We start from the raw sequence: 61,742 nt of genomic DNA, 5'->3' as shown, positions 1-61,742 counted from the left end.
TTCCTATAATATTTCTCCACCCTCTCTAATAATTGACACTTGTCTATAAAAAAATATTTATCGGTTTATGCTCATGGTTTTCTTTTAGGCAATATTTATCGCAATGGTTTATACTTTTGAAGTTAACAAAGTATAATTATAGAGAAAATTACTTTTTAATATGAATTTAGATTTTTTTTGACAGTAGACTGTTAAGTTGTTGGTTATTGTAAACTAGATGGACGATGTCCTTTTTGTAAAGATTGTTGGTCCAAATAAATAAGTGATATTGTGAAGATTGTCAGCACATTTATTTGTTTCACGATAGACATGATGAACTCTAACCTCCTAATTCGATCCAAGAAGCTTTCTAATTTTTTGAATTATAGCACTTCTACAAGGGATTCCTTTGCTATCATCTATTAAAGCTTGAAGCTTGGAAATTCATTCTTCTTGCAAGCTCTAAACCTTCCAACACTCCCCGAAGTTCAGCTATATATGCATTCCCTTTTTCAATGAATTTTGCATATCCTCTCAACCATTCACCTTTACTTCCTCTTAAAACACCACCACAACCTATCCTTCCATCTTCATCACATGAGCCTTCAGTATTTAGTCTAATCCAACCACTTGGAGGAGGCTTCCACCCGATTTGAATCGCCTCTTTCGGCCTTGAAGTAACAACCTTGCTCACACCGACAGCTTCCGAATATTCTCCAGCCCTTCACAAAATGTAACTATGTGGACGGTTTGGCTGAACAAAATTTCCTCATGATTTTCTTTGTTTCGCCTAGGCATGGCAATAAAACTCATACCCGCGGGTACCCGCCCAAACCATACCCATTTTGACGGGGAAAACCCGAGTTGACTGGGTTCGGGTTTGGGTTTTCCCCGATTTCAAATGATAGGTTTAGGGCGGGTAATGGGTACATTGATATCCACCCCAAACCCGTCCCTGAACCCGCCCCGTTATACTAAAAAATAGATTCACCTCTTTTAAATTAGAAACGCTTAAACAATCTCTTAAATCACATTCATACATATATATTTTTTTTAATTTGAGTATTAAACAAACCATTTTCTCTATTTTTTTCTTTATTTAAAAAGATATTGTTGAGAGAAAATATTTTTGGACATTTAATTTTTTTTTTTAATAAAAAAAATACTAAAATACAATTTAAATTCACGTGGAAAAAGGTGTAATGGAGATACCCGAAACCCGTTGGGGATACCCAATCCCCGTTGGGTATGAGTTTGGGGTTATCATTTTTATCCCCGCTCAAATTTGGGATGAGTTTGGGGAAAACCCGAACTTTATGGGTTTGAGTTTGGGAGGACAAAATCCGTCTCCGCCCCGCCCATTGCCATGCCTAGTTTCGCCACATCCATAATAAATGACACGCCATATCCCATATATTCTTCCATTCCATGTCTCCTTTCTTATTATCAAATTCCCAAAGATTAACAACCACCTATTGTGTTTTAGTAGCACGTTAAATGAATCTCTGTAATCAAATCAATGTCTTCTAATGGTAATGATACATAAATTATGTATGGATCATAACATTTACATAATCGTCTTGGAACACCGCATTCCCTATGCCTCACCTATAAAAAGTCTTCGGTCTTTTGGTGAAACTAATGGCCATTCTCTATTATGGTTAACCTTTAGTTCTATTCCTTCAAAAAAAAAAAACTTTAGTTCTACTAAAACCTAGTAACCATTCACTTGGTGTGTGTATTGTCCTATGAAAATCTTTCACAACCACTCATCCAAAGCGGATGCTAAGGTGGGTGAGTTAAATAATTCTCCCACCGTGAGCGAGTTATGTGAATCGTCGGATGAACGATGTTATAATGCACGGTTTGTATCCAATACATTTCTTTCCTCACAATAATGAAAAATGATTCTTTCAATTTTTCTCTCTCAATTCTTTGATCCCCTTTTATTGTTTCTCACAAAATTGTCTTCTATTTTTCAATGATCTAGATCTAAGTCTAACACATTATTTTCTCAACTTTTTTTCCACTTGAGAGGATGTAATCCAATAATTGTGTTGCAATACACGTTGAAGAAAAATAAAATGTCACGGTAAGTGTTAGCTTAGCAAAATAATAGCACATTCATTAGGAACAGCAATTTGAGTCACATACAAAATTGCGTTTCAATATTCTCAAGCAATTTCTAAGTATGTGTCGGTTCAAAAATGATATTGGGATCCAGCAAGGCAATGCCATACTCCAACAAAGTCTACTCCATTGGTCCAACATGACACTCCAATGTGTACATCAAATGCAATGTTGATACTACTTTTACCAAGTATATCAATCCTTTCTAAAATCCTTTTTTAGTTTATACATTTTCTTCATATTTCACCTAAGTTAAAGTTACCTGTTAATAAATCATATAAGTGAAATCTTTTCTGAACTTTGCAACTTAAATATTTAAGAATGATACTTGGCTGAAGAAAGAATGAAACCCATCTCATAGCTAAATTTAATTCCCACATATTAACAAAATTATGAGATTATGATGATGTGGAACATAATCCATCTAAGCAACCTTCAGAAAAGAGTAAAAGAGAATAACTAAATGAAGTTGTTGATTTGTGCTATATGAAGCGGTCTTCCATATCATTCGCAAAGTGAAGTAAGTCCGATTTGTTGACTGCTTACTGTGATGGACCAAGCTGTTGTTATGCTTCAAACAGACAGAAAAAACTCACCTTGTTAGTTGTTACCACATGTTGTCAACACAAATACTCTTTCATCTAGTTGAAGGGATGCAATGCAATACAAAGTACATGGGAACCTAGCTAGAAAGAGAGGGTTTAAATTCTCAGCAGTGTACAACCAACAATGGTACCACGGCATCTTGTCATTGGAGCTACTTGGCGCCAAGTTGGTCTCTCACTCCCAAGTGTGAGAACATCAACATCTGATAATGGTTTAATGTCCCAATTCCATCTGTCAGGTCCAATGACGCCTCCGATCATATACAAATTATCGCCAAGTCCAATCATTGCAAACCCAATTCTCTTCTTAAAATCTGTTGCTGAACTTACAATCTTTCTCCCTTCTTTGTCCTGCTTTATGATAGATCCATTGCTCATAACACAAAGTGCATCCTGGACTACTGCCATTGGACCTTGAAGCCAATCACACTCCTCAACGATCCATCTAGCCCCTGCATTGTCTAAAACTTGCACTGTTGACATGTCCTTGTGCAGTACATGCATCTTTCCACCAATCACTATTCCTGAACAGGCTGAATTTTGAGTGCGGTGAAGATCAGGCAATGGAGTCCATAAATCCTTCTCAGGGTCGTAAATTTCTGCTTGAGATATTGTTTTTCTACAGCTAGTGAATCCCCCAGCGACAACAATTTTCCCATTCAAAACACAGCACGCGAACATAGAACGGGGAACAAGCATTGGAGCCCGAGGAGACCACTGCTTGATTATCGGGTCATATGACCAGACTTCATCGGTTGCAAAACATCCATCATGATCACCGGTCGAAGGATCAACAGCATCACTTCCACCGCCAATGACAAACAACTTTCCAGCTGTGGATACAGCACCAAAGTGAGAAAGGTGCCTGATCTTTGAGGGAAGAACAGGAAGCGTAATCCAGAGATCTCTTAGAGGGTCATAAAGCTGCCATACATTCTCTGGATCAAAAGCACAGACACACAAGAGATCCTCAGATGAAGCAACCTCCTGTCGAATTTTGGATAGTTCTGGGCTGTGAATGGCTGCTTGCCAAGAACGAGAGACAACCTCTAACTTTGGGTGGAGGTAGAAGGGAACACGTGCAAGGCACCTTATTGCAACAGCATCAGGAAGTCCTTCAATCAGTTCAGACATGATAAATGTATAACAAATCTAAGCCGGTTATGTCCCCACCACTGACTTCACGTTATTATGGAAGGTCCACCTGCAGCAACAATTTGAAAAACAAGGTCAATAGAGAATTAAAACACTCAACACGTAAGAAGCAGCAATAATCTGAAAAACATGGTCACTGGAGCAGCATCCAGCATGTACAAAGTTTCAACAAAAATTTGTTGTTTGTAAAGCATAGTAGATTTTCTTGATTTTAATATCAGAAATAAACTATACAGTATATTTTTGTTCAACCAATCAAACAGCAACAGGGATAACAACAACAAAAGCTGTGAAATTGCATATAATTTATGATTAGTGAATATTAACGAAAAAGACAACAGAGACACATAAAGACACTCAGGATTTCAAATCAGCGGTCCATCCCTCCAATGATGGAAGCAATGTTGACATTAAATGATAGCTTCTGTTCTACCAGTCAACCAAAGACAAGCTGGTAGTTTAAAATAAAGCTAAAATGCCTTCTAAAAGTGTCTGATACTTTCAACCACCTACACCCAACAACAGTCTCATACTCTCATGTTTTCTTATAGCCTATAAACTTCTATCATTAGTTTGCATTATACCTATCCTCTACAAGACTACAACCCAGCAGATAACTGAGGTCGCATATTACTTAAAGAGATATTGTTTCTTAATCTCCCCCCTTAAGAAAAATTAAACAAACAATTGCTTGACTGTTTAAATAAAACTATAATAACTACTCATGGCAACTGGTCTGGCCCATAAAGTTTAACATGCTCATACTTATCAAAACTGCAGGGAAAATAGTTACAAAATCTCAATTCAAAATGTGAATCACCGAGTTAATGTTTTGAATAGTGGGGGGAGTTGAACCCATGAGCCCACTCCTTCATCACTCCAACCCCATATGTCCCTTCCACCAAAACCTCAAGTGACCTTATCACTATAAGTCCTTATTGTAATAGTTTTAACTTTTAAATCAGAAATCCATAAAACAACTTAACCACAAATCTCACAAACCAAAAGCTAAGTTATATGTCACAGGTCAAAATGGAAAAAGAACAGAGGGTATAGCCATATGAGGTGTGGGACAGTGAGAGTATGCAAATGCATGATTGGCTGTTTGAAACCCCCCGTATTTCTAAATAATGAAAACATGACAATAGAAAAATAAATAAAGTGCATACAGAAGCGCTCTTTTAGTTTTTTATTTTATTTAAAATTTTAAGCTTATCTGACATGTTAATTTCTTTGATGAGAATTGGAGAAAGAAAAAACAAAAGAAAAATGCAATCATTGAATCATGAAATTCAAATAGGTGATATGAATTGCACAAAATCACACACAATTTAAAGTCAATTATGATTCATCACATGATGGAAATCAAATAAAACCGTAGACGTCTGAATGATTCTATAAGGGTTATTTGACCACGAGGATCAAATCCCTAAATCATGCCTCCCATAAACACCTCAGGTCGATTATAACCACACAGCAGTTGCAGTTACATGCCTGAACCTGTTATTAACAGTTACATAGACACTCTCTAGGCTGCATTAACTTTAGCTTGACATATATATGTTCCATGACTCCAAAATACAGAAAAAATGCATACTAAGGAGTCAAGCAAGAGTTAGTTTAACATTAAACTTCCAAAACTAATTGTCCAAACTCCAACCAAACATAACACAGCCTTATAAGCATAAACTAAGATGTTATAAAGAAACACCAATGTAAGAGACACCTAATTAGCTATTTCATCGAAATTGTAAAATGGTCATATCAAACTCCTTTTGTTTTCAAGTACAAAATATAGCAATTAGCAACACATTTATTCGTCATTTCGAAAACCATGAAAAACGTATGCCATAGCAAACATATGCAAGAAAACTATAAAAACTGTTCATTGACCATGGCAGAGAGAATCGAATCCAAAGGCACACCAACACAAGAAAATGAGACATAAAATTTTGAGGAAAATTCAATACATTCATAACAGGCTGTACATAGATTCATAAAGAAATTTGACAAAAAAAAAACAATTCCCAGTATCACTGCATGATCCAAAAAGCAAAAAACAAAAATTTCCTTCAAAAAATTGTCTTAACTATGAAGCAACAAAACAAAAAGACCAAACTCAGGTCAACTAGGTATTAAAAAAAAAAAAAAAACTGTTTTTAGATTCAGCCCTAACATTTTTCATCAAAAGCTATAACACCCAACACGTAACTCTTTAAATTGAAATTGGGGTTACAACCCTAACATTTTTCATCAGTTAAAAGAAGGATAACAAGAAAATCAAATAGAAGAAGATTAAGCACAAGAATTGCAACATTGGGGTTAAAACAAATAATGAAAATAAACGCAAATTGTTATTCCCGATTCAAATTACACATTATTATTTTTGAAAATTGATAAATAAAATAGAAAATGGAAGGTAGGTTGAATACCTGGAAATGAAATGAAGAAGAACAGGAATCGGAAAGATTGTTGAAGGAAAAAGATGAAATTGGATGGGTCGATTGAGATGAAAGGGCGAAGAAAACGGTACGGTGAAATAATAATAATAATAATAACACTTTGTTGCAACCCACAAACAAATACAGAGTCAATGTGAATTAATATGAATATGTTTGTGAAATTGTGTTTAAGTGTTACTTCCCCTTCCTTTCCTTTCCCATCAGAATGAGATGATGATATTTTGTTTCTTTATCGACAAAAAAATAATAATGTAAATTCAATACCTATTTTATCTCAACACAAGATTATTTTATTTTAGATTAGAATCTATATCGCAAGTCAATGAACCCACTATCGTTAAGTGGTGATTGATGTAAGACTTGATATAAATTGATCATGTAACTACGATTAGAAGGAAGCTGAAACAACTTATCTTAGAATTGATCCCTGAATTAGATTAGTGCACATCAAAAATTATTTTTACTAAAAAGTGAATTCAAATTTTCTCAAACAAATTATCTTAGTGGAGTTCATTAACCGGTTGAAACTTAATATCTTATATTTTTTGAATATTTTAGATATATATTTAAAATATATTATTATTAGTATTATATTTTAATTAATGGAAGAAAACAAAAAGAAAAGATGAAGGAATGGCAATAAATCTTGTTGTGTAAAGAAGTTGGGGTTATTTTGGCATGTAGCTGAGTAACTTGATGTTGTTTTGCGTGTCGACCCGGACTTACTAGTTACTACTCATTCATTCATTGCACAGAGTCAGTCACATATGAAGAATAACATCTTGGCATATTCTTTAATTCTTTTCTCATTTTCCCTTTCTTATAGACTATACATTACATACCTTCTGGAATCTCCAATCTTTTTCTCAAAACGTTTTTCTTTTCCTTTTTTTGTTCTGTTTCCTTAGTCCAAGGGCAAGGAGGGGTTATATTCACATTCTTGTTTGTAGTATAGTATATTGAAATACTAATTGCGCGTGCACAAGGAAATTCATTCAATTAAGAATAATATAAGAAATGTTTTTCAATCCATAGCTGGCTATGTTCAGATGGATATTGACACTTTCATTTGTTAGCTTAGGGTATTTATCAATGGAAAATGCTAATAAACGTCTTATAGACATTTTGTTTTACAACAAGTCCTTATAGATATTTAGACACTTGTTAAAAGGTAAAAGAAATATGAAATTTTACATTAAAAATTGTGTATTTAATACATTGAAAAATATAAAATGGGAAAAAGGTTCAACAATGATATTTTTCTATTATTATTATTATTATTATTATTATTATTATTATTATATTTTATTATAGGTTTAAAATTTCCACCATAATTTAAAAGTAACTGATCTATGTTGAGTATATTTTCCTTCCAACTGAATTTCTCTCCGCACAAGAGACAAGATCGAACTTTTGACTGCTTATTTAAGGGTCCATGACCCTTAGTACTTGGATCAATGTCAACTATAATAATGAGTTTCATGTTGTTTTTATTTAAATCGGTTTTTAGTTTTTATTTAGACAATTTTTTTCAATCGTCAGTATCCAACCAACTGAACCGCTTAATTTGGTTCAGAGGTCAGTTCTGGTATCAAGTGGTTTCAGCTCCATCCGATTACTGTTGCAGGGGATCGAATCCTAGTATTTTCCACCAAGTTCAGCGTCAATCACCACTGGACCAACTAATGATTGATTATTTAGACAAATTTAAATGCAGTCACTTCTACTTCTACATTTGAGAAGTGAATCATTGGTTAGTCACTCACTTTATACAAATTAAACTCTTAAAATAGGTTTATGAAATCACGAATATTTTAAAAATTTCTCTTACTCTATTAAACTAGTCCCTAAATTTTAACAAGGATTGGATTACAATGTTTACGATGTAAAACCTTACAATTGTACTTAAACTTCATGAATAAATTATTACAACCATAGTACTTTACATGTAATGCATACATAGTCGTAATGTACCCTACAGTTTGGTTCATCCCATTAAAGTTTAAACATAGTTAGGTAGGCATGCCTAATTTGTTGGAAGTAAGCTACCTTATCTAATGTGGCTTGATTATCACAATTTCTTAAATTTGTTACATGAGCAATAACTTTTTAACTTGACAAGTCACAAAAGTAGCTTCTTAATTTGACAAGTCATAGAATACTCACCACCAATCATCACAAAAATATGCACATAAATAAATCAATCACTATTCTTTCACTTAAATTCTTAAATTCTTAGGACCTTTGTGATCCACAAGCTGTGTATTTGTACCGAAGACTCCAACATGCTTCTTTAGATCTGATTTTCTTAAATGGACAAATACCTTTTAGGATCCAAAAGCTTCATTCTTTTAGATCATGAATTATGAGATTTGTTAAGGAAAATGATGCATTAAGAAGTGAAGAAGAAGAGTAAGAGAGAGAACAAAAGGGAATATACTCTACTAGAGTTCAATAGAGATGCAATTTACGATAGCTGTGGAAACAAGTAAAAGTGTAAGGATATATAGAATAGAAAAAAGATTCCAACGATAAATTAGTCTAACTGATAAGGGTCTTGAATCCCTAAAGCAGATGATTGGAGATTCGATTATTGACTATTGCTTCTGTGTATCAAAAGAAATTGATGAAAGGAAAAAGCTCACAAAGTGTTCCATAAATTTCTCAACTGTGACTAGTCATTGCTAATGACCGTGGAAACTTCGTACATGGTAAACCAAAAAGGTATAGAATATGAAAAACACAACTAGTCTTAAAAAGAAAAATAAATAAATCAAAAGCATAATACTAATTACTAGTAATTATCGCACTAAATATCATTTTTAATGAGTTAGGTTTATGTTCCTTGTGCCCAGCTCAGCTTTAAAAAGAAATCATTTTTTTATCAAGTATTTTATTGGCTAGAATTTCATTTTTTTTAGGTGAATAAGTAGAGTAAGTTTCAAATCTCATCTCTTGCATATAAAATGTGATGTCCCTATCTAGGGGTGAGCATGAACCCGAGATCCGACTCGAAACTGATATAACCGACAACACATTGAAGCATTCGGTTGGGTGCGGGTCGGGTCTCGGGTCAACAAATTGCGAAAAATCGGGCATGAACGGTTGCATACGGGCGGGTGCGGGTCTCTAAAATTCTATCTCTCCATAACCGAAACCGACCGAACAACCATTAGATGCAAATTATTTTTTTTTCTTCTCTCCCTTTCAATCTAATATACTCTTCTCTTTGTTATTTTTATCCATCTTTGATATAAGATAAAAATGTTATATTTTACAAAGCTTATAATTAATAATATGGTGATAGAGAAGGTGGGAAAGATATTCTAATATATATTCTAGATCTATTTTAATTTCTACGTCTCTTCTACTTGATATTTTATTGTCTTTAGATCTACATATTGAAAGAAAGTAATTGCATCTAACCCTATTTGTTTTTTAATTTACTTCGTCTATCTTTTGTTGTATTGTGTACGAAGTATTAAACTATTCAAAAATTAGGAATTTTTGGATAATGGAGGAGTTTTAGATGTAAACAAAATTTCGATATAACCCGTAATAACCGATCCGTTCAACCCGCCACCCGTAAGACCCGAACCCGAACAAACCGAAGATATAGACGGTCGGAATTGGGTCCAAATTAAATGGTTGCGAGTTTTTATCGATTTAGTGATTTTCGACCCGAACCCGACCGAAACCGACCGATGCTCAGGCCTATCCCTATCAACCATATCACCGTGATACTAAACATACACTTTTATTATTCAAAAATACTTTGATGTTATGTTATGTAAAAAAAAAAAAAGAATTTATGTTATGTAACATTGTATTATCTTCTCCCTGTGACTCTCTTTCCCACCTCCACCTTCAAATTTCCATCTTTGCCCTTGAATAAAAACTTTGGAATGAGTTTTTCTAGTTCAAATATTATTTTTAATGGCAATTTTTTTGGGGGGGGGGTATGAAAAGTAGGGCCTTCGCATGATTTCATCTGGCCCAAGCCCAATAACTGTGCCCGAGTCACCCGGTAAACCGGTTCATCCTTCCCAGTCCGGTTCGATAAATATCAGGAGCAAGCAGTTCAAATAAAAAACACTATATTTGACCGAACCGGCTATACAAGAAGACACTGCACTCAAATTCTCTGATTGTGTTCGAAATTTCCAATTTGAGTGATTATTGTGTATAATCTGAAACAACATGTCTGGTGAAGAGGAAGAAAACGCCGCAGAGCTCAAAATCGGAGATGGTAATCTCGCTGTTTTTTCCCTTTCCACAAATTCAATCATGTCACTTTATTTCTTTATTCTTTGTGCTTTCTATCATGTTATTTTCTTCGTATGTGATCTATATTTTTGTTTTGCGATTGACTCATCATTAGTCACACTAGTTAGTTAATTAGTTAGTTGGAGTAGTTTATATTTTTTTCATTGGCAACATAACCCTTAAAATAAAGCCACTAGGTTTGGTGTACTCGTCAGGGGTTTGGGTAATACGCTAGAGGTCTTGGGTTCGATCCTCAGCTCATATGTATGTTGATATGAGAAAGTGACGATCAACATGCTTTTATACCATTTTTTGTTTTACACTTTTAGCTTCATAGCAATAGACCTTCTGAAAAGAGTTCAAAAGGTCATGCACAACAATGTTATGTCGCCTAGGTCTGCGAATGTAGTTTTTCGAAGACTTGGTTTTGCTATACAGAACGATTAGTGGCGCAGCTTGTTGCCCATTTGCCTTTTGTTTCATGTGTAATTATCTTGAATAATGAATATATATTTAAATCGACACTTGATATTGCTATGGTTAGTTGTTATCTAGCACCATTCACCTTGCAGGTAGCACTTTTATTAGACCATGGAGAATTTCATAGATTCTTTTATAGATGATCCTGTTCATCTATTGTATTATGTCTTGTTGGATTGTTTGAGCATGTTTATAGTTTGGTATAATTGTTATTAGTTTTTGTTTTTACACTAATAAAGTATATTTTTTCAGAGTTTTTGAAAGCAAAGTGTTTAATGAACTGTGAAGTTTCATTAATTCTTGAACACAAGTATGAGCAGCTTCAACAAACTTCTGATGATCCCACAAATTCAGTTTCTCAGTGAGTTCAAATCCTTTATCAAGTTCATGCTTTATTTCGACATAAAGTTAACATTTTTTATGCACCTAGACTAAGGCATGCATGATCTGGTTTATACTTATTGCTTAATGCCCAAGATCTTGGATTTTGATACCATTGTTGGAAAACCGAAAAAGAGTCATGCTTTGGTGTCTGTGACTGTAAACATATTGATATTATAGAGCATGTCTTTGACCTTGCCAATCCCAATTGATATGATATATAAGTATAACAATAATGTTGAGATGGAAGACGAGAAATGTTGCTGGATGTAATTAGCACCTTATACAGTTATACTAATGTTTTTCTCCTCCTCATTTTTCAGGGTATTCGAAAAGTCATTGCAGTATGTGAAGCGTTTCAGCCGCTATAAAAATCCTGATGCTGTTAGACAAGTTAGAGAGTATCCTTTCAAATTGAGTCGAAGAACCCATTTTTATTTCTCCTTGTTCATACATTTACTTTGAATCAATATTGTGCTGGCATCTATGTCATGATCTTTGATAATTATGATCGACCTAATTTCCTAATTGATTTTTCCGTTGTCATTCCTGAATTTTGGGTTTTCTTTTAAGTAACATCTCTTCCTCTATTTTGATAAAATAGAGGATTATTATTGTATCGAAGTTTTTACATGTGAGAGAATTGGTCTATGTTAATTCCTTTTTTTTATGGAAGGAAATATTGAAAAACTTGAAATTCAAAGCCTTGCACCAGATCGTGATCTTAACTTATATAAGAATTCTTGCTCGATATCAGTTAGCCGAGTTTGAGGTAAATATGGCTATTCTCTTGATCTCTTCATGAATTCGGTTTAGGAAGAAAGTTTACATTTATTCAGAATATAAAGAAAATGAGTTCTCATTTAACATGTCAAAATATATGATTATCTAATTAAATGGATTTATTGCAGCTGTGTGTCCTAGGGAATCTTTGCCCAGAAACTGTGGAGGAAGCTATTGCTATGGTTCCATCTATCAAGGTAAAAATAGTTTGCTTCTCCTTCTGCAATTTTTTCCCTTTTGGGCTTACATCAATTTAGAGGATTTTTATTCTCCCTGCCACGCTTGTTAGAAATAAACAAAGGCAGGGAAATAGAAGCTTCAATAAAGGAACGATAGATGCTTTTATAAATTTATCGTTTTTAATACGTACTCTTGAAATTTAGTTTGAGTCAATAGGAGTAGGAGGACAAAGGCATCCTTTGATTCATGTGGTTAATCATATCTAGCGAGAAAAAGCTTAGCATTTTTATTATGTGCCAAATTCATTATTGACAAGCGAAGTTAGAAACACCTATAACTATAAGACATCTGATTGCTCGAGGATGTTTGGGTTACTGCTCATTTTTCTTCTTCTCCTTAATTGCATCTCACAAGCCACAACAAAAACAAATCTTCATTTATCTTCCCCCTAAACAAGAGGTTTCTGTTACATAATTACACTGTTCTCTTGGCATTTACCCTAAACATAGTATTTGCAATAGTGGATACGGTTCAATTTTTTTTTCTCTCTTTCTAATCATCAAATTAAGTATTATCTTTTCAGTGTCGATGTTTGTTGTCCAATTGTAAATTAAACTTTCCTCTATGGTGGCAGTGTGTCGGTTTGGAGAATTGATAGGGTGATTGACATTTAATTTGTTCATGCATGCTAACTCTGGAGTCTTGAGTACCATGGAATTAAATTTATAGCACTTTTAAACATTATTAAGTCCTATGTTTATTGATTTCCTGTGTCACATGTTGGTTGTGATCAAACATGAAGTTTTATTGCTTTTACTGATGAGATAGCATAGGCCACCATTGAGTTTGGTGAAGCTGCTAAGCATGTTACATTATAGTTTTACGCAATACACGCTATATTTGTATAATAACAGCTAGGACATTTTTATGTTATAATTCTTTTCTTTTTTTTACACGCAGACAAGAGGTCGGGCTCAAGATGATGAAGCAATTGAGAAGATGTTGAATGACCTATCACTGATTAAGAAATTTGAATAAGTGTTTCTTCCAATTTTCGTAAATGATAGTTATTCCTTTGATGTAATGGAGTAAGTAGTACTGTATGACAACTGCAAGCAAACATCTTTTGTGATTTCTAATTACATAACTCACATTGGTAATATAGCTAGTTTTCAGTGACTTTTATCCACTGACCTGGTTAAAGGTGTAAGGGGCATTACAGAGTGTTTACTAAAAATCGGTAGAATTTAGACAATAATAAGGTTTACAAAAATATTCATGGCGCAGCCTAAGTCGTGGTCATGAAACTGATGAAAGTGAATGTTAAGTTTGCAAAGATAACCAGAACAAGCAAAGAACATTGTAATTTTGCGGAACTTGATGTTGCATAAGATGAGGATGAGCCACGGATAGTTCCACCACCGGCTGTAGTTGATGAAAAAACCCCTATACCAAAAAGCATAAAATTGATTACAGCGATTAAGCACAAAAGCTTTTTGTGGAAGTTGTGACAGATTCAAAAGTAAATGTACCCTTATACAACCATATTATCAGTAATAAATTGTTAAATGTACAATAATAAAACATTTTTCAATTGAAAAAAAAAAGCTCAGATACATTACATTCTTGTTTATGTTTATTTGTACAGTCAGTGGTAGTCATAAATCATAATACTGATATTCACAAAACATAGACCAATTAATATTAGCTTTACAAAACACCAAATAATTCCTTTTTTAATTTGATACCTGAAGGAGAATTTGGAATGTTTGAAGTAGAAACACCTGCTGGAGGAGTAGAAGAAGAAGCTGAGCCTGAAATCACAACAAAATATTAAGTTTTTCACATCTCACAATTACATATAACATATTTTCAGGCAAAAAGTAGTACCAATGGAATCCGTGTAGAGAAAAATAGACATATAGATTAGATTAACAGATAGAAAAACATGCAAAGGCATTTAACACATACCACTGCAAGTGTTGATAAGAGGTGTTTGGACATTGCAAGCAGTGGGAAGTGCTAAAGCACGAGTCTGATTGATGTTGAGACTAGCAGCAATAGACGAAGCACCACCGTTAACAACCTCACATAGACACTGCGGCTGTGACCCCATCACCGAGGCAAGTTGTGAGCAGCAACCAGATGAAGGGGTGGAGGTCTGTCCTGTGATGTAGTCAAGGCATGGAGAAAGACTTATGAGCACATTGGAACAACTTGAATCAATTTGTGCCACTGTGACACCCCAAAGAGTCACTACAACAAAGAACATGCTTAGCAGCATCTCAATGTTTCTTTGTGCCATTGTTTTGAGATGTTGTGACAAGAGTTTAGGTGATCAAATGGCAATATTTAAATGCTGAATTGGTTTGTTTCTTTGGATGATAGTAGTTTTTTTTTTTGGTGGAAAAGTCACTAAGGGAATTGCTTATAGCGACAAAAAGAAGTGTGAAATAAAGAAGGGGAACACTTTTTTGCTTTACATTAACATTAGATTCTTTGTTAAGAATATAGCTTATACTTTACAAATTTGATTTAATAAAGTTGCCTTATGTGTCCTCTCTTATGGTACTTAAGATCTTTTATTCTTTGCTATTTTGATGTGTTCTTAGCATTTGAGTATAGTATAAAGCAGCCGAATGACTTTATAAATGCATTTTCTTTTCATGATGATGGGCTTTACTTTTGATAATGATTTGTGCTAAATATAATAATTGGACTCGGATTGGGTGCAGTTTTCACCCATGACAGCATGCAGTCAGTAAGATCATAGTTGTCCAATTAAGATCGGCCGATTATTAATTTAAGGTAAAAAGGTAATATTTTAAAATATTAAAACTGAATTAATATCTAAGTTGTTTGATGTTGATCGGATGCCTCTGATGAACAAATGCAGCTTGGCTGCATGTGAATTGACGGGACGGGATCCGTTTTTTCTCCTAAATTGATCACAATTCTCTCATGACAATTCATCATAAGATAGTATTTTATTGTAGTGCAAATCATACTAAAAAATATCTGATAGTGTAAATTTTACCGGAACATATTTTTCAAAAGTATTTTTACTTCTGTGAGCAATGCAGAGAAGAAGAACCGTGTATACATGTGGTGGTGGTGTCCATAACCAATGATTTATGCTTTTAGTGCAACAATTATGGAGGGAGTTAAAATTTCAATGCATTAAAAAATTATAAAAACAAATGCTTAACAACGAAGGCAGGTTTTAACTTTTAAGCATGCCCCATCCAACATGCAATACTTTATTCGAACAACTTTTGGGTTTTTTCTACTTACGTTTATACACACGCCAAAGAATAGCAAGTAAAGAACAAAATGGAGACTTTGGATTCACTAGTGTCAAATAATAACGCAGATTTACGCCGTAATCAATTATGATCGTTGATTTGAGATTGAACGGTTTATATTTAAAATATAGTTTTATAAATCAAAGGATATCAGTCGCTGATTAGAAATTGGACATCTCAGATCAATTACAACACCTTGTTGTAACTGTGAGAAATCCAACTGCCAAAATGGAGAAGTAATAATTACTGAACAAAGCTTTTAAATATTATCTATGGCGGATATGTTAATTGATTGAATTAGTAATATTTGATAAAATTATAGGTTGAATTAAAATATTAGATGATGAATATTGAATGACATAAAAAGATATTTTAATGTAATATAATATTTTTTTTTGCAATGAGATATCAAGATTAAAATCGAGAAAAATAATAAGATTTTAAGCTCGAACGCTATTTGAAAGAGTAAAAATAATGAAAGTGCTATCAGATGTGCCATTATTATGAAGAGAATTAGAAGCTTAATTGATTGGGAGGTCATGTCAATTGATGTGCGGATGTTCTTGTAAATATTAATGGTAAAGGAAGATTGGTATTGTATTTTTTTTAGAATCATCCGCCTTAGATTGCTCAAGTTGTTGTTTATGATTGTATGGTTCTTTCTATACTCCGCTTATTTTTTTTTTTTTTTGTTTATAATGGAGTTGTAGAATCGAACATATGATCTCAAGCATACTACTCAAATCTCTCATCACTAAATCAAACATAGTGACTTTACCCCGCTTGATTTCTATATAATCTATTTTTTAGGGTTAGGTCCCGTTGAATATCCACACAAAAATTTGAAGAAAATACATTTGTCTTATGAAGAAAATATTAGGGGAGGGGTTGGTGCTAAAGTAGGGGAAACTTTATAGCACAAAAAAAATACTCACAAAGAGAGTCATATTTACTTTCTTTTACAATTTAAATCCTAATTTCACATTGCACCAAAAAAAAAAAAAAAAAAATTTACAATTCATTAACAATCTGAAATATCTTGCCCTGTCTTCACATTTGATTTTCCACTCTCATTTGAAATTTCAATTTTCTATTAAGATCATAAAACTTGGCATAAACTATAAAGGACTAATTAACTTTAACTATAGAGGAGTAATATGTGACAAGCTCCATTCTAGTTCTAGCCAACCATACCAAACTATAACACTAACTACTGAAATTATAAGGAAAACTATTCCACTAGAAAAATCAAAGTAGTTGAACTTCTTTATTATATATTCAAATCTACCACTTCTCCAAATTATTATTGAACCATTGCACTATATATTAATCATTCCTTACTTTTTAATCAAACACAAACTATCCTCTCCCCACCCAAAATTACTACTACTCAATTATTTTAAAATGATATTAATACTAGCAACCCTTATAATCTCCTCATTAAGTTTAATTAATGGACAAATTAGTTCATCATGTACATCCTCTATGATTAGTAGCACATTCACTCCTTGTGCTAATATCATTACAGGAAGCACTAATAATGGTTTAGTACCATCAACTACATGCTGTGATTCATTAAGGTCTTTGATGAGCACTAATATGGATTGTGCTTGTCTTATGATGTCTTCCAATAATCCAATTTTACAACTATCTATTAACCAAGCTCTTGCTATATCTCTTTCACAAGCATGCAATATTAATGGTACCGCTGTACAATGCAAAGGTGTAAATTCAATTCATTTGTCACATTCTTTTTCTAATAAACTAATGAATTTCTTTATTAAAAAAAATAAACTAGTGAATTTCTAATTATTATTTTTTTGCTATATGTTGCAGCATCAAGTTCTTCTTTGCCAAGTTCTCCTTTACCAGCTCCAGGTATTGATTAATTAGATGCTTTTATGTTTTCAATCAGCCCAAACCCGGCATGTAAAATGTTATGTTCCAACCGACTCCTGCATGTAAAATGCTATGTTTTCGATCAGCTTATTGTTATTCCATTGTTTATATCATTTATCATGATAAAAAAAGTTAATTAGTTGTGTTGGTTAAAACAATTTTACTTTTTGGTTTACTTATTCATGACATATATATGAAAAAGTCTCATAATGGAAAATGGGATTTTTAGCTACTCACACAAGCTTTTTTAGCATGTTCTTCAGTACATTTTTTTTATGTCTATTTCTGAAAAATGATAAATTTATGAGAAATTGTGTTGATTTGTTGGAAAATCGGTTTAATCATGAAAGTGAAAACGATTTTGTTTTGGCAGGCCCAGCAGTTATTGGACCAAACAGCCCAACTCTCCCTTCAAGTGCTCCAACTCCCTTAAGCCCTCAAGGTACTTTAATACTTTAAATAATGTGCTTATACTTTTTAAAATATTGAGCTAAATCCGCAAGTGTGCAGTGAAATTGATCTCTTCGAATTAGTCGACCCTTAAGACAAATTGTAATGAAAAAAAGACAAAGCCTTAGTTTGGTACTCCTGCTTGTTTTGTAAATTTGCAGTGGAAATCCACCACATTAACGTGAAAGTTACATATTTTAGCTTCTTATTTCCTCGTTGAAAATACTTTAGGGCGCGAGAATTTCATCACAAACGCGTATCCAAACATTGCAAAAGTAAATGATTATACTCTTCTCAGCTAAAAATATGAAGAAAATATATATAGTTGTTACCGAAAGTTGATCGATATTTGAGACTATTTTAGTTTTTACAGTATGCATTTACGTATTTGAGACTCTTAATTAGAAGTTATTCTAACATGTTTTTGTAACAAATTCAAAAACTTTGGCTGTAGAAAACACACACAGATAAGAATCTGGAATTGGCAGAGGCAGGGGCATCGACACCATCATCGTCAGCAGCAGCACCCGCTATAACTTCAAGAATCATACCAGTTTTGACTCCTCTTCCTTCAGCATCTCCTCCATCTTATAATTCCTTGTCATCACCTTCTACAATACTATTATTTATACTCATAGGAATAGTATTGGTTTTTGGCATCCATTAAGTTGCTATGTAATTGTATTGCATGCCTTCTGAGTTCTGATTATATATACTCATACACTGGTTATCTACAAATTTTTAGATGAATTTATTACTCTTTTTCCCAAAGATTCCCCCTTATAGGTGTTAACACTTTGTCTTAGAATATGAAAAGTCAACAATAAGATTGTGAGCTGCAGATATTCATACTCAAAAGGTGTTAACAAATCCATAAACTCTGCAGCTGCAACAATGAAACATGGAGAAGTTTTAGCACTTTAACAAAGAAAAAATAACATAGAAGTTGAGAGAAGGAACGTGGTTAAACGACAAACCTTCTTGGAGGGTAACAAAATGTATTGATCACCATTGCGGCTAGCATTCCCCGTAGCATTGCCTACCTGTCATGAAATGTCTTTAAAACTTATTTCATTAACTTATGCAAGCACAATTTAACATCCAAGATCATATTAAAAATACATGTACTTATTCCATAAAAATGGATCTCGTGGTCTGCAAAGTAGAGTTCTAATTACAAAAATTTAATAGCATGGTAGAGTTTGAAATTTTTATACGCCAATTTCAAAGCAAAGTATAATATTGATGAAATAACTTTTTTTTTTTTTGCAATTACCTTTCGTGGCACAGTTTTATAATGTTTCGGTTGAAGTTCCCTCGGTTAGTAAAGTTAATCTCAGGCATTTACGTGTATTCATCAATAGAAATGGAAATCAGTGTAGCCGTAACCATGTGAATGTGGCAATAACTCTTCTACTTCAATCCTGGAACTGGAGCAGTTAGAGCTTTTCATAATTTGGTTACTGTTAATAGACTCAACTTCTGCCAAGAATATGCTACAAACTGGCCTATGGTCGGAGAATCTCGACTCACCACGAACATAAGATACTTGCTGTAGGCCACTTCCATACCACAAGATACGATCACACCTTCATGAATAGAGATTTTGATTTGATTAGATATACACAAAATAACGACATTTTCCACTTCATCAAGAAAGAAGAGTACCAAGCTGGAGTTCTTCTCTTTTGTTTCGAGCGTCTGTCATCGCCTGCATAACTGTCCGAGTTGTTTGAATACTTATATGTGGGAGGGAAATATATTTTCCCTTCACTCCATCCTGTAAAGACACGACCTTGCCATTTCTCTATACACAGCTGAAAGAAAAAGCTATCAAATGGTCAGGTAAATCTTACAAGTAACTATATGCAAAAGAATCATCATAGTTACTTGGGGAAAAACTAACATGCCTGATCATTCTTTAACAAAGTCTTCCAATCATGCATCTCAACAAGAGCTTTTGCTCCATAGTACGACAGCGCTATCCGGTAATTTAAATCGCCCATCCAAATTATTCGGCTATGCCAAATAAACCAAAAGTTTAGTTCTTGAAAATTAGGACTTAGTTGTGATATTTATTAAGATTCTCAATTTCCTAGTATCAGATATATAATACTACTTCCGGCTTTTAATATAAGAAAAAAAGTATTGTATTTAGAGCAAATTTAGACTAAATACACCTACTCTTTTACTTATATTTACGACCGGAGACAATATAGATTAGGAGTAGAGACGGATGAGGGGCATACTCATGTTCGAGAATTGTCTGAGGAGAATTCGCATCACTCGTGTCATGGACCTGAGGAAACCTTGTCTTTCTAAGAATCTCCATTACGTCGGAATTTCTCCTTAGCTCGTCACCATCCTTTTGTCCGGAAGTCAAATGACTACAGACGAAGCAAAAACTTGTTTGGCGCAATGACATACTAATAGATATAGAACCCTGTAGAAATCAAAGAAAATAAGATCGTCTCTTTAAAACCTAGTACATTATAAACTCTGCTGTTAAAATAAACTAACAAATGTACCTTGTTTCCAAGATATCCCATCAACCCTCTTCCAACACAAGACACTTTCATGTTACGAACATCATCTCTGATATCACTTTTCACCCAAACTGTTAGAAATACACCTACCATTTGCTTACTAGCAACCAAACAATATCTCGAATTTCCTCTCGGCCTTTCACTGTCCTCTGTAGGGAAACTGCCACCATATGAAATTGGCGAATAATCTGTTGTAATTGGGGATTCGTCAGCTCCATTTTCATCGTCTGATGAACCCCACCGGCAATTGGTGTCATAGTCACTCGCCCTGTGACCAGATATCATTCTATCGCAGACACTGAGACGGCGATCAAGGCAAGTTTGTGGGATTGACATGTCATTATCCATTCTCATACTACGACTCATGGCTTGAAAGGACCTCCGATGGAAGAACGAGGTTGCCTTCTGCCTCACCGATCCCTCAAAATCAGCATCTAACTCTACAACAGGAGCAGGAACCGGAGAAGGAGTGTGGTATCCACCGCTTGTTCCTGGAAGGTTGTTCAGTGTCTTCCTTATAAGGGCTAGCCATTTTCTTGCAGGACCATTGTCTTCCGTTCCCAAAACATTTCCGGCATTGAGAGGCACAATTTCTTGAAACCTGAATCCAAGAAAATGCAAAAATATAACAATGCATTATAAACTTTTTTTTTCCTAACTAAAGAATATGATGACACGTTATATAATTCCAAAATTACCCGAGAACATAGATATCAGCAGGTGGAGAGATGTGAAGCCATTCTTCAAGACTTAAATAACTTGGAGGTGACTTCCCAGCCACATTCCAAGTGGCAACGAAGATTCTGTATTCAAAACGAAAAATCAATAACTCAATAGAATAAAATTCTTAAATTTCATCGTAATAATGGCAACAAACATAATTACATAATTAAGCACATGAAGCATACCTATAATTACATACATCTGTAACCTGAGCTTCATCAAGGTAACTCTTACCTCTTTGCATTCTATCTATGTATCTTCTGCTTAATCTATCTATATATCGAAATGGAGATTAAACATTTTATATTAGTAGGAGAGGGTGACCAAAGATATAAAGAAAAGTAAAATAGCAAAAGAAGAATGAACATTACATTAATTGAAGTTAGGGGTTTGGGAATGGTGTGGTGTTAAGAAATATATGAAAGTGATATACTGAACCTGTTTTGCTTTTTTTGATAGAACATGCCTCCATCTCTGAGTAGTTGTTGGTCCTATAGTCTTCATCAACAACTACAAAAGGGGAAAAAACAGAAAGATAATAAAGTTGTTATCTTTGCCTCTTTCCATGGTTAATTTACTAACCTATTCAATCAAACACAACACAATGAACAAACTTAGTATATTTTTTTTGGTATTAACCCCCTGTTCCCACCGGAAGGGGTCGCAGTTATCCAGAGTTCGGCCAGGAGGTAAGTAAACTCGGCAAAAAATTGTTTCAAACAGGAATCAAACAAACTTAGTATTGTCACAAAAGGGTTGAAACCATTTTAGAAGAAAACAAAAAAAAAAGGAAGATCTTGTGTTACAAATACTACACCCCTAATTGAAATTGAAACACAAAAAAATATAAAAATTTATAATTTTTGAGCAGTGATTTCCAATCCAATAAACCCAAATTACATTAAAATAATGAGAAAAGAGAGATGAATAATAATCTGACCTTGAGAAATGACATGATCTGCTTGAAAGTCCTCAGATTTGGTTTTGATATTGAACCACTTTTTGACCAATGTTTTTGTCCATGAAAGCTTCAGCAACAAAAAAACAAGACAAGCTTAGCAATTACTAGTACAATCCCATAATGCAATAATAATAATATATAGAGGAAAGTGAAATAGAGTTGGAATTTGTGAAACCTTGGTGGTTTTTTTCAAGTTGTCATCTTTCATTGTTGAGACAAGTTGTTCATAACAAAAATGGTCCTTTGTTGAGTGAGTGAGTGAGACTATTACTATATATATATATATCTTAGGAGTTCACCCAACAGTGTTGATGGTAACCCAGTTGGTTATTTCCCCTTTTCTTTCAGTTTAAGTTGTCAAGTTTGAGACTTTTTGAGTAATGAAGAAGATAGTGTCTGTAGAACACATGAAAGAAAGAAAGAGAGAGAGAGAGAATTGGTTGGAAAAACCTCGTACAATGTAAAGCAGCGAATTTGAAGGGGAATGAATAAAGTGCAGTGCAGGCAAGGTTGGGTCTGTATCGAGGCCTTTATCTGCAAATACAAAGACATAGAGAGAGAGAGAGAGAGAGAGAGAGAGAGACAGAGTTTGTTTGCAATGGTTAGTTGGTTACTACATTGGTAATGGTAATGGGAACCCACTCACTGTCACACAGGAGGAGAGGAGATTCATTCATACCCAACATAACAAGACCTCGATTACATGCAGTAGAAAAATGCTGTAGCCATGTGGTTAGTGGGTTTCTGACCGTCCGATCTTAATCGAATGATTTAGCTATCATCTCAGAATTTTATATTAAATAAAAAATAATAATTTGACACAAAAACTAAATTTATTTTATCAAATTGACTTATTTGCAATTAACTTTGGAGTACTATCATTTTGGTCGTTCTTTGACCCGGAATCACCCATTTGCATTTGTTTTCCCCTGTTTTAATCTAAATAAGTGGTTTTCACACGGATTAGAGTTTTCTTGTTTTATTTTGTGATTTCATTGCCTCAGTGCGTCCCGTCTTCGTGCGGTGTTTGTTTGATCCCGTCTTCGTGCGATGTTTGTTTGCTTTCTTGTTTTTTACTGTGTTCGTTTGGTTCAGATTAACAGATTTACTTTGATCAACTACAAATTCAATCAATGACAAGGTCATCAACGATGAAGATCCGAAAACATGAATATTTCGGTAACTTTTATTTTGTCACATTATTTGTAGGCCTGAGTATGTCGTTTTATGCTATTAACTTGGATGCTGTGAGTTTGTTCGCAGATTCATCATTTTCGTTTTTAACGCTATTCAATTTGTGCTTGTATCTCATGTATCTATCTATTTGAATGAATGAATGTTATGTTTTAGTAAAAAAAAAACTTTAGAGTAAAAAGTGTACATCTCTTTGTCGCTTAACATAAATACAATTCAAATGATAAAAGATTGCAATAATATTTGATATATAGAGGTGTTTGTAAATTTTGCTACTAAGCTTTTTAGATATACACTAACAATGTAAGACGGTTTTACATAGCAATATTCAATAACAATTCATTATATTATAACATAAGTATATATTATCGAGAGGTTCTGAGTTAGAATCCAACCTTAAAATACATCATGATAAATTTTTTGAAGGAGGGTTTTTCCATTCATTGTGGTTTTATTTGCAAGAACTTTGTCTCTTCAATTACGTGCAGATATGTTACCAGTTCACCAAATAAAAAATAGTGTACATAGATGGTGATGACTATCTAGGATCCGACTTCTAAAATGAGTGATTCACTTTAGAGTGTAATGTGAGTGATATCAATCTTCAAAAAATATTATGAAGTTGTTACAGTCACAATTCTTTTAAAAAAATTACTTTGCACTTTACTTTGTTTAGAAGATCTAAATCTAACCATCTAGTTTTTTGCTGATCTTCTATATAGTTTTAACCCTCAAATCTTCTTTTCTTCACTATTTCGATATAAAACTTTATTTCTCTCTTGTTGTAAAAGTTGGAATTGAACTAGATCCTCCGAGTATTCGGTCTCCTATCTGGTTCCATGAAAAATACTATGAGCTAAGCTACATGTCACTTTCAATAAAAAAAAAATAGAATAAACATAAAGAGTTATAAGAATGATTAGGAAGTTGAGTGATAAATAAGAAGGTCAGATGTTCGATTTCCACTCGCAAATAAATAGATGGAACAAATAGATTAGTCATGTGTTTTCCATTTTGTCAATAAATAAAAAAATAATAATAGCAAATTAGTTGAAGGTATGTTATCTATTATTTTGAATCCCTAAATTTTATAAAATTGCTTAATTAATTAATTAAATGTTTTGTCCGGCCAATGTTAAACAAAAATCCCTTGTGCTTTTCCTCTTGGAAATTGTCCTAGGAATCATTCGTTAGACAATAAGTTCCAAGACTTGGTCAACTCTTTCATTTGAGTTTCTTTAATTCTTAAGTGGTTGATAATGCACAACGTTTGATTGAGAATCATGTACCTAAATCATGACAGGTAAAATGTCACACCATTGTACATTTTCTTCCTTTAGGTTATGTTCCTCTCGTTGTGACAATGATGTTTATAAGAATGGCCAATATCAAAATTAAAGATGAATTAATGGGCCCTATATTCATGCATGGAATGCATAACTAAACGGTATAGTAGGGTGTACCCTACAATTTGAATCTTCTAATTGCCTAGTGAAAGGTAGGCTGCCTTGATACTACATTGTCAAGAAGATTGGGATCTATTTAATTTTTGACTAAAGAAGATTGGGATCTATTATCCACATGCATCAGGATTGGATTCAATAATGAATCATTATTTATGGGGCTTGTTGATCAAGGCTTTTCCTTCTTACCCTTTCTGTTTTTCATTTTCTTATAATTTTATTTGAATTTATGAAAGTACCCATAAGTAAATCACTGCAGTATATCACATATTTAATAACAAAATTTAATTAATATGATATTGAGAGCTATGAAGCACCGACACTTCTATGATCAGGAGTGTTGCGGCGTCGGACACGTGTCGGTATCCGACACTTGTATGACACTCCTCCGACACGTGTCGGATAGCTCAAATAGGTGTCCAAAAAATTTTAGTTTTTCCTTCACTCCGACACTCCTTAGGTTGATGTTCAACACCTGTAAGACACTAATGCAACACGTGTCGGACAAGTGTCCTAAAAACAATTATTTTTCTGTTTCTATTTTTCTTAGAAACATACTCATCAAACATATCTACAAAAGTTATAAATTTCTCGAAACAACAATGTTGATCAATGAGAGATTAAAGAGATTACATTTTGATTGCAATATTTTTTGCTTTTTCGATAGTAGATGGACAAATAAAAGTCAAATACTATTGTATCTTGTTTTAAAACTTTTTCTTAATGAAATAACTTGCTTAACTTTGATGCATATGTATATACTTCGATTCTCAATTTAGATTTTTTATAAATATGTAGCGGTGTCAGTATCTTATATTTTTTACATTAACAATGTCGACGTGTCGACGTGTCTGTGTCATGTCGTGTCGACGTGTCCGTGTCAGAATATGTGCCTCATAGATTGAGAGAGTTGATAACATGATTTTCTTTTAAAAAAATCAAGTTGTCAATTTAGGCGACGGTCAAACAAGCACAAATTTAAAGTATGGTAATTGGGGGCAGCTGCTCTCGCTAACTTTTTATGTTGTGTTTTCTTTTTTTACGGAAACTTTTTATGTTGTGTTTGATAAGTATGAAATATTTAATTTATTTTTCTACCAAAAAAAAGGAATATTTAATTAATTATGTGAATGAGCCCCTGCTTGCTTATGAGTAACTCAACATTCCTTTTATTTCTTACACAACATACCTTACTAAGAAAGTGCAAATCGAACATGCTGCAGCTTTTTTTTTTTCTTCCATATTCACGCATTTAGGATAAATGGATAATCATATTTGTTTGATCAAGATCAAACAATTGTTTCAATTTGTTGTAATTTATGATTTTCATTACAAATTTTAATTTTAAAATCAGAATTTTGATCTAACGACCTCGGTATTCTGAATATGTGAAAATCCAACCGTAGAAAATCATGATCTGGTTAAGTGTTTAGAGAAATCCTAAATGCAGTGGCGGAATTAGAGGGTAGCTAGGATGGACCATGGCTACCCTCCAAAAATAGAAAATTATTGAAATACTCTTGATGTTTTTATAAAATTACAAATATAGACTTTTATTTCTCAAACAATAAAATACCTCGGTGCATGCATACTAAGTATCTAAGTGATAGTACTCCCTCTAGTACTCATTATAAGATAACTTTTATTTTTTAGGTTCATTGAAAAATCAATTTATTTAAACTATATTATAGTTTAGATACATTGACATTCCCATGAACCTAAAAAGTAAAAGTTCTCTTATATATAATTAGGACCGGAGGGAATAATACATATCACAAAGAAGATATCACCAAGACCTTCTTTCTTTAGGGGTGGGGATGATCACTTTGGGTTAAGGTGCATATAATAACTAGTCTATTCCCTCAAATGAGGTGGCAAAATGGTTGATACATTAACGACATAAACATAAAAAAATTGATAAAAATACAACATTATTTTTTCTTCACTCACAGCACGTATATCGAGATATGTAAAAAATATTAAAAAAAGCAAAATATATAATTTTATTGTATTTTTGTTAAAAAAATATATTTGAATAACATTTTTCGTCAAAGAATGCATCTTTGATTAAACTTTGGCTAAAGTAAGTAATGTGATATCATCAGCTGTATATGTAGGATGCATGGAATCATGTAGGGTCTCTTTCTATATCTTTTACTTTTCCAACCTTCATATTGACACATACCATACCCTTTAATAACCGTTTAATGTCAATGTGTCAAAATTTTCTCCCCACACTTTTGTATTTAGAATGTCCTTTTTTTTTTGCTTGTCATTTTCTTAACAATCTGGCAAATGAGAGGGATACACTGGTCCTATTGTTGTACATTTGTACTTGGTACTAATACATCGTGGCTTTTAATTTCTCAAACTACCTTTTTATATCAATATTATTTCCTTATAGCTAGTACTAAAAATATTATCATTATTACAAAACATAAAAATCACCAAAAAAACAAAAATTTATTATTGGTCATGTGGACCGACACAATCAAAGAGTAAGACTTGGATTCTATCTACTCCCTCCGTCCCAAAATATAAGCAAAAATGAATCAATTTTTTTGATGTATTTGGTTAAAGATTTAGACCAAATACATCTACTTTTGTTGACCAACTTTTGTTTATATTTTAGGACAGAGAGAGTATATATTTTAAGGGGGAAAAAACTTCTATTGGTAGCATGTAGAAAAATTTCACTCTTATAGTTCTTTTTTTGGAATATTCACTCCTATATTTTGTCAATGTTTTCTCACAACTAGACAATTAATCTTGCATGGGGTTTGAAGTATTTAGTTATTTTAAAATAATTGTACAAGAAGAGCATCAAGGAAGTTTATGCGGCTATTACCATGTTACTGTTACCTCTCCCCACCTCACAATTTTATTTTGCCTTTTCTAGGTCAACAAAACTTTAGGTTTATTATTGCTCAATTATGGAGGCCATTACTTGAACAACATTTAAAAGAAAATGAAAAACTCAAGCATTTATTCTTTTCAAATTCATGGTTAGACTTTACTTTCCTTGCGGCCGAATTCTGGATTACGGCGGAACCCTTTCCCCAAGAACTAGAGGGTTAATATATAATTTTCTTTTCTTTTTGAACTGCAACTGCATTACATTTACTTTTGACCTGAACATTTCATCAACAGAGCATATAATAACATTATTATTATTAAATTAAAAAAGTGGTAGGTGTTAGAGGCAGAAACAGCATTGTACATAATAAATGGGATACAAGAATGGCCCCAACATTGAAGTGGTAAAGCAGATCAGATTCAGAGCAGAGCACCAAGCCAACCCATGCAGTGATGTAAGATGGAATGAATTTGTTTTTGGACCATTGATTCCTAAGTTGTGGTTAGTGTATGGGGGAAGAAAATCTCAGCATTATAAGGCCATTTGAAGGAGTAAACCGGCATTTCGGTACTTGAAATCGAGAAATTCTAAATTTACGAAATAGCAAACTAGTCTCTTAAATTAATGAATGTCTCAATTTAATTCATTTGGTATCGAAGTACTCTTTAGTAAACATTCATCAAAATCAATAAAAGATATACATATAGACTTAAACAGTCAGCATCAACGCATACAAAACCTTTAAAATCATATTGTTGAATTTGAAAGAAAAAAGTACTAAATTGACTAACATTGTTCAATTTAAGGGATTCAGTTGCTATTTCAAAAATTTTAAGGATTAAATTGACTTACTCTTGCAATTCCAAGGACTAAAATACCTATTTACTCACTAGAAGCATGTACAAGATCACAAGCTTTGCCAAAATCCCATTAAGGACAAAAATGAAAGATTGAATCTGCTACAATTTAAGTAACATAAATGACTTGCGGTTAATGGAAAAACAATATCCCAGAAGGGAAAAAACAAGTCAGTTGAGTCAGTTGAATTTATAAGGCTGGTGTTGATGTGAAATATTTCACCAAGGGGTGGAAAAATGACATGATTTTTCACCCAAGCAACTGTGTTTACAGTTTAGCCCCTTTCTTTATTTTCACTGAACTATGCAAAAGTTAATATGTTCACTGTTTGTCATGCCTTGTCTATATCATTTTTTCTAAGCTTTGGCTAATATATACTCCCTCCGTCCCATTTTATAAGACCTCATTTGACTAAATACACTGTTCATAGGGATGGCAAAAAAATCCAAACCCGAGGGACCCACCCGAACCCAAACCCAAGTCAACAGGCGAAACCCGATTTGACTGGGTTTGAGTTTGGGTTCGGGTGACACCCAATAATATGGGTGTGGGTTTGGTATCAGTCAAACCCACACCCGAAACCCATACACCCACCCGAAATATTTTCTAATTACCTAATTACCCCCATAGTCTCCCTCAATTTCCTTGGAATACCTTAAATTTTAGTTGTAATTTAATTTCTTGAAAGTCTATGTTGTAATTTCTTGAAAGTCTATGTTTGAATTTCCTTGGAAGACCTTAATTTTAGTTGTAATTTAATTCAAAGTCTATGTTGGAATTTAATTTCTTAAATTTTCAAATTATTTTCAAATGTGCTGCGGGTTTGGGTGGAAAAAACCCGAACCCAATGGGTGTGGGCGTGAATGTTGTTTTGCCACCCGAACAACCTTTGGGTTTGGGTGATGATTTCGGGTGAGTTTGGTAAGTGTCAAACCCGCACTCATGGGCGTCCGTTGTCATCCCTAACTGTTCATATGTCTTGTTTTGACCATATTTTTCTAAAAATATATAAATGTAAATATTATCATATAAGATCTTGTTCGATTTGTTTCGACGAGTATTTTCAAAATATCAAATTTCTATAATTTTTACTAATGGACAATTAAAGATATTCGTAATCAAAGTTATGCATCGGTGTACGTGCAATGGTCATCTGGTTCTTATATTATGGGACGGATGGAGTAGTTGTATTTAATTCCATTGTCTTTCTACCTACTACTCCAAACCAAAGCATGCAACCCTTTCTAGGATGATCACTGCTAGTTGAAGGTACAATTAGGTAGCTGTGTAGACCACTTGATTGTTTTCTCTATTAGGAAATGTCATGAACTACATGCTGTACCCTTATAGAAGTTATAATGATACATTGCAGAGGAAACACCTAGGAAATTGATTGGTACATTGATAAGAGCTAATAATGGGATTGATTTGGAAAGTGTTCATTGAGGTAAAAATATTTCAGCCACCTAAAGTTGGTATAAAAGAATTTTTTTTCTTTTCATTTTTAAGTTTTTGATTCATCCTAGCAATCAGCAGACAAAAGAGTGCACATTATATTTGCATGCAATGCAAAGTAATGATCTCTAGCTTGTTATCCATGAAGCTTTTGAGCTTAGCTCATATTTCAGCTGTTAATGTTGTTTTCAAAATTCTTAGTAATAATATTTTAAAGAGTTTGTTCTATGTTTTCAATACCTGTCTTGGCCACTACAATTGTCTTTTTAGCATATAACAATCTGGTAATCTTTTTTTCTTGTCATTAATTTATACCAAGACAGGGATCATCATTTTATCAATCACAAATACGTAATGGTTTGTTAGATCTTGTGTTATTAACAAGGTTTTAAATTACTGTTGCACTACATTGGAATATATCGTGAAAACAATCAAAAGCAATTGAACTAGTTAAGATTGAAAAGAAAATGAAAACATAAAACATCTTTTCTTTGTAATTCAGTGTACTGCTATTCTCAGGACACTAATGGCAAATTATGTTCCAAGTTACAATAACCAATCATGCATATGGGATATGTTACTAATGTTCCAAGTTTTATCAACACTCTTTCAGACACATAATTTGTGAACATTAAGTGGGTCAAACCCAAAAAACTAGACCCATTCTCTTTCATTATTAATGAGCATGTTAAAAGAAAATGTTACTACCATTTTATTAGCTCAGCTGCTCGCATTCTTGTCTTCCCATTTCAGCGCAAAGTGGCAACATGACCCATTGCAGCTGCTCGCATTCTTGGTCTTGACATATAAATTAGATTGGTTTGAACATTTGCCTCCTTTCTGAATACAGGGCAGTCACTTTGTAGCAAGAGTAGCAGATTGACTGTTGTATAGTGTCTTGTATATCCCTCTAATGGTAACAGGAGTCGTTCTACAACAGCCGCCTATAAGGCAAGCCCCTAACTCACACCATTTACTAACATATGAGACAAAATCTTCATTTGTAACACCTGTATTTTGCTGCAATGAGAACAACCTAATATCAGTATCACGTAAGTCAAGAAATCCTTCAAGATATTGCTGTCTCTTGAATTATTAAATCTCTAATAAATTACTCCCTCCGGTCCTATATATAAGAGAAAGTTTACTTTTTAGATTCATTAAGAATGTAATGTATTTGATCCATAATATGGTCTAGATACATTAGATTCTTAATGAATCTAAAAAGTAAATTTTCTCTTATATATAGGACCGGAGGGAGTATCTCCATCTGATATTTGGACTCTCACATAGATCAACATATGCTATATGATGTACTTATCAACTTTAACCGAGCAGAAGGTACATATACTTGTAAATCACAACAAACTAGATAAACAAGTTAAGGTTAGGTAACGCACAGAGGATACAAGGTCACAAACTTTCACTTTTTTGCATTCAAGTCCACATAGGTTCGATTAATTTCTCATGTTTTCAATGTTATATGCACTCTTTAACATTGTTCCAGGAAATCTAGAATTCCGCTGGCTAAACATGATTAAGTAAATTACTCATCGATTTGAATTATGACCAAAATGGTATACAATCACATCTCACTAGTATAGGAAGTTTAGTTCAATAAGATTCATACATGAATCTACTTTCCAAGCTCTCCACAAAACTATCACCTAGTGGAGTAAGGTAAAACGAGAGCCCAAAATTTAAACGTATCGACAAAGCAACAACAGAAAGGCAGGTCCTGCTCTTGGCGTCAGCTTTTTTATCTTCCTTACACGTACTTGTAATTGTATACACAGTAATTAATTAATAAAAGGATGTGAAATCTGTTATTCTAAATTTCTAATACCTACTGGTACTACACTACCATACCACTTACACTTGTGTAATGTTTGGCCTAGTTTCTTTTGGGCTTCTCTTCAGTTGTAAATAGGATATTATTAATATAGAATATTCCGTTCTTTTAATTTTTTCTGCTCTGCACATAATACTGAGATTTTGTGAATCATTAGAACATTATTTTCTTATTCTTCTTGTTACTTATAGGATTCATGTGCAATAATCTATATATTAGGGCCTCTCATTTGTAACTTATCAAGTCAGTAATATGCAGATTTCAAGTATTTTTCAAGTTAGCATGAGAGCCCTTGGGACAGTGGCCCTACTGGATTCTGGTTGAAGAAAGGAATGGAGAAATGAAGGCTGAAAATAATGGCGAGTTTAACATCGTTCGTTTTACCAAAACTTTCATAGAAATAATTTACCAGATAACTTATAAGCTAGTAATATTTCTAAGTTCAACTTTAAAGTAACTTATAATAGTTAATAAAACTAGGCCAAATGCTGCCTTAGACTCAAGCTTCTAAGCACAATTCAGTTTTAAATGACAAATTACACACAACAGTCTCTGAATCAGTTTTAGTATTTAAATAAAAATGAATAGAATGATTTCAGTGCGAAGAATAGGGATAGGCATAGTGTTGGAAACCCAAGAATTGAATTCCAAAGAAAGAACAATTTTATTAGGAAATAGGAGAGAATCTCTCCTCCTGGGTTTCCCCTTCACAATAGAGAATACTCTATTCACAATTAGAATATTCAAATGAAGGCTACTTATTATTTAAAGACTTGCTGATAGGCTTAACAGACACAGCAAATTAATCACCTGAACAGCCATCTAACAAGATAACCAACTAACGAATTACTCTAATAACTACTTTAACTACTCTATTTTCCCTTTATTCTATAATCCTAACCTATCACATAGTGGCACACAGATTAAAAACTTAAGTTTGATTCTTATTTTATTTAAGCATACAATTTTCTATATTTCAGGCAGAATTAACTTTCACAATTAAATTTTCCAACACATATTGGTTCAAAATTTATATACCTTAGATCGCACAACTTTTATCTTCGATAATTGATCTTTGTTGAATTTCAAAGACAGACTTGACCGCCAATCATTTAAAAACAACATAAAATGCAACAGTACAACCAGATGAAATGAACTTACCACCCACTCTTTTCGATCACCATCATAAGTTTCCCCGCTATTTGGATATATAGCAATTGGTTTTGTAGTCACCTGAAAAAATTATATGTGAATCAGAAATGTTTGTTCAACATTGATAAATTGAAAGCTATAGTAATTTATGAACACTGGAATGTTTTCTTACATGAAACTAATGAAAGTAGCAAATAAAATAAGTAAAAAATCCTTGTCAATATTTCCAAAGAAAGAGTTGCACATGAAAATCAAGACCGAGTCAGTTTATATGTTAAGTATTATAATCAAAGAAGCCACCATTTACATAAGCCATCTTAATTAACAAAAAATGATAGACTAACAAAAAAAATTAATAATACTCAATTATTGAACCTATAGGTCTATATGCAGATTAAAATCCGCTAATGTTTTTATCCACCCTAATAGAATATGATTTACCAATGCAAATGCAGCTTGGCAAAACAGATACTGGCTCTTGTAGAAGTGAAAGTACATTAATAAATAAAATTCCAAAAGAATGGGAGGTTGTTTGAAACAATTTTTTTTTGGATTAGTTTGAAACAATATTTTTGAATTTTTGATAAATGAAAAGAAAAATAAGTTCAATAATTAACCCGCACATTCAGTCAGAAAAGAGAAACCTGAGGTTCTACCTTCTTAAGAAGAAGTATAAGATCGTGTATAAATCTAGGTGGGGTACAGTTGATTCCAACAGCGACGACTTTCTTGCATGACTCAGCAATGGAACCACATTCCACCAGAGAATCGCCACTGACAACATTAATTCCATCCTTAGAGTTAAAACAAAACCATGCTGGAATCTTTATGTTCTCTTCTTCCAGAAGTTCTACATAAGCCTGCTTAGTCAAAAACAAAATGAAAATGTAAGTGTTGAGACTTAATTTTTTTTAATGCCCAAACTTATTATTTCCCTTTAGATAGTTGTTTATTATATTCTTGTTTTGCAAGTTGGATAGAAACTAGAAACTGGATCAAGAGTCAAGAAAAATGGTGATTTTTATTAACAAACCCCTACTTCCCAATCTACATCAACCAGCAGGGCCGTAGAGTTGGAAGAGGTAGTAGAATGCACAGTACTACAGTACAGAGATAATGAAACAATCTCCAGGCACTTAAAATACCGGATTTGGATCCTCTAAAGTGAGGAAATCAAGGGCTGTGGTTGTAACAACCCCGTGATTTATTATGATGTACCTATAATATCTACCTTTGATTTATTAATTAACGGTTGGTATTACTCACGTTACACTCTAGAGTGAATCACTCACTTCAGAGGAGCCAAATCCTAAAATACCTAGTTCTTTCCCACTCTAAATTCATCTCTAGAAACCATAGATATCTTTGACTCCTTCTATCCATCTTTATCTATCTTTAAACTTTAAGCTTATTGAACAGGACATAAGGAAGTTGTTAAATAGCCTTAGTTATAACTTATAAGCAAGCAAAGTTCATTTGACTGAATTACCCCTCAATGAAATACTTGAATCAAAATATTTTATCACTGTATCGATCTACTCTCTCGGCTACTAATATTGAGGGTGAAGTTCGAGGAACAAACAACTAATGCTCTGTTTATTTTCTTAAGAGATAGATAAAAAAAAAAAGAATTCTTCATTTCCTCTATATAAATAAAAGAACAAATAAAAATACTATCATAGAGGGTAGATTTATCATTTGAGTGTCCAAAGCTTCTAGGATACCTGAGCTTCGATCTTATTTGGAATTGTTTCAAATGCAAGCAGGTCTGCACCTGAATCTGCCAAAATTTGAACTCTTCTTCGATGAAAATCTTTGAGAGTTGCCAATGTGATAGCATCACCATAAATCCCACTGCCAAGAACATGTCAAGAAGCATAGAAATTGTGAAAAATGTGATTTTTATAAGAAGAAAAAGTTGATCAAACCCTAAAGCTTTTTAAAACATTAATGATTCTATTTTATAAAGAAAAAACTCCAAAACATACATGCACGATGAACACATTTATTTCAGACAACCTTCTGAAAAGTTTCTTTTATAAGTGCAAAAAAATTGTGCCAAAATAATGAATACCAAGCTAAACACACTACCTCAAAAAAGTAATATATCATAATATCATTTCGCTCGTTGATCAATTAATGTACAACATACTAGATAAGATAAGAAATATACTCAATAGCACGAGTAGGGAAAAAAACACAGATGCTGCTAAAATACGAGAGAACCTAATCATTTCACCTGTACTCTGATCCATCAGCCAAATAAGCTCCATAGCTCCCAACTGATGCTGCAATCAGAATAGTGCGTTTCTTGAGGATTCTACCATCAGACTTATCACCCGAAGAGCACGCAGCACATCTTTCATAATACAAATCACGAGCCTCACAAGCAATTTCAACACTTCTTCTTAGCATGTTTTCACCTTCTTTATCAGAAAAACCTTTTTCCTTAAAACCTTGAATAGTAGCCTATGCACATTACAAATAACTACCTCAGGATCCACTTTAATTAGTATTATAAAAAACACAAAACTACGGAGACAACACATTTTAAGTAAACTGAACTCACTTGATAAGATGCTGTTGTTATAATGTCAGCACCATTTTCCAAGTAATCAAGATGCACCTGTTTCCATAGAAAGCATAATCAGTGATAATTTTGATTTGTAAAATAGCATGATTCGATTAAGTTCAAACAATTAACGATTTCCGTAACAGTTTCTAAATAAATGATACACGAAAAAGGAATAAAAATTAGGTTAATTAAAACTTAAACCCTAAGATCACTATTTGTATAGTACTACAAGAAAAACAGAAAATGAATTTACAACAATATGAATTAACACTGTAATGAGATGATATAGTTAGTTGTATAGATACAATGGCACATGTATTATGAATTAACCTAAAAAGTTGAAATAGTGTAACGGTGAAGAAGGAAGAGTGAGTTACCTGGCGAATGAGGTTAGACTGAGGAGTAGAAATGAGGCATTTGGCGCTCCAAAGAGGATCGTTGAGGTCTGCGCCATGGCGTTCAAGCTCTGTTGCAAGACCGCCGTCGATGATGGCAGTTCCGCCAGTTTGGTGGAGAAAATCCGATATCAAAGACGATGACATCTTGACGCAGCCAAATGAGGAGAGGAGGACAGAGAAAAGAAAGAGTGGGTTAATTTATTTATTTTTGACACAAAATAATACTCCCTCTGGTCCTATATATAAGGAACACATTGAGAAAAACACACATACCAAGAAGTAGTAGTTAACAAGTGCTTTCGAAAGGTTTTAAATTTTAATTAAAGAAACTATTTATTGTTAAAAAATTTAAAGAAATTATTTATTTAAAAAGTTAAACATTTTAATTTTAATGTATTGACTTTATATTTATTCAATAAATTTTGAGTTTTTTTTTATTTTAATTTTTTTGTTTAGTTTTGAGTTAATTTCTTTTAAACATTCACATAGTACTTTTATAAATTGTCCGCGTATGCAAATCTATCAGCCACGTGGACGATTTAAACAAAAATTTGACGAAAAAGACAAACTTAAAACTTTTTAAACATAAATGACCAAATCAAAACTTAAAATAAATATAAGGGACTAAATATGTAATTAAACCCAAAATAATTTATAAACAATTTAAAGATAATGAGGTGGACTATTTAATAAATGTTCCATCTTGAGGCAATTAACAGAGTCTCTTTAAGCAAGTTGATACCAACTTTGTCCCGATCCAATATCGGATCATGACCGGCGCACAAGCTAACATTAACTCATATCTCCGGCTGTGCAAGCCTAATACACTAGCTATAACTTATACACTATGACAAATATACTTATTTAAAATATAGAGTTACTGAAATTATAGTTCGACAAGGAGAGTCCTTGGTCCTACATATCCCTAAACGATTAGGAAATCAGGTCCACGTAGTTCTCTAAGTGTTGGTTAACTATCAACAAAATATATATAAAAAACTATCTCATATCGCTTATCTTTTTCAACTACGTTCACATAGACCACATTGTCTATTCGTTGTAATTTCTCACATACTCCAAGCAGACAAGAAGTGCATTATTGGTTCTGGACATACTCCAAGCTTCACTTTTACAAAGAAACAATGTCATATGTATAGCCAAAAGCCTTATAGTGGATAAATCTTCATTAAAAGGGAAATGAAAAGGCAAAAAATGACTTTTACCTCCGTAGAATCTGTCACGGTCGTGCCAGTGCTTAGAACTAAGTTTTCTCCATCTGACATGCTTGACACAATCGTGTTGAGATCCCACACAACCCTAGCAGGGCCAGCTAATGGCAAAACTTGATTTTTCACTTCCTTTAACATTAAGTGACGATATTTTTTGTCTTTGGCTTGGTGTATGAATGAAGAGTTTTAATTATGGGTTGAAAATTGTAGATTCAATCTTTTGACCACTAAAGATGTATTGTGACAATTCAGTTGTGGTTTTATGGCTAAGAATAACAAAAGTGGAAGTCGAATTAAGTATACCGACATTAAGTACTTAGTCGTGGAAGTCGAATTAAGTATATCGATATTAAGTACTTAACTGTAAGAGAGCGCATTAAAGATCAAATGATTGTTATTGATCAATCATATTAGTACTGAATTGATGATTGTCGATCCTTTAATTAGAAGTGAAATCAAATATTTAAAACATTTGAAAATTGGTCAAAGTTTCTTATAAAAAATACCAAAGTTTTTCACAAAATGTTCTTTATAAAAAGGACCGGAGTGAGTATTAATTAGGTTTAATTATTATATAATGAATCATGTATGTATGAATTTCTCGAGACTTCTATTACCACTTTACTATTTCAAACTCCTAGAACAATTTACTACTCCGTTCGTCCTAAAATGAGTGATACAGTTGACCGTTTCAGGTATGCCGATGCATAAGTTTGACGATTAATATTTTTAATTGTATAATAAAAATTACAAAAATTTGATATTTTAAAATATTCATCGAGACAAATCCAACAACATTTATATGCTAATTTCTTTTATTTATTAATAAAGATAATGGTCAAAAAAAAAGTTATTTGAATAGTGAATATGAGTTACTCATTACCGCATGAGTAGTATATATTAAGTATTAACATCAAATCTTTTATGGAGTATATGCTTGCATAATTCGTGTTTATGTGCTTGGTTAACTAACCAACTTAGTGAACGCACCACGTCATATAAACAATCTCAAGATAGTTAAATTGGTCCATCGACTTCTTCTACGATACTTAAATTGTCCTTTAATTTGTTTGAAAATAGTAATTCTGGGTGTCAAGTGTAGATGTTACACACGCTTTAAAGTTTAAACGTTAATATATGTCCGCCAATGTCACTTCTCACTCACTTATGCAGAGACCAATTTGGCATCCATCACTCATCGGATATTAGTTCGATTAATCTCATGGATCGAGCGAGTCAAGGGACGTGTTGTGTGAGTCGGATGTGGCAGTTTGATTGGCTGAGATATATGGTTGGATTGGAACTGATCTGAGCTCACCCAAATTATATTACCAACAGATATAGATATAGCAACAAAAAAATTTCAAACAAAGATATAGCAAGTTATATAGCCATTAGAAAAGATTTTATGCGTAAAAAAAAAAAGATTTTATATTTATTATGATTTTATAAAAGATTTTATTCTAAATAAAATCTTTTTGCATTTATTACCCAGAGGAGAGAGAAAGAGTGAGTGTGTTTGGATTTGTAGTGTGTGTCTATAAAAGGAAGATATCATAAGTTCATAACACAACATTAAGACAATAACATTAGTTTACTACCAACTCACGGGAAGAAAAAAAAAATCTTATTATATTGTTTTTTTTGTTTGCTCAAAAGAAAAAGGTTTTTAATGGCTTTCGATGGAAATAACAATGCAACAAAACTCAATACTCGGAAGAGGAAATTTGGTGAAATCATGAAAGGGGAAAAATCAAACAAGTCTCAAATGACGTTCTCAAATTGTACACTCGGACTTTTCAACAAAGCAACGAAGCTCTCTGTTCTATGCAACGCAAAAACTGCACTCATTGTCGCATCACCAAACAACGAACTCTATATATGTGGCTATCCTAATTGTGACGCCGTCATTCAACAATTATTGACCGGAAAAGACACCATTGAAGAAACTGAGAAAAAGAAGCAAGAGAAGATTGTTGAAACCCTAAGGATTGAATATGAGACAATTGGAGATAAACTTAAGAAACTTATGGAAGAAGAAAAGAATTTGCAAACTATCAACGATGAGGCGGAGAAGAGTGGTTCTATTTCCTCTTGTTGGTGGAATGACCCTATTGATGATATGGATTTACAATCTCTCGAGGAATTCAAGATTTCTTTGGAAAAGTTGAGACTTAATTTAGGTTCAGCCCTTGACGAAAAGAAGTTAATGTCCACACTTCGATCTTAAATTAGGTGTCAATAGTGATATTGCAACTTTAATGTACTACCCCGTTTCTTGATTTTAAAAAAATTTCTTTTTTTCCTTTCTTGTTTCTTGATTTTATTTTATTTGTTACTAAAATGTTTCTTGATTTTATTCTTGATCAAATTGTGTTACGATGCTAATTTAATCTAATGTCTTAATGACTGAATTTTGTTTCACTGTTTGTTGATTTAATTTGGGTTTCTTGATTGTTTTTGTATGAGCAATTGTGTTAACATAGATCCTATGGGGTCGGGGGAATTGAACATATCTATTTCATCATGTTTTATTTACCATAATATGTCAGTTAATGAGTATATAGTTATTTGATCTTTTTTTTTGTCTTCAATTATGAATTAGTTGAAAATAAATTTCAAAATAAAGTTGTTTATCATATATTTGTGTGATTGGGTTGGGGGGAATGACGTTCTAAAGAATCTATTATCAAAACAAAATTGGGATCTTTAATGAATGGTTTTTTAGTGGCTTTTATGTTTTTATCCATCGAACTATTTTTAGTTTATAGAATATTCTTTTTATTTTTGGTACATAGTTTATAGAATATTCTATGTTTAAAATTTGTAATCAAATAAATTCAACAATATATAATTTTCTAAAACTACATTAAATCCTGTTTTCCTGTTTTTGTACATGGCACCTCAGGGTATTCTGTTTTAGTCAACTCTATTTGTTGGGCAAATATCATCAAAATCAAAACTTTTAATTTAATGTACAGAACAATATTTACATGATCAAATTACTAGTGCAATTTGTCATGACCAGATTAAGAATAAAATTAAACAGTTTAATCAAATAACTGGGTTCAAATGGTTGTGAGTTTCTCTTAGATTGTTTGGGAGAATCCAAGTTCAATTTTTGGTAGGAACATTTGATCTTGAATAGCTTTACCGACCTCGTGGTCAAACTTTAAATTATTAGAGTCACTTTAAATTCGTAGAACTACTTGAATGGGAATATACTATATAATTGAAAACCCAAAATCACAAACAAACTGACAGCAAAGATGATAACAAATTATAAAGAGCAATGTAAATGCCGTACACGAGCCAGGCCTAGCAGCAACAAAAAAAAACCACAGCAGAGCTGCATCCTTGAGGCTGTAAGCAACAGAAAATTACCGAAAAGAAGACGCAACAGTTACAGACACAGACACTGCACATATACAATACCGAATAATAGCAGTAAAATTAGCCTCCACACAGAACCAAAAACCAGAAGCACTAGTTAACATCAAAAGCTACTTATTTTTCTTCTTAACTATCTAATTGGTGTTAGTAACTAGTTGCACATACATATTTAAATTTTCTTTAATCATAAACTCTACAACAAACAACTTTCTCAGATTGAATTGAAGGAACTGTAATACGGAAGTCTAGAGCACCAGCATTACCATGACTCTCAGACAAAGGGCCAGAGTTTACAAACCCTTCAATCGTTAAACTAAATGTAATAGTTCAAAGAGTCAAGATTATTTCTGCATGGCATCTGAATCTTGGTCTGATAGGCGTTCCAGAGAACATCAGAAGAGTGAACTCCTCTGCATTAGCAACCACACATGTAAAAAATTTGGAACAATCACGCACACATGTCAAATAAACATACAAGCAGAAAATGGAAACATGAAATAAAAGAGCCAAATAGTTACACAGTGTGCATTGATATACTAAGAAAATAAGAATTTTAGTTTCCTAAATACCTTGTTCGCTGTTGCTTTGTTCTACATTGTTGTTTCAAGCTCCCTAAATTGTCTAGAGCTCCTTCAAACAGTGTTAGCTTCCATGATGCAGGGAAGAATAAGTTAAACCATGAGCAATTGTTTGCAAGATAAACTGAAACTTTTGTCCAAGGAAGCAGCTTATGGAAATAAATAATAACCTAGCTCATCGAGAAACTGTAATGAAACATGATTAACTTCAGAAGACGAACTAAAAAACAACTGGGATGTGTAATAAATTCAAATTAAAAAAACAATTCCGATTTCATAGTAAGTTAACTTTTTATCATTTCATACTCATGATGACAACAAGAGCCTGCAGTTACATGAGCCGATAAGATAACTACAGAACTGTAACACAGATTATGAGACATAAGGTAATGAATTAAAAAGCAAGTTAGTCTTCTGCCCTTGCCGATTTTTCTCCAGCCACAATGGCCAATTTGTGAAGAATGGCGACACCATGGCATTTAATGGCCAAACTGGCAACTTTGAATGGCAGACTTTTTGCCTTATGCCATATGCAATCAATAATACTGCATACTCTTGAAGTAATGCTCAAACTTTATGATCTAAATTCACCACGTGTCATGCGAAGAGTGATACATACTTGTTTGCACCTAGATAAGAACTAGACATGCAAAACAAATGACTATGGACAAACTGTTCCTCTTCAACATCTTTTTTTTCTGTTGATAGGGAGAAGCATCAAAATGGTCTAATGCAGAAAATATAGACAACCAATTTCGTATAAAATTAACTTTTGGAGAGTTGATCATACATATACAAAGAGAAGAAAAGCAGTCGGACAACTACACCTAGAAGATATATATGATCAATACTCGAGATTATGTTCAGACGATACCTCTGAAATGTATTTAAAGACGTGTAAGGGAACATGATTTTTGTCAGATGCATTAAATTTAAGCATGTAGATAACAAAGTATCAAAATGTCTCACGTCAAAATTTTGCAATTAAATGATTTATCTTCTTCAAAAGGTCATTCAGAGTAGAGGTGTCCCATGGATTAATGCCATCAGTTTCCAATGTAGCAGATTCTTTATAATCAGCCTGAAATTAGAAGTTACATAAGAGTTCTTAAATTGATATTTGAAAATCTCAAAATTGAACTGAGACAATGTTGATGAAACAAGTTGCAGAGACCATTAAACTAACTAGGATCACATTGCCATCTTAAACCGAATCATAGCATATTTACTAGTTGAATATAAAGAAAGTGATGGTTAACCAAATCATAGCATATTTATAACGTATACACTATTCAGTTTCAAAGGATTATTTATAGTAATACTTGTCTTGAACTACTAAGTCAAAAAATCTGAAGTGACCAAGAGCTTGAAGCTAATTCAAACAAATCGGATACAAGAGAAACCCGATTTCAAACTGAAAATTGAACACAATCAATCAAGTTGGTATCACATTCAAACAAATCATATATAGAAAAAACCCTAATTCTAACTCATGATTATCAATTTATCACTCTATGAATTGCAACATGTTATAATGAATAAGCCATACCTGCAACACAAACATTCAGTAACCAAAAGTCATAAACATTCAAGCAACATCCACCACAACACAAATCCAAATCGAAACTGTCAGTAACCAAAACTACATGAAATCGAGTCATTGCTTGAGCAAAACAGAATCAAAAAAGGCAAAACTACCTGCAACACAAGTAGAAAAATCTCAATTCTAAAATTACGATCGGAGCATGAAATACAAAAATCGACAAGATCTAAGCAATGGAAACGAAAAAATTGGAATATCCAGAGAAAGTCAATCCATTGAGCGGCGAGGCGGTGTGTTGGTGGCGGCGGAGATCGGAGGTGACGGTGGAGTAGGAGAGGAAGAGGTAGTAGATGCGAGGACCACATAGGAAATTGAGGGAAAAACGAGGGAATTGAAAATTGGGGGGAAAACAGAGGCGCGCTGAATGAAAAGATTTTATTAGGCTGCGTTTGGTTCAAGAGAGAATGGGGCGAGAGAGATAGGGAGGAGAGAAACACAAGAGAAATAGCTTTTTCTTCCGCAAAAATACCCACAACGGGTAAGTTAAAAACCCACATTTTGGGTATGGGCACGTGTATGAGTAATTACCCGCAAAAATGAACGGGTATGAGTAATTTATGCATGATTAAGATTATGCGCTTAAAAGTGCGTATAAAACAGCTTACGCACCAAACAGGATTTTAAAGATTATGCAGGAAAGTACAATATGTATTCTGCCTCTGATGTACATTACATTCGCTCCCTAGATGGCGAACATGGGGGGTGTAGCTCCCAAAATGGCGAACAAGGGGGTGTTCGCTCCCGAAATGACGAACAAGGGGGTGTTTCCTGTATGGATGGCGATCACTGGGGGCGAAATAAAACTTCAAAAAATAAGAATTTATGATTAGACAAAAAAATTACATCATTTTGAGCATTACATATTTACATCCAGCATTTTCATTTTCAATTAAATAAACTAAACAATCTCAATCTCCTCTTTGTCCCCTCATCCTCAGTCGACACATTTGGCAAATTTGCACCTAAGCCGGAAACAAACATATAAATATGGGCCTATTTGTCTTTCAATCTCCACTACCAATCACTTCACCTCAATGGGAGAGTCTCATTTGTGTCCGCTATAGTTTGAACTGTGTAACTCAAATATGGAGCTTGGTAGTACCTTTTTCGATTACTCATAACATTCCAAAAAAAAAATTAAATTACAATAAAAAGTCTCAACCATCGGACTCATTCCAAAACTTTGGTAGTTTGACCCAAAAAGTTTCCTTAGTAAGGCACACACTTAGAGAAAGGAATCGATGTATAGATTTTTCGCTAATATGTTTGGTATAAAAGAGTTGCTCTCTCAAATTAATATGTTTCTCTCTATCACACACTTAGAGAAAGGAATCAATGTATAGATTTTTCCGCTAAACTTGGAGCCTCCTCAAATGTCGACTTCTTGACTCATACTTCTCCTCCAGAAGACATTCATGATTTTCTTAGAAATGATGCAATAAAAACCTTCTTTCTTCGTGAATTTAGTTTTTCTTTAGTTTTATTTTTTCTTTCTTTTTAGCTTTCTTAAAAAAAAAACATAAATAATGTGTTTAGACAAACTCTTATTCTCTAAATGCTTATTAAGTTTTATAGATATAAAACTTTTTTTTTGTCAAGCCTAGTGTAATTTTCCTAAATTCTATTATGAAACTTTGTATTATTAGTAAATCAAAATCAATTGAACTCTATTTAAAACCGTTAGTTAACTAGTTAGTGAGATGATGATAAATAAAAGCAAAGAATGGTTTGTGGGGGGTTTCTTTGGTTTGTGAGGGTTTCTTAGAGAGAAAAAGATCTTTCAAATAGACTGGTTTATTGCAACTGTATTAGTCTATGTGGTGCTTCTTGGTATTCTATGTATTTTGTGTCTGTTCTACGTAAATTTTAGGGCTATTTAAACCAATCTTTGTTTTAAGAAACTGGGTATGGGCCCGACTCACAAACAACTGCTCTGCATTGATGCAAAAAGAATCGGCCAGTGCGCACGATTCCACTAGTTCTGTGGCTCTGCACGGCGATCCTAGCCGCTCCCACCAATTTACGTTTCTTCAAATGTACAAACACAACGAGACCTAGCATGATCGCAGAATCACATGATTCTACGCGCTTACTTGCGATTTAACTACTATGCTCGCGGTCCCTTAAGTGATTTTACTATAGCAGACTAGTCTTTTAAGTTGTTTTATTGTAGTAGATTAGTTCTCTATGTTTTTTTTCCCAACTTGATCATTTAACTCTCATAAACATGCACACCACTGACATTTTTGAGTTTCCGTCGAACTCATGTTCAAAAAATTCCTATGTAGTTGTTATGCCAATTTTGTAATAGAAAAACCCTCCCCATCTTCAACCATTTTATTCTACCCTCACACTCACCACTAACCTAACAAATCAAAACCCTCACCTTGAAATCGAAACCACTACATTATCCGCTTCCCCTCAAGCAAAAAGAACACAAAATTGTCAACCAAGCCTATAGTCATTTCAGCCTCAAAAGTCGCTGGGAAGATGAATGCAAATGAGTATGATTTTACAATATCTATTCACGACTTTAAAAAGCGATGAAAAAATTGCAAAAAAATAATTATTGATTATGATCTTACAGTGAAATCAATTCCAGGATGATCTGAACTCCAAAATATATCATGATCCATGACTACAAAGTTTCCTGAAACTGTATCACCATCATGTAGAACATTCTCTGATACACATTCCATGTTTTGCTGGTAATTAGCTATTGTTTAGAATTTCTGTCATTTTTGTTTTATTGGCTTAATTGTAAACTTGAATTTGATTTCTGAAAGTGGATCAATTTGTGTGGTTATTTTTCCTTCCACTCCATATCCGTACGAGTATTCCTTTTAAGATATCAATGCTTGCCTATGCTTACAAGTAACTGTCCTTGTTTCCTTAGTAAGGCACGTAGCCTAATCCAAGGACAATCTATTGAGTCATCTTCTAAAGTCAAAAATACATATTTTTAACAGTGGTCCAAGTCTAATTCAATACACATTTTGGGGCACACCTAACTTATGTTCATGTAATAGCATACAAGCACTAGTTTTCCAACTTCTTGTTGGCTAGTAACTATGTCACATGTGAATAGACTATTGCAGAAAAATAAATGGTTTAATTACCAACTTAGTAATTCTTTTAGAGAAGTACCATGAAAGGTTAGTGACATGGAATGTGATGTGTGAACCATGTGGTGGACCAAAGAAACATCAATAGCATGTGACTTGTGAATAGTAAATGCGTGACATATCAAACCCCACCATACTTGATAACAATTGACATAACATTCCAAACAAGAAAGTCTTGGTTGATCACAAGATTTGATCTCCACACACAACATATATACTAGTAGTGATAATTTAAGTATTTTTTCCAGTACAAACTCCATTCAACAAATTATAATAGAGACACCTATCCAACAGAGTTACAGAACACCAGCACATAAAATCATGGCTTTGTTCAATACCATCTTAGTTGGCTTTTCCATTGGTGATTTAATTTTGTTATTCATTCCTCTATATCTGCACCATATATAGCCACCATACAGTCAACCAAAGGAAGCTCACCCACCGCTCCACCTAACTCCCTTTCTTCGCACAAACTCCCACCAATTTACTATCCACCATTATAAAATGCCTGTTCTTCAAATGCAGGTAACTAACTATATCGGGAGATGTGGTGGCCGGAGACAAAAACCCGTTCTCATCATCCAATGACAAATTTCAATATGACCAGACCCGCAACATGACTTTCTGGATCCACTTCATATTGAAGTATGTCATTGGGTTGATAAGAACTGGTTTTTGAAGGATATTGTCTGGGCCGAGCTTAGACCTCGGGGACCTGACTCCGCGAGCTTAGATAAGTCGGGATGGCCAACAATACGCGAGCTCAGATTGGATGGTCGGCATCCCAACGGTCATATTCCTGGCACTATGTAACGTCAAAGTCCACCGGAATGATGAGCATTAACTGCTCATCAAGGCTCTCCAGCCGTTTTCTGGCAGCCACTTGATGGCCATTAATGCCATCAATGGCCTTGGCCCTGCGCTGGGGGCTATATATACACGATCCCATTCCATTCACAAGGTACGCATTTTTTAGCAGAGAAAACCTTCACTTCACCTCACTAACTTGAGCGTCGGAGTGCCTGCAGGTACACAACCCCCCTCCGTTTCAACAGAGGCTTCATCAACACTAACGCCGGCGCGGTCGCATCTCCTGATCAGACACGATCAGATATTATTGTATGTGCAGAAGCTGCTACACACTCATTTCTATGCAGGACATTTTCCGAGCTTATTACAGGTATTAAATTCAAAACTTCTAGTCATGCTCTACTTAGTAGTTACTTGTATTTTCTTTGGACTTATATCAATCAGTTTTAAATTCCTATTTTGTCATCTTAGTTTTCACATTCAGTTGATTTTATTCTTTGTGTGTGTTTGGAATAATACAAATTCACGGTGGCAACTGGCAACCCACGTTTTCTCAACTCTACAGTTTGTAGCTTAACCATATTAAGCTAACATGCACTACCAAATAAGAACATATCATATTTAATAGCAATAAAATAATGTGACGACATAGCATATAATTAAAAAAATCTGAACTTCCCACTCATATATATATATATATATATATATATATATATATATATATATATATATATATATATATATATATATATATATATATATAAAAATTAAAAACAACTAAAAGGATAACTAATATTGAAAATTCATATCAATGTAAATTATAAAATGTTTGTAGAAATGAATTAACTAAAATAAAACTAGAAAATTATAAGCTGACATGGTTCATGTACTTGATCTTTGAGGTTCTCATGAATAAGATTACGTTCAAACCAACAACATCCAACAGAGCCATCAGTCCATCTACCAGCACCTTTATAGAATTTGTCAAGAGAACCGAAACTAATTTGCTTAAGGGAACTTGCATTCTTTAATATGCAACTGGCAAACTCAATTACATGTGTGGAGCAAACACAACCATGTAACTCTACATATTTCAAATCATTGTGACAAAACCCGCCATATTCTTTTCTTTGCCTCTTATTAAATCCAACCATGTGTGGATTTTTCAAATGTAGATTTCTAATCTGAAAATTGAAAAATAACAATCATTATACTATACATATGTGAAAAATTAAACTAACTATTTAGAAAACTGTTATTCATAAGAAAGTTAAATTATAACCTTTTCAAAAAAGTGAAACAAAAAACTAAAATAGTTGTATAACTCACCGTGAGAGAAATTTTTTGGAGATTTTGAGAAGCCATTGCAATATCTAAAATCCAAAAGTAATCCATATTAGGATCATATGGTCCCTCGATAAATAATTCCAATTGTCTAAGATTTTTATATTGAACCAAGAGCTCCGTTAATTTCGCTACCTGTTTGCACAAGTAATATTTAAAGTGGATTAAAAGCAACTAGTAGTGACTCAAATAATTGCTAAAAGAAGAAACCTAGGCTGTTAATAGCGTGCTGCTATCGTAGTAGAACACTGTGGAGCAGCAATTTCGATCCACAACAGTTCCTAATCGTCGCATATTAAGATTAAGGTTATGGCTGAAGTGGTATATATAGATTGTGTCCTATTTCTGCAACGCAGAACGCGACACACACACACACACACACATTTGAATAGCAGCAACGCTGCAATGCACCACACTGTTATCTCAATTTAGGACCAACCATACAGAAACAATAAACATCATGAATTAGCAAACATGGTTTTTGAGTGACTCACCTGGGAAGTACTGATGATGATAGCTAAATTCTCAATATGTTGTAATGTTGTAATTGGACCAAAGGGATGTGGATTCAAGGCTCTTTTAGCTGCATTCCAAAAAACCCTCGATAACATTGGAGCGGTAACAGAGATGTTTCTCCTCGTGTTGCCATTATATTCAAAGGATGCAAGGTTCAATGCATTGATATCTATGCGCTGGGTATAGCCACAATCAATTATTTTCAAATGATGCAAATTTGGACTGATAATATTCATGTCATTTATTCCTCTAAAATTCTTGAACGTGACGTCCTCAAGTTGGAGACATTCAGAAAACAAAAGAGACACAACGTTTGTAGGTTGAAGAATTTCACGGAGTCCATTCAACACAATTGTTGTCACATTTTTCAATCCAGAGAATCCAACAGGTTCATATATTTCATAACCTCTGAAGCTAAACTTGGATAACATATGAGCCTCCTCAATGTTCATTATGTGTACAAATTCACCAATACAATAATATTCAAATGATGAGAGATTTGATACAATGATATCTATATTCCTCTCAGTAATAACCCGACAGTTAATAATGTTTAAATGAAACAACGACGGACTGATTATTTTCAAGTCAGATTTGTAGTCACAGGCATCAAGTGTCAAGTCTTCAAGATAGATACAGTTGGAAAACAGATTGTCAAGCCCATTCTGCCTCACAGCAACGTAATGTAACACAAGAGTTTTCAAATTCTTCAATCCAGAGAATTCCAAAGGTAATTTTGGATAGCAACTCTGTAGGTACAGATACGTCAGAGTAGTATCAGTCCCAGATAAGATGTCAAAAGAAAATTGGAATGTCTTTAATCCCAAATGAAAACGAGTTTCATAAGCTAAGAGCAGTTCAATACGTTTGACACCTTTAGCCATTCCTTTTGAAATCAATCTCTCAATAACATCACTATGTTCATAATTTTCATAATTTAAAGGGCATTTAACTCGGATTGAATCAATCACGTCACCTTGATAATGTAGCATGAATTGATCTAACCTTGTGAGAAATTCAGATTGATATCCTCGAATGAGTGAAAAGTTTTTTGGTAATTGTTGAACTTCATTATGATCAAACATGTTACAGAGATCAAAGTTGAGATCTGTTCTTAATTGCCATTCGTGACGCCATAGTTTGGACAATGCACTTGTTTTCACCAAATCCTTTAAACCTAACTTTGAAAAGATTTGCGATAGAATAGAATCAGGTAACTGAATCTTGATCTTCTTAGACCTGTTCTCCATAATTAACACTCACAAAGAATGCAAAAGAAACTTTGGTTGCAGGAGAATACGGTGATGTGGGAAGCTCTTTGAAGAAAATAGGATTAGGTTTGAAATTGCAAGAACCGATTGCGTGCTTGTCAAGTAGGGTGACAGTGTGGGAGGCCCACGGAGAATGGCTAGGAAGCCCAGGTCAGACTTTGGGGTTTAATATACAATTTAAAAAATAAAATAAAATAAAAAGTCTATTTTTTTTTTTAAGGAAAAAACTTATAGCATATCATTTCATTAATCAATAAGTATTCGATACAATGTGGTATGTCAATCAAAATATGAGATATCTCATTTGGCCGCCTTAGCTAAGCTATGTATGTGGTCGCCTACGTTATCTAGGTACTGGTACGGAATACGACATTTTTAAAAAACTAAAGTGCTGGTATGTCTGTATAATACTTTTTAATATAATTATATAAATAAAATTACATTGTTAAAACAAATAATTAAACATAAAAAATAAAAAAAATAAAATACTTTAAAAGTAATTCAAATTGTTCAAATGACAACAAAACATCAAAACTAAAAAGCAATTTGCTCAAAAAGAGTGGTCTTTAGTTCAAGTTTATCGAGAGAAAGACTATTAACTTCAAAAATATCAGCTCCATTAAATAGATTATGTTCATCTCCACCAATATCCTACATTTTTGTTGCTCCTTCATTATTAGGCTTACTCTTTTTCGATAAAAAAAATTCGAACAAAAAAAATCACATTTTTTGTGTTTAGCGTACCCTGTATATACCCGTGGTGTACCCCACACGTACCCTATAAGAATAAAAATTAAAAAAAATTAGTCCGATTTTTGTGTGTACCATACGTGTGTATCGGATACGTATCGGTACTCTCCCTCGAATGGAGTACCCATACTTCATAGTTGATCGCCTTAGCTAACCTATGCACAACCTCATTTATTTTTTTACTAATGAACTCAACACTAAAGTTATAGTAATAATAAGAGAAAAGAAAAGTTTTGTATAATGTGTAATGATTTCTCCAAATTTGATCGCATCATGCTATTTAATTTGTATTGAGTTTCAAGTGTGAGTGGTTAAGTCCCACATCGACTATGTATGGGAAGAATGTTGGATTTATAAGAGGGGTAACCCATTAACCTAATGCTTTAAGGTTTTGGGTGGAGATGTGGTGTCTCCCTCTCTTATGGTCCTGGAGCATTGACCCCATTACTTCTCCTGAGCTCGCCAGGACTCCCCAACAATTTGGAGTGGAAATTAACTACTATTATTATTTTCGAATCAAGCTCAAAATCAACCGAACCTAAAAAGTCTATTTAAATAAAAAGTTAAATATGTTTAGTCCTTGAAAATATACCGTTTAAATTCTTATTATAATTTTTTTTTGTGTGAAATTGGCCTCAAACATATTGTAAAGTTTAGCCTAACTTATTCTACACACAACCCGCATGATCCATCATTCTTCTTTACAAACAATATTGGTGTTCCAAAAAAAAAAAAAAAAGACAAATAAAACCCTTATTAAAAAGATCTTGTACCTTTGTGTCAAAAAATAAAATCTTGTACCTACTCATTTAACTACTTAAGCTGCTCTACTACTTAAGTTTTGTTTTGGTCATTTAACTAATCTTGTAATTCATATCCAAAAGTAAATTATACTACAATGTTTGTAAACATGGATTTATTACTAATAATAGTATAAAATCCATTACAAATAAATTAACGCTACAAAATTGTTATAGATGACCTTTTTATTTACTTCGTCTTTAAGCATTCGTAAAAGAAGAGTATGTTTAAACTCCCAACAACAAGAATCAGGTCCTTTAGTCCATCTTCCAGCTTGGTGAAGATCCATATCGGAAACAAAATAATTTTCGGGAAATGCTGTGTATCACGAAAAGTTGTTTCACGAAAGGATAGCGAAGGAATGCCATTGGTCCATATCACCACAAACCTCCTTGATTTCCGCAAAACAACTTACAATCTTGTCAGTCCTGTAAAAGTGAAACACGTGTTTATTCAGGAAGTTAGCGATGCATGCCTTCGATGTATGTACGGATAATTTTCAAGCAATAATGTTATCTAAACACAAATTTTAAACACAAAACTGACAAATATACTATTTTATAATTTTTTTAATCTGCTTCGAAATGCGTGCACAGACTTAATTTATCTACTATGACAAATACGTGTTTGGAAAACTGTGTTGAAATAACACAACTCATTTTCAAGCCATGCTTAGGCACACTTTGAAGATTGGATCTTCCAAATATTAAAAATGGATCTTAAATAAAATTAAGAGATAATTAGTAATTCTCAAATGAAGTTAACAAATTAATAAAGAATAATAAATAAGCAATTAGAAATGTAGAAAAATTGAACAATTAACAAACAAATCTTGATTTTTTTTTTCTTGTATTGGTTCAGTTTTTCTCCTTTTGTTCATAGTTTAGAACCACTAACTGATCTTCAACGTTGGGTTGGGGCTTTTAATTTTTTTTTTCTCAAACAAACATAAATTTAAAGTTAACCCTACGTCTAGGAGAGCTTCTTTTGGCGCCTCCTGAGTTTTCTTGGCACAAAAAAATATAAGAGGCGACAAAAGAAGGTCTCTAACATTAAATTTTTTTTGGAGGCCTAATATCACATAATAAATTTTTTGAGGTCCAACTCCATAAAATTAATTGATGCATAGCGCGCTGCCAGGTCAACTCTTACTACTGATGCATAAAAGATACACCACACTTATGTTATAATCTAAGTATATAGATTCGTTGCAAAATTTCATAACAAATCCAGTAAATTGCAATGATGATTCGATTTAATGCATGCATCACTAGGAAAAAAATGAGCACAAACTTTAGAAAGAGTAAATCCTACTTCTGATGTGGATTGTGTGGCAAGCAAAAATTTTGGTTCAGTAAAAACCATCAAAAAATTAAGAGGGGGAGAAAAGGCAATATAGGTGTTGATCAGTAAAATTGGAAACATCATATTATATTGCGTTGGTTCTTTATAAAAAAGTTATAAAACAAAGTAGTAAGTTAAGAAATAAGATCTTATATATTAATATTTATTTTTATATATTAAAAAATATATAGTCAAAGTAAGTTATGTGAATATTATATAAAGTCAAATTGTGACATTCATTTTGAAACGAAAACAATATTTGACGATCGTATCTTTTACTGTCCTCATGCAGCTTCATTTAATTCATCATTAAGCATCTCATGAATATGCTTAAAGTTATACCCAGAACAACAAGTATCGGACCCCTTAGTCAAAGGAACTAAAAGTAATTTTCTTAAACGAATTCGCCTTCCTCAGTTAGTGATTAGCTAACTTAATTACATTTTTTTTGGTGCAAAGAGAACCATTCAACTCTACATATTTCAAATCACTATGAATTTTCTATCTATGAATTTATAATCTATGAAGTTCTCATATCATGAGAGTTTCCAATCATATGTGAATTTTTCATTAATAATCTATCATGTAAATTGAAGCTGCATGATGTAAATCTGCATGATCATCAAATCTAAGCATTGCTAAGTGAAAAATACTTTCTTTTGAACAAACAAAATTGTATTAATGACTACTAATAGCACAATAAATGTTACAAGTAGGAAGATATATAAATGAACTCCTATATAATCACCAATCCAAAATATTGATAAGTGCTTATATACCAACAATGAGTATGAATTTGCTGCAAAATTTCATAATCAAGTGTAACTTGAAATGATGATTCAATTTTATATAAGAAGCTTATGACCCTTCCTCAACAAACTAGGAAAAAAAAAAGAGCACACACTTCTGAAAAGTAAATCCTATATTATACATTATTATCAAAGGATAAATAAGTCAAAACTTGAAGAAAGATTATGAACCATGATATTTTTAATATCTTGCTTCTTTATTTCTGCCTGTGAAATTTCAATAATTCAATCCTATATTATACATTATTACTAACAACGGTATAAAATTCATTACAAATAAATTAACGGTACTAAAGTTTTAGCTGATATTCATTTACTTCAGCTTTAAGCATCTCGTGAACAAAAGTTCGTTTGAACCCCGAACAACAAGCATCAGACCCATTAGTCCAAGTTCCAGCACCCACATACAATTTTTCAAGAGAACTATAAGTTATTTTCTTAAGCGAATTTGCCATCCTCAATAAGTGACTAGTTAAGTCAATTACATTTATGATGCAAACACAACCATGCAACTCTACAAATTTCAAATTATTATGAAAAATCTCTGCATATTCTCTTCTTTGTCTCTCAAGTCCAAGCATGTGTGAATTTTCCATCTGTGAATTTCGAATCTAAAATTGAAAAAAAAATAAAAAATATAGTTATAACATTTAAAATAAAACAATCATCCTAAAAAATAGAGTTGCATAACTTACCGTCAGAGAAAGTTTTTCGAGATGTTTAGACGCCATTATAATATCCAAAATCAAAAAGTAGTCCAGATCCGCTCCCTCGATATATAACTCCAATTGTTTAAGTTTTTCAAATTGAACCAAGACCTCTGTTATTTCCTCTATCTGTTTGCACCAGTAATAATTAAAATGTTAATGAATATTTCTCACAGAACAAAAAAAAAGGACGTTGAATTTTAGCTTATTACTTACCTGGGAAGTGCTTATGATCATAGTTAAGTTCTCAATGCCGAGTAAGCTATCATATGGAGCAAGGGCAAATGGTGTTTCCTCTCTCGTAGTTGCATTCCAAAATAACTTGGTTAACCTTGGAGCCCTAATAGAGAATACCCTCGTGTTACCGTTGTATTCAAAGGACGAGAGATTCACTGCATCAATAGCTATTATAAAAGGAGAGTAACCCTTATAGCTACAATCAATTATGCTCAAATGACGCAACTTTGAGCTGATAATTTCCAAATCAGACATCACCCAGCAGTTCTTAAATGTGACATCCTCAAGTTTGAGACATTCAGAAAACAAATGAGGCACAATATCCGTCGATAGAAATTCGTGGAGTCCATCCAACACAATTGTTGTCACATTTTTTATTCCAGAAAACTCAACATGGTGAGAAATTTCACTACCTCTAAAGATAAACTTGGATAACTTATCAGCCTTAATGTTCATCGAATGTACTCGACGACCATTACAAGAATATTCAATGGATGAGAGATTTGATGCAATGATATCTATATTCCTCTCCTCCCTGATTCCAACCTCACAGTTAACAATGTTCAAATGAAACAATGATGGAGTGATTATTATCAAGTCAGAATTGAACTCACAGGCGTCAAGGGTGAAGTCTACAAGATTGATGCAGTTAGACAACAGACCCTCAAGAAAATCCTGTTTCACAGCAACTAAATGTAACACAAGAGTCCTCAAATTCTTCAATCCAGAGAACTCAAAAGATTCTACTAGACAACAATTTTGTAGGCGAAGATACGTAAGAGAATCAGTGTTAGATAATAGAGCGAACGAAAATTTGTACGGCTCAATTTCCAAAATAATATCAGTATCATCAATTTGACAAGAGAATAGCAGTTCAATGCGTTTGGCACCTTTAGCAATTCCTTTGGTAATCAATCTATCAATAACATTGTTGTGTTCATCGTCTAATGGAAAATTAACTCGTATTGAATTGATCGTGTCGCCTTGATAATGTAGCATGAATTGATCCAAACTTGTGGCAAATTCAGATTGGACCACATCAAAGAGTGCAAGTGTTAGGTTTTTTGGTAATCCTTGATCAAACATGTTATGGATATCGAAGTTGAGTTCCTTTCTTAATCCCCATTCGTGACGCCATTGTTTGGACAATGTACTAGTTTTCACCAAATCCTTCAAATTTAACTTTGAAAAAATATTCGATATAACAGAATCAGGTAACTCGGGTAACTCACTCTTGAGTTTTTTAGACCTATGCATTGTTGCTGCAAGGAATTAAGAACAAACACAAGAAAATCAATAAAATAACACTATATTTGATTTTAATAATTTAGTCATGAAGTTGAACATCAGGTAAAGAAAATTGAATAAAGTTTGATTACAAGTTAAACTTACAATTGAAAATTTGGGTTGATGGAGAATGTGGCAAACTTTGCTTAGAGTTTGAATCGGCTGTGATTGAATAGTTGTTGCGTTACACTTTGGGTTGGATGGAATATATCAAGAACAAGGATTTCTTAGATTTTGTTTTCAACATGGATTTCTTAGATTAGATTTATATAGTAATCAAATCATATCTTTGGGTCCAATGTGCATTAAATGTTTCGCTGACTAAATATTATTGTTTTTGACTATTTATTTGTGTTTGGGATAAAATAAAGATTTTCAGTTATTATGTACCAAAACAAGAAAAAGAAAAATTCCGTTATTAATATTATACGATTTTTTGTCTTTTAATATTTGGTTTTTTTTTTTTTTTTTACAATGGAGATAAGGATCAGAACATTTAGCGTACTACCCAAATTTCTCATATCATTATTAAATCAAACCTAATTGCTTTTTAATTTGGTTAATCTTATGAACAATTTTAATCTTATGCCCTTTTATTTTTGTAAATATAGACGGAAGCATACTCCTATGTAGCGTAGCAAAATAAATAGATTGGATGATAATGGCTGAATAAAAATAATTCTTTTGTCCATTAATAATTCACTAAAATCAATTATAAACTCTTTGAGACACCACCCCTCACCCAAAAAATTTCTTGTAAAATAAAAATCTTTATAAAAATTTATCCAATCTATTAAAAAAAATCCAAAAAGGGTATGCAATTAATAAATAAAAGAAAATAAACATTTTATTTAATATCTTTTTTTGGTAAAAAAATTAATATCTTTTTTTTGGTCAAAAGAAAACGTTCAATATCTTTTTTTGGTCAAAAAGCACTTATCATGATTTTTTAGTCTAATATTTTGTTTTTTCTTTCTTTCACAAAAAATGATTTTAGTCTGATTCAAAAAAAAATCTTTTTTAGTAAAAAAATATATAATATCTTTTATTAAATGTCATTAATATACCTTTTTACTAAAACAAAAAGTCATTAATACCTTTCATTAAAATAAAATAAAATTGGTCAAAGAAAGTTGATGTATTTGGTTAAAAATTTGGACTAAATACATCAAATTTGTTTGACCAAGTTTCCCTTATATTTTGGGACAGAGGAAGTATGGTGCAAGAGAAGTCACGCCGAATCTCTAACATCTGTGGTGGCACTCCAGCCAACTTCACTATGGCGTATATTGGTTTTTCAATGGTAGTCACGGCTGAATATGACAATGCTCCAATGTCTGCGGCAGCGATTAGTAGAACTCCGATGGTGGTGGTGGCTGAATTATATTTAATATTTTTGTTTTGAAGTGGGTCACTCAAGGCCTATTGTAAATTGGATTGGGTCACTCTAACCACGCATAGTAAAGCGATGTTTTTTCTCTCTAGGCCTCCCATTTATCTTTTATACCCTGAATATTCCAATTTTGTCCTTGCTAAAAACTTCGGTTCGCAGAAACCGAAGTTTTTTTGTTCAAATTCAGGAAAAATTCGGTTAACAGAAATCAATTTTTTTTTTCGTAGCAACCGAAGTTTTTATTGAAGGGCAAAAAAGTAAAATCCAGGAGAAAAAAGAACCATGGGGAGCCTAAAGAGAAAACATCTAGTAAAGTTGATCATACGGTAGATACGTCCTAAAATGCACGCGATTATCCTCCACTAGGACATGTGGAGTATCTGAGAAAAAAAAAAATTCTACCCCAACATTAATTTTGAATGGACGAATTTGTCCTCATATATAAACTAAAATCCTGAAGAAAAAATTTGGTTACCGGAACACTTTGGAAAAAAGTATTCTGATATGTAAATTTTTTTTTGGTTAACGGAACACTTTGGAAAAAAGTGTTCAGGTACATAAAATTTTTCTAATTTTTTTTTTACTTGAACACTTTGAAAAAAATTGTGTAGGTATGTAAAACTTTTCCAAATTTATTTTGTTACCTACACACTTTGGAAAAAGTGTTCAGGTATGTAAAATTTTTCTAATTTTTTTTTTGTTACCTAAACACTTAGAAAAAAAATGTGCAGGTATGTAAAATTTTTCCAAATTTATTTTGTTACCTAAAATAGAAAAATTTTACATACCTGAACACTTTTGTTTTCCAAAGTGTGTAGGTAACTAAAATAGAAAAAAAAAATTCTACCCTAACAATTGTCAATCTACCCCATCATTAATTTTGAATGGACGAATTTACCCTCATATATAAACTAAAACCCTAAAGAAAAAAATTTGGTTACCGGAACACTTTGGAAAAAAGTGTTCTGATATGTAAATTTTTTTTTTGTTACCGGAACATTTTGGAAAAAAGTGTTCGGGTATATAAAATTTTTCTAATTTTTTTTTTATCTGAACACTTTGAAAAAAAGTGTGTAGGTATGTAAAATTTTTCCAAATTTATTTTGTTAGCTACACACTTTGGAAAAGAGTGTTCAGGTATGTAAAATTTTTCTAATTTTTTTTGTTACCTAAACAGTTTGAAAAAAAGTGTGTATATGTAAAAAAATTTCAAATTTATTTTGTTACCTACACACTTTGGAAAAAAATGTTCAGGTATGTAAAAAATTTCTAATTTTTTTTTGTTACTTGAACACTTTGAAAAAAAGTGTGTAGGTAACAAAACAAATTTGGAAAAAGTGTTCAGGTAAAAAAAAATTAGAAAAATTTTATATACCTGAACACTTTTTTCCAAAGTGTTCCGGTAACCAAAATTTTTTCTTCAGGGTTTTAGTTTATATATGAGGGTAAATTCGTCCATTCAAAATTAATGTTGGGGTAGATTGACAATTGTTGGGGTAAAAAAAAAATTAAATTCATCATATTTTTTAATAAAAAAACTCAACCATTGTATTTTCTTGAAAAATAGTGTAACTTTTTTCACTATAAAAAATAATCACCTATTTTTCGTTTAAAATCACTAATTTACGGGTTAGATAGTTTGCTACCCAAATAATTTTTTTTTGGTTTTTTTAATATCAAATGACTAAAGGATGAATTATAATATATGTTTATGAAAATTATTCTAGCTTTTCATTTTATTTTTTAAATAGTGCGATAAATTATCATATTTGTTTATAAAAATTATTCAATCTTTCTATTTTCTTAAAAAATAGTATAACTTATTTTCAATATAAAAATATTTAATGATCAAATGAAAAAATATTTAGTATTTTCATAAAAAATATTTAGAAAAACATAGCATTAATGGGTAAGTGGATTTTTTGGGTTGGGTCCGGTTTTACCCGAAATTCGACTTTTTTTTATGGATTTTTCATTTTTAAAATCCGTATCCACCCACTTGTCCGACCCAACCCACTTTTTTTGATTGGATTGGGTGGGTTTGACCGGATCAACCGGATTTACCCGATCCATGTACACCCCTGACTAAAATCATTTTTTTGAAGAAGATCCACTAAAATATTTATTCGCTGCCTATAAAAGCCTACCTTATGATCTAGAGAGGGTCAGCCTCAGGTTATGTCTAAATATGAAGAATGCCCTGATAAAAAAAAATACAATAAAATTTAGAAAGAGTCCTTCTCTATTGAAATTGTAATAAATAATAACATAAAAAACATATCAAAAGTAGTCATCATAATAAATATACAACTTCAAACTAATATCAATATTATCAACTTTCTAGATAGTTAAAAAGAGTCGTCATATTATGCATGTACTTCTATTAATTTATTTATTTTCAAACAATTAGAATACTTATTTTCAAATATAATCACAATTTTGTCAAAATAATACGATAATGTTACCGATTTTCAAGAGTTTGAGTTAAATGAGAAAGTTTTGTGCTAAAAAATGAACATATGTTTGTATTTAAATACAAAATGTTGTTGATTTACATTTTGTTTGGTAGTAGTGTTACTTCTTTTTTTACAATCAACCGCAAATTACTTATAAAATTAAAAATGTATTATTAAAAGTAGTTATTAAAATTCTTTTTTTGAGTAATAAAATAGGGTCTTGCTAACTAGTGCCCGGGGGCACTATTTAGATTCTCCAATAAAATATTTAGGGTTAAATATGTGTTTGGTCTCTCTAAATATACAAAATTTCATTTTTATTGCCCCTCTAAAATTTGCTTTTGATCCCTATAAATTTACAGTTTTCAATTTCAGTCCTTGCTTTTTTTTCAAACGCTCTACTTTTTTTTTAAAACATATTATTATTAAAATCTTATAATACTATGACACCTCTAAAATATGAATGTTTTTAGTAGTGGTTTTGCTTAGTAAAACTTGCTTACTAGCTAGTCAAGTTATTAGAACTATTTTACTTCACTTTCTTTGTTTTGTCTTTTGTAGGTCCTAATGCATTAATAGGTGGAAATGTGCCGTTTTTAGGTCCATTTGAATGACTTATTGTCTAAGACATTATGTGAGGGCAAAGGGAGAGTCTCTTTAATGAAGGATAAGTGCTTAATGAAGCAAAACACTAAATTTTGTGCATTATGGCCATTTTGGGTGTTACCATGAGCTTTAAGGTGAAGAAAATCAAAGATCAAAGGTCATAAAACTTGTCACGGCTGTGCCAAAGTTTCACACGGTCGTGTCAAGCACATCAGAAGAGAGGATTGCATCTAGAGACGTCGCTCGCCACGACTGTGCCAATGCTCCATACGGTCGTGGCATTCCGTGCAGTTAGCAATTGGCAGTTTTGGCTCTTTGTTTTTCATTTTTTATGGCACTTATGTGCACTTATGCAAGACTTATCACTTTGTGTACGAAATTATCAGCCTTTAGAGGCTATATATATATACTAGGCTTTTACCCGTGCTTCACACGGGTGGATTAAAAATGAAACCAATTTTAGGAAGAAGTTGTTGAAAACAGCAGATAGAAAGTAAAATTCATAGCCTAAAAAAACATTGACAAGATAGTTGAAAGAAATAAGCAACAAACTTGTATGCTATTCATAAACTTTGTAAACATAGGCAAATCCAGATGCACCCAACAAATTAAACTTAAAACAAATAATATCCCCATCAACAAATCCATGCTCTTCACAAAAGCCACTCCAACCTTCTCCTATTGCCGTAATTTTGATAGGCTCATCAACAAGACCAACATAAAAAACCCTAACGCCACCATCATCACACAACGCAGTGATAAAGGGACACTGCAGAGCACGGAGATAACTCTCAAATTGGCCGAAGACACTCTGAAAAAAATTTAGAAAACAAATATCATAAGCACAACACCAAAAAAAACTCCAAGAACAATCTTTAAAAAGGCACTTACCAAATAAGGTTGGGCAACATTGGACTGAGTAAGACGAATACAGAAAAGAGCAGTATATGGAAGCTGCTGAGAGCGACTATGATAAAAGGGAATATCAGAATAAGTCAACAAAGGTTCTTGGTAGACAAAACCAAAGAGATCACCACCAAAATAAAAGAACGTAACAATGCTATCACCATTGAAACCAAACACGGATGGCATCCGAGACCAACCATCAATCAGACGAGGAAGGAAGAGGCTTCCATTATAACCAAGATCAAGGTACCGACCCTGCGTATCAAAAACCCTCCAAGAAGCACCCAAGTTAAACTCCCCAGCAAACGAAGGATCCACCTCACCAAAACCCTACAGAACAAACAAGAGGTAAGAAACGATGAAAAACTTGACGCTAAAGAACACAACCATCAAGACAGAGGACTTCAAAACACCTGTCCATCGAAATAGACAGTGGTCAAAACACCTTCAGGGATCGTGGAAAACAAC

General features: G+C 33.0%; 10 protein-coding genes across 19 annotated transcripts; 3 read left to right on the top strand and 7 right to left on the bottom strand.

The window, feature by feature from the left end:
• Positions 1-2,437: 2,437 nt before the first annotated feature.
• Positions 2,438-6,612, bottom strand: LOC123891539 (F-box/kelch-repeat protein SKIP30). The gene is made up of 2 exons (XM_045941420.1): positions 6,302-6,612; positions 2,438-3,918 (listed from the first exon to the last, which is right to left on the bottom strand). The coding sequence occupies exon 2, from the start codon at positions 3,846-3,848 to the stop codon at positions 2,811-2,813; it is 1,038 nt and encodes a 345-aa protein (XP_045797376.1). The 5' UTR covers positions 3,849-3,918; positions 6,302-6,612; the 3' UTR covers positions 2,438-2,810.
• A 3,801-nt stretch (positions 6,613-10,413) lies between these two features.
• Positions 10,414-13,600, top strand: LOC123891297 (DNA-directed RNA polymerase II subunit 4-like). Its single transcript, XM_045941137.1, has 6 exons — positions 10,414-10,580; positions 11,330-11,438; positions 11,782-11,859; positions 12,197-12,230; positions 12,370-12,438; positions 13,382-13,600. Exons 1-6 carry the CDS (start codon positions 10,532-10,534, stop codon positions 13,457-13,459), a joined length of 417 nt encoding a protein of 138 aa, XP_045797093.1. The 5' UTR covers positions 10,414-10,531; the 3' UTR covers positions 13,460-13,600.
• On the bottom strand, positions 13,525-15,038 carry LOC123891296 (non-specific lipid transfer protein GPI-anchored 5-like). The gene is made up of 3 exons (XM_045941135.1): positions 14,393-15,038; positions 14,170-14,235; positions 13,525-13,867 (listed from the first exon to the last, which is right to left on the bottom strand). Exons 1-3 carry the CDS (start codon positions 14,724-14,726, stop codon positions 13,710-13,712), a joined length of 558 nt encoding a protein of 185 aa, XP_045797091.1. The 5' UTR covers positions 14,727-15,038; the 3' UTR covers positions 13,525-13,709.
• A 2,058-nt stretch (positions 15,039-17,096) lies between these two features.
• Positions 17,097-18,846, top strand: LOC123891628 (non-specific lipid transfer protein GPI-anchored 16-like). The gene is made up of 4 exons (XM_045941543.1): positions 17,097-17,449; positions 17,563-17,604; positions 17,999-18,067; positions 18,530-18,846. The coding sequence occupies exons 1-4, from the start codon at positions 17,131-17,133 to the stop codon at positions 18,544-18,546; spliced, it is 447 nt and encodes a 148-aa protein (XP_045797499.1). The 5' UTR covers positions 17,097-17,130; the 3' UTR covers positions 18,547-18,846.
• LOC123891627 (type IV inositol polyphosphate 5-phosphatase 7-like) lies at positions 18,404-22,947 on the bottom strand. 6 transcript variants are annotated; one of them, XM_045941540.1, is made up of 13 exons: positions 22,481-22,947; positions 22,285-22,372; positions 21,783-21,854; positions 21,530-21,617; positions 21,320-21,424; positions 20,604-21,222; positions 20,325-20,518; positions 19,986-20,094; positions 19,744-19,892; positions 19,609-19,664; positions 19,352-19,499; positions 19,053-19,118; positions 18,404-18,961 (listed from the first exon to the last, which is right to left on the bottom strand). In XM_045941540.1, the coding sequence occupies exons 1-11, from the start codon at positions 22,511-22,513 to the stop codon at positions 19,489-19,491; spliced, it is 1,524 nt and encodes a 507-aa protein (XP_045797496.1). In that variant the 5' UTR covers positions 22,514-22,947; the 3' UTR covers positions 18,404-18,961; positions 19,053-19,118; positions 19,352-19,488. The 6 variants fall into 6 exon arrangements, with proteins under 6 accessions (XP_045797496.1, XP_045797494.1, XP_045797493.1 ...); XM_045941538.1 differs by having other exon boundaries at positions 19,053-19,132; positions 19,352-19,664; XM_045941537.1 differs by having other exon boundaries at positions 19,352-19,664.
• Positions 22,948-30,596: 7,649 nt separating this feature from the next.
• Positions 30,597-36,338, bottom strand: LOC123892702 (selenocysteine methyltransferase-like). Its single transcript, XM_045942556.1, has 7 exons — positions 36,089-36,338; positions 35,706-35,762; positions 35,376-35,605; positions 34,861-34,990; positions 33,793-33,996; positions 33,146-33,217; positions 30,597-31,152 (listed from the first exon to the last, which is right to left on the bottom strand). Exons 1-7 carry the CDS (start codon positions 36,251-36,253, stop codon positions 30,988-30,990), a joined length of 1,023 nt encoding a protein of 340 aa, XP_045798512.1. The 5' UTR covers positions 36,254-36,338; the 3' UTR covers positions 30,597-30,987.
• A 2,672-nt stretch (positions 36,339-39,010) lies between these two features.
• Positions 39,011-39,568, top strand: LOC123892240 (agamous-like MADS-box protein AGL62). Its single transcript, XM_045942046.1, has one exon. It carries the CDS (start codon positions 39,011-39,013, stop codon positions 39,566-39,568), a length of 558 nt encoding a protein of 185 aa, XP_045798002.1.
• A 1,022-nt stretch (positions 39,569-40,590) lies between these two features.
• Positions 40,591-43,368, bottom strand: LOC123892763. 5 transcript variants are annotated; one of them, XR_006803276.1, is made up of 4 exons: positions 42,859-43,368; positions 42,279-42,390; positions 41,301-41,495; positions 40,591-41,141 (listed from the first exon to the last, which is right to left on the bottom strand). XR_006803276.1 is itself a non-coding variant. In XM_045942624.1 (4 exons), exons 1-4 carry the CDS (start codon positions 42,871-42,873, stop codon positions 41,045-41,047), a joined length of 336 nt encoding a protein of 111 aa, XP_045798580.1. In that variant the 5' UTR covers positions 42,874-43,281; the 3' UTR covers positions 40,591-41,044. The 5 variants fall into 5 exon arrangements, 2 of the variants coding, with proteins under 2 accessions (XP_045798580.1, XP_045798579.1); XR_006803277.1 differs by having other exon boundaries at positions 42,184-42,390; positions 42,859-43,297; XR_006803275.1 differs by having other exon boundaries at positions 43,008-43,283.
• Positions 43,369-47,704: 4,336 nt separating this feature from the next.
• LOC123892239 (F-box/FBD/LRR-repeat protein At2g04230-like) lies at positions 47,705-49,957 on the bottom strand. Its single transcript, XM_045942045.1, has 3 exons — positions 48,686-49,957; positions 48,177-48,326; positions 47,705-48,031 (listed from the first exon to the last, which is right to left on the bottom strand). The coding sequence occupies exons 1-3, from the start codon at positions 49,955-49,957 to the stop codon at positions 47,705-47,707; spliced, it is 1,749 nt and encodes a 582-aa protein (XP_045798001.1).
• Positions 49,958-53,972: 4,015 nt separating this feature from the next.
• Positions 53,973-56,093, bottom strand: LOC123892238. The gene is made up of 4 exons (XM_045942044.1): positions 56,019-56,093; positions 54,606-55,888; positions 54,378-54,518; positions 53,973-54,293 (listed from the first exon to the last, which is right to left on the bottom strand). Exons 2-4 carry the CDS (start codon positions 55,881-55,883, stop codon positions 53,973-53,975), a joined length of 1,740 nt encoding a protein of 579 aa, XP_045798000.1. The 5' UTR covers positions 55,884-55,888; positions 56,019-56,093.
• Between the last annotated feature and the right edge of the window lie 5,649 nt (positions 56,094-61,742).

Source organism: Trifolium pratense, linkage group LG6, assembly GCF_020283565.1.
Source record: "Trifolium pratense cultivar HEN17-A07 linkage group LG6, ARS_RC_1.1, whole genome shotgun sequence".
In the NCBI taxonomy this organism is placed as follows: domain Eukaryota; kingdom Viridiplantae; phylum Streptophyta; class Magnoliopsida; order Fabales; family Fabaceae; genus Trifolium; species Trifolium pratense.
Note: the sequence above shows the minus strand (reverse complement) of the source record. Positions and strands in the feature narration are given on the sequence as shown.

Bases quoted from the DNA above. Each gene is read 5' to 3' on its own strand.
- LOC123891539 (XM_045941420.1), bottom strand. From the start codon at position 3,848: ATGTCTGAACTGATTGAAGGACTTCCTGATGCTGTTGCAATAAGGTGC.
- LOC123891297 (XM_045941137.1), top strand. From the start codon at position 10,532: ATGTCTGGTGAAGAGGAAGAAAACGCCGCAGAGCTCAAAATCGGAGAT. The intron at 10,581-11,329 runs GTAATCTCGCTG...ATATTTTTTCAG, and splicing joins AGAGCTCAAAATCGGAGATG to AGTTTTTGAAAGCAAAGTGT. The intron at 11,860-12,196 runs GTATCCTTTCAA...AACTTATATAAG, and splicing joins GCTGTTAGACAAGTTAGAGA to AATTCTTGCTCGATATCAGT.
- LOC123891296 (XM_045941135.1), bottom strand. From the start codon at position 14,726: ATGGCACAAAGAAACATTGAGATGCTGCTAAGCATGTTCTTTGTTGTA. The intron at 14,236-14,392 runs GTATGTGTTAAA...TTGTGATTTCAG, and splicing joins TCTTATCAACACTTGCAGTG to GCTCAGCTTCTTCTTCTACT. The intron at 13,868-14,169 runs GTATCAAATTAA...TTTTTGGTATAG, and splicing joins CATTCCAAATTCTCCTTCAG to GGGTTTTTTCATCAACTACA.
- LOC123891628 (XM_045941543.1), top strand. From the start codon at position 17,131: ATGATATTAATACTAGCAACCCTTATAATCTCCTCATTAAGTTTAATT. The intron at 17,450-17,562 runs GTGTAAATTCAA...TATATGTTGCAG, and splicing joins TACCGCTGTACAATGCAAAG to CATCAAGTTCTTCTTTGCCA. The intron at 17,605-17,998 runs GTATTGATTAAT...TTGTTTTGGCAG, and splicing joins TTCTCCTTTACCAGCTCCAG to GCCCAGCAGTTATTGGACCA.
- LOC123891627 (XM_045941538.1), bottom strand. From the start codon at position 22,513: ATGAAAGATGACAACTTGAAAAAAACCACCAAG. The intron at 22,373-22,480 runs GTTTCACAAATT...TTGTTGCTGAAG, and splicing joins ACTTGAAAAAAACCACCAAG to CTTTCATGGACAAAAACATT. The intron at 21,618-21,782 runs GTTCAGTATATC...TTCGATATATAG, and splicing joins TATCAAAAAAAGCAAAACAG to ATAGATTAAGCAGAAGATAC.
- LOC123892702 (XM_045942556.1), bottom strand. From the start codon at position 36,253: ATGTCATCGTCTTTGATATCGGATTTTCTCCACCAAACTGGCGGAACT. The intron at 35,763-36,088 runs GTAACTCACTCT...CTATGGAAACAG, and splicing joins AGTCTAACCTCATTCGCCAG to GTGCATCTTGATTACTTGGA. The intron at 33,218-33,792 runs GTAGAACCTCAG...TAATTTTTTCAG, and splicing joins TTATACTTCTTCTTAAGAAG to GTGACTACAAAACCAATTGC.
- LOC123892240 (XM_045942046.1), top strand. From the start codon at position 39,011: ATGGCTTTCGATGGAAATAACAATGCAACAAAACTCAATACTCGGAAG.
- LOC123892763 (XM_045942623.1), bottom strand. From the start codon at position 43,217: ATGTGGTCCTCGCATCTACTACCTCTTCCTCTCCTACTCCACCGTCAC. The intron at 42,391-43,007 runs GTAGTTTTGCCT...TTCTAATTTCAG, and splicing joins TTTTTCTACTTGTGTTGCAG to GCTGATTATAAAGAATCTGC. The intron at 41,428-42,293 runs TTGCAAAATTTT...TTTCAGTTTATC, and splicing joins GAAGAAGATAAATCATTTAA to TTGCAAACAATTGCTCATGG.
- LOC123892239 (XM_045942045.1), bottom strand. From the start codon at position 49,957: ATGGAGAACAGGTCTAAGAAGATCAAGATTCAGTTACCTGATTCTATT. The intron at 48,327-48,685 runs GTGAGTCACTCA...TTGTGCAAACAG, and splicing joins TCATCATCAGTACTTCCCAG to GTAGCGAAATTAACGGAGCT. The intron at 48,032-48,176 runs GTGAGTTATACA...TTCAATTTTCAG, and splicing joins TCCAAAAAATTTCTCTCACG to ATTAGAAATCTACATTTGAA.
- LOC123892238 (XM_045942044.1), bottom strand. From the start codon at position 55,883: ATGCATAGGTCTAAAAAACTCAAGAGTGAGTTACCCGAGTTACCTGAT. The intron at 54,519-54,605 runs GTAAGTAATAAG...TGGTGCAAACAG, and splicing joins TGATCATAAGCACTTCCCAG to ATAGAGGAAATAACAGAGGT. The intron at 54,294-54,377 runs GTAAGTTATGCA...TTTCAATTTTAG, and splicing joins TCGAAAAACTTTCTCTGACG to ATTCGAAATTCACAGATGGA.